The sequence below is a fragment of the Rhagoletis zephyria genome, unplaced genomic scaffold (genome assembly GCF_001687245.7).
Source record: "Rhagoletis zephyria isolate East Lansing unplaced genomic scaffold, Rhagoletis_zephyria_1.1 Rzeph_scaffold_03748, whole genome shotgun sequence".
Taxonomy (NCBI): domain Eukaryota; kingdom Metazoa; phylum Arthropoda; class Insecta; order Diptera; family Tephritidae; genus Rhagoletis; species Rhagoletis zephyria.
This window is the reverse complement of record NW_016160831.1, coordinates 1-58774: the sequence shown is the minus strand read 5'-3', so window position 1 is coordinate 58774 and position 58774 is coordinate 1. Positions and strand designations below refer to the sequence as shown.

The 58774-nt window shown below is 35.1% G+C and overlaps 2 protein-coding genes across 3 annotated transcripts; both read left to right on the top strand.

The window, feature by feature from the left end:
- Window positions 1-40953: 40953 nt before the first annotated feature.
- tx (Helix-loop-helix protein delilah taxi) lies at window positions 40954-42334 on the top strand. The gene is made up of 3 exons (XM_017624719.1): window positions 40954-41108; window positions 41167-41205; window positions 41298-42334. Exons 1-3 carry the CDS (start codon window positions 40979-40981, stop codon window positions 42332-42334), a joined length of 1206 nt encoding a protein of 401 aa, XP_017480208.1. The 5' UTR covers window positions 40954-40978.
- A 5127-nt stretch (window positions 42335-47461) lies between these two features.
- Window positions 47462-57424, top strand: Uck (Uridine-cytidine kinase). Of its 2 annotated transcripts, none has more exons than XM_017624717.1 (7): window positions 47462-47716; window positions 48095-48160; window positions 48250-48440; window positions 49180-49325; window positions 49409-49506; window positions 49585-49633; window positions 56600-57424. In XM_017624717.1, exons 1-7 carry the CDS (start codon window positions 47615-47617, stop codon window positions 56875-56877), a joined length of 930 nt encoding a protein of 309 aa, XP_017480206.1. In that variant the 5' UTR covers window positions 47462-47614; the 3' UTR covers window positions 56878-57424. The 2 variants fall into 2 exon arrangements, with proteins under 2 accessions (XP_017480206.1, XP_017480207.1); XM_017624718.1 differs by lacking the exon at window positions 56600-57424 and adding an exon at window positions 50151-51666 and having other exon boundaries at window positions 47463-47716.
- Window positions 57425-58774: the final 1350 nt, after the last annotated feature.

The following is a 58774-nucleotide window of genomic DNA, read 5'->3' as shown; positions in this document are numbered from 1 at the left end:
TTTTTTTTTGTTGTTGCTATTAAATGCTCAGCGATTTAATAGCGCTATTAAATAAGCGTGTCAGTGGTGAGAATGGTGTAGTTGGAGTGAATAAGTTTATCTAAGTGTGAATTAGGACTGGGAGTTCTATCCGGTTTTTTTTGAATATCAGCATACCCAGAGTATTCAAATATTCGATATCTGATTAAAACAACAAAATATATGTGTGAATTAGGGCAGCGAGTTCTAATCAAATATTTTAAAAATCGGTATATTTCGGGCATTCGAGTACTCGAATACCTGATTAACAATATGAACGTATATTAACCGGATATCCGGATAAACGGATTTTTGAATCCAAAAATAATAATAAAATAAATTTTGTATTAGTATTTTGTTTTAATAATCTTGGGAAAATTTTGACAAATCCGTTCAAACACATTTTAGAATATCCAGATATACGAATAACCAAATGATATCCGAATAGGAAAAAGAACGGATATCTGAATAAACGGATAATCCCAGCCCTAGTGTTAATCTTATTCGCTCTCTAGAATAATCGTTTAGCACCATATTGCTGCTGAATGGAAAAGTGTTTCATTAGATGCAGGGCAGGGAAGCCAACTCGCAGGGAATTCTTCGATTTGCGGGGAGTTTCAGTTTGCGTGGGGAATCGGGGAATTAACTGTTTTTTTGTGAAGAATTACATTGGTGTAAAAAAAAAATTTTTTTGCTTCACTAATTTCATTATGATTTAAAAAAATGAAAGTTGAAATGTCTGACCTCGTTTGTAGCTCGTTAAATTCTAGTATAATAAGTAGCTAAAAATTACCGTTAATTTTTTAGAATTTTCTTTTTGTATTTGCTCTCATGTAACGAATAAACACAATTTATTTTATATGGAAGAAAAAAAATTAGGTCCTTGAAACTTGCACTATTTTGCATTAGAATTGAGCGGCCTACAAAACTGCATACTCAAAAATTTTCTAGAAAATTTAAATAAAAAGCTCGACATTTCTACGAAAGAATTTTGATTTTTTTTTTATATATTGCACAAAGTTTTAAATTTGGCTTTAAATGGTTATTGTTAAAGAATGAACTATATTTTTATAAAAATAACTCAAACTAAATAACAAAATATAATAATTGTGAAAACTAGTGGAGGCAAATAAACATATGTGACCTGGTCTACAGAAAGGGGGCTTAGGTGTCAAAAAATCAATTTTCACTTTTTGGTTGATTCGGATGGAAGATGAGATGCTTTTTCACGTGGTGAAAAGCAGAAAATCCTAACTTGCTTAGAAGTGTACTAAAAATGTAGAGAAAGAAGAGTAAAAATACGACAAAATATAATTTATTGGTAATGAACAAAATACATTGAATTATAAGCTATAAAGACNCACATCGCATACTTTAGTAATGTCATAATCCAAAAAATACAAATTTTGAGTTGAGTATGCAGAAATTATCGCTACGTCTTCTTCTATTTCGTGTAAAAATATCATAGCTGTATCGATTAAGCCCTGTATGCAGCTCTCAAGAAAACGGTCAAGAAAAAATTGCCATTATTTCGCGTGTGTGTCCAAGGAATTTTGACATTTTTTGATACTTCACAGCCTGTTGCCTCACTCTTTCCTCAAGAAATAATGGAACGGGCATATATTTCTGTTGCAAAACTGGGTTGCCTTATGCTCTTTCTTCACAAAAAACTTTAGAAAACCGTAGTAGAAAGCGTAGTAAATTTCTTAAGAACTGCGTACTGCCTTAAGGAAATTTGACTCAAGAAAATTTCTTAGCCATTTCTTGTACGTCATTTTATATGGAGTTTTTGCTTTTCTTGAGAGCTGCATACAGGCCTTTACCAGAATTTGACTAGAATAAAATATGTATTCATTTTTAGTATCGGCGTATATGTAAATTCAAAACTTTAAAGCCGTCTTTCTCGAGTTTTGATTTTTTGAGTTATGACATTATTGTAGTAAATGAGCGGACATGTATATACCTGTAAGCTACCGGCCAAACCCGATCTTAGAATAAACTATTTTTGTAACTCTCATCATCAGTCCAACTGAAGCTACGCAGTCCACAAGATTTGGTTTCGGTTGGACATCGCATTAGGTAGAACAAGTTTAGCCTGGGCAAAACTAGTTTGACCTAAGATCGGATTTTACCGGAACATATACATACATGCATCGGCACATGTAACTTACCCAGTCTTTATTTGACCTGCCACCAAAAAAAAGGTAATGAAAACGATTTTCCAGCAAAATTGTGTAGAAAGAGGATTTTGCTTTTGTAACAAAATGTTATTGCAGATAGTGGATTTTTCAAAATGAGAATATAATACCATAAAAGCAAAATTTTAAGTTTGGCATTATTGTCATGGCTGAAGGATAAATAAGAGCTCAAGTTACCATCAAAAACTCATTTTCATCAAAATTGTAGATAGAGGGTATTGAATATAAGCCCTAGATATGTATATTTTTCATTCTCTATTTGTTAACAAACTTAGTAAAAGTTTGGTTTGGTTTATGAATACATGGATGAATTGTACATCTTTAAAAATAAAATAAACAGAAATACCAGCAATATATCAAAATACAGAATTTTTTAAATAAGCAGATATCTATGGGTCGGGAATTTTACGCAATTTCGGACAAGACCGGGGAATTTCATTGTCAAAATCGGGGAATTCGCAAAAATGAGTTGGCTACTATGATGCGGGGTAAACATACATACATAGGTATTAGGAGGGTTAATCCCGTGAAAAAATTTCGGGATTCTTGGCAAGTAATCCCGGGAATTTCGGCATTTATAATTTGCACTGATGGCAATAATAGAAATTCCTTTTCTTGACAAGTATTGGCTATATCTTTTTCTTTTTTTTTTTATTTCATAATTAATATTTTGTTTGTAAATGTCTAGCTCATTATACATATAACACCCTGCGATAGTAAATATTACACACAAAAATCAATTAGCCCTATCGCCAATTCCATGTGAATAAATCGTTCCCATAATTTAACATTTAACAAAACAAAAACAAATTAAAAACTTTAAACTTAAAACAAAAAAGTAGGTTTCAAACCCATTTATTTAATATTTATTATATGATTGTGATAAAGACATCCCGAAGATCCCGGGATCGGAAAAAGTGAAAAATTAACATCCCTAGTATGCATACATACATTTACATATGTACATAGGTATGTATATCGTCATTTAAAGTGCAAAACCGCGTATCAACAAAATGCAAAACCGCGTATGTGAATTATGTAAATTATTTTCTAGAGAGCAAAAACGCTCATATTTCAAAATGGTTCTCTTTTTTATACAGCAATCGCATTTCTGGCTAGTATATTTCAGGACGAATGGATAAGGATTGAGCCAAGAGCTTGTGTAAGCAAAGCCAATTTTTGGCAGCCAAAGTCAGTTGCGCGGTTTTGCAGAATGACGATACGCGGTTTTGTACTTTAAACGACGATATGTATGTCATCGAATTAGTCAAAATGTAGGTTTGTATGTACATATATGTATATCAGTACACTGCAAGTAAAATATTTCATACCTGCAACAGTTGATAAGCCGCGAACAATGATTCGCACCTACGCACCACACAGCAGAGAAACGAATTGAAAGCGCCCACATATGTATGTACGTATTCTAGTACACTTGCGGTCAGTGCAATAGTATGTATGTATGAATGCTTTGAGTATGAAACTTAACAAAATGACTACAGTCACAAACCCGATATTTAGTATCTTCGGATACGCACCATTTGGCCCCGGCGAGTTAAAGTCGCCAAAGGATGTGAGACAAAATCGACTTTTTGGAATCGAATTCAGTCGTCTTAAGTCGACTAGAATCGACTCTCACTCTATGACTTACTTATTACATAATTTGTAAGTTTTAACATCCTAAAAGAGTAGTGTAAACCAAATATTATTATTTTATTTCTTAGTATGTGTTATAGAGCCTTATTGCAACACCTCCACTTCCATTATGTATTACTCAAAACACATAACCGTATATAAAAGAATTCGCTTACAAATCTTGATTCAAATATGCATATTTGTAAAAAAAAGTAATTTGATAGCTTTTTGGTTGCCAATCTACTTCGGCCTTCCAAAGATATTGCCACGACTTTAGAAAAAATACATTCGGCGGGTACCGATGTACCAATCAAGTGCGAATTTATGTGGTAAATCTTACGTTTTTGTAAAACTTTGAAGCGAGGTGTAGTACGAATTTTGATATGAAGAGAATGTTGTGAGTGGCAGCAATGTTGAGATATTACAATTCAACTAATTTGACAATTAGTCGATTAATCAGAACAGCAAATTCTAATCGATTAAATCGCTCTCTGATAAAAATTACTTGATTAATGCTATTCGATTGATTAATCTTGCCATCCCTATCCATGGGTAGCTGTCGATAAAGCTTTTTTCTTTGATACTGAGGCTGTCCGGCTAATGTTTAAAGATCTCGGCGCGTATTTCATCAATACTTTCGAGGAACACTCTAGGCTGAACACAGTCGGCCTGCAGAACACCATTTTGAGCACCCAGCGCTTCTCCTAACGACTTCATATGACCAGCCTACAGTTATCGCTCCAGGAAAATCTGTTAAGTGGTAACAAAATGGACAATAAAATAAATGTCTTAGTGAGTCTCTCGCAGGGCTGCCATATTACCTAGCATGGGAGGATGAGTTCGGACCAATCAAGGTCCGAAGGTACCCTATTAAGCCGACTTAATTCAGGTCTATATTTGGCCACATCTGAGCCAGCATGTAGGCAATAGAACCTCTCATTGGTCATGCTCACGTGCACAGTTTTTTTAAGCTTGTGTGGACCTCTGCAGGGTAAAACTTCTCTCTGGCCATTACTTCTTCAGACTCTTATACTTATATATTTTTTATTTTTAGTTGGGGCTAATCAAGGTCCGAAGAGACCCTATGGAGACTACTTAATTCAAGTCTATTTTTTTAGAATACCTTAGCCACATCCAATGCACGCATGCCAAGCTTTTTTAAGCTCTAAATACTTTTCGTACATAGATGGCAGACAAAAAAACTTGCTCGCATGCACAGCTTTTTTAATCTTTCTATATGTTTGGGCATTACCTCTTCTGGCCCTTATATAATTTTTTTTTAATGTGAATATCATTAGCGGGCAGAAAAAGCTTTTACTCTGTGCGCATCCACATAAAATCTCCCCCAGGCTTTAAAAAGCTACTGTCACGGGATATGCTTTAGCCTGGGAAATTTTGAGCTTTATCTGATTATCTGAATTACAAGCACCTGAATGCCGGTAGGATCCTTTGAGATTTTCAGTGACCTAAACTAGCTTTGCAGCTGGTACCCCAGTTAATTGAGAATAGGAAAGTAATTTCTAGACTTGAAAAACTCAAAGAAAAAATTATGGGCATCAAAAAGATAATAACTAACAGTGCCTTCCAATTTACATAACTAATCAACTGTTTGCAACCGGTCCTCCGAATATCTCTAAGTTAAACGCATAAATTTCATAAGAATACAGGAAATCACTCTCCAGCTGAATTGGTGAACTTTGTTTGTCAAAGTTATTATTACACTCAAGCTAAAACTATTAGAATAACTACTGCTTTATAGCGATAATTTCTCATGCATAAGGGCATATCTATTTGCATGCCCATGTATGTACTTACTAATGAATATTATGTCTGTATATTTGTAGGCGCATAAATTAATATGAACACTCGAATTGGCCACAAATGGAAAAAGTTTCGTAATAGGAAACTTTAACAAAAAGCGCTCACGTCACTCGCTCTTCAAATTGCGGTACGATTCAGCGCACAGCCTGCGGCGTGCGGCGCGCAGCACTCAACTCACTCAATTGAACCCAACACTCCGTATGGATTGAGTTGGCACGCGCGGTTAGCCGCCATCGCCGCCGCCGCCGCCGCCAGTGATGACTCCGCTGCTGGACGGCGCTTCCGCTCGCTGTTGCCATGATTTTTGCGGTCGACTCGGCAGCGTTTGTGGGTGTTTTAATTGCATACATTTACAACACCAAAAATCATATGTGGCTACACGATTGTACATATGTATGTATGTATGTATAAAACCAGATCTGCTTCACGTATATATTAGCTGAGAGCGCGCGCGCGCGGTGTGATGCGACTGCTAGCTTTTGAAATCAGCTTAAATTTAAAATGTTGTTGCTGCTGCGCGCATATATGTACTACATAAGTCAATAAAATAGTGAGCCCACACAACCGCTTTGTGGTCGACACTGTGATGGCTCTGTGTGGCCGTCGTTCTGCACTGGCGCAGTCACCGCTGGACGGATTAATTGGCCAGAAGCGGTCGCTTTAACATGGAGCGGTCGCAAAAGCACGTTGCGCCAACGGCTATCAGAACTAAAAACAAATTTTCATATATATGAATATGTGCATACCTAGTAGGTACAACGTATGTACATTACGGTGGTCCAAAACAAGTAAAGTTGGGATTTTAATGCTCGCTTCTTAGATTTTATAGTCCTTTTATTGACAATATTCAATATTACTAAATTTAAAATGAAAAATTTAAAACAATTGATACCTATCGAGCACCCCACGTTTTGTTTCCGGTAAAATTAATTTGATTGTCTATCACTTTAATCATATTTTAGATTTGTTTTAAAAATTTAATTAAACAAGTTAGGGAACTTCCTATTCCTCTTCAACGAAATCTGCATTTCTATAAATTATTGTTTACTTTTTAGTTCACATTGTAATAGAAGTGAGTTTTCCGTTTTTTTCACTTATTTTTTATTTTTTTTATCTCAAAATAAAAAATAGGGTTATATTTTTTCGGTATAGAACAATCAGAGCATGAAAATTCCAACTTTACTTTTTCGCATGCATTTTTGGACCACCCTAAGGTGCATACATAGATATGGATTTTTCGTATTTGTTCATTTTCTTTAGCTTTTATAGCTTGCGTTTTGTTTAAAAGCTGATATTTTCTATTTTTAAGTAATTGTAAACATTCACACTAGTTTACTTGCTTTTCGTTTTTTTTTTCTTACTAAATTTTTTGCAACACCAAGCAACTCGATACCAACAGGTGTGAATGAAATAATCTTTTTATTTTTGTTTGAATTGAATTGAATAAATGAATGAACGAATGAATGAGTGAGTGCGTGCGTGAGTGAGTGGGAGCCGTTGTAAATATCTTTGTTTGTGTAGGTGTATTGTGCCCTGCAGGGAAAGCTTGCTGTGGGCTGTGAATTAGAATGCTACCAGTTTGCAGTTTGCTACCAGAATTTTATTTTTAACTTGGCGACGTTCTACGATATGACAGAGCAAAGCTCTGGCGCGCCATTCGAGAGATGCAAGTTCAAATTTCGGACAGGGGGTTTTTTTATTTATTTTTTATTTAAGTTTTTTCATGTAATTTCAAGTTAAAAAGTTGGGCTGTAGATGTGAAATAAAGTTTGACTTTCTCTAAAAGAGTTGCCACCTTAAAAAAAATTAAATTAAAAATTATTTAAAAAGTTAAACTGAAAAGCTTTGTTTCTTAAACTAACTGAAGGAGGGTTGCCATCTGTTTTAAAAATCAAATTCAATTTGAATTAAGGAAATAAGGTTATAGAAATATGTATCACCATATGGGCGCCAGGTGAAAGAAGTTTGAGAAGGTAGTAATTTGTAAATATTTTGAAGGGGGTTGCCACCTGTTTGGGAAGTTGAATCTGGTTGACTTATACACAAGTTATTTGAAATATAAAAATACGCTTGTCAAGTGAAAGAGCGTTAAGAAATATTTTGTTTGAACATTTAAAATATTTGAAGAGGGTTGCCACGTATTTAAAAAGTGAATTTATTTAACAAGTTGGATGAATTATTAAAAGTGGTGTATTGTCATTATTTCTAAAAATATTTATGAGGGTGGCCAGGTTTTTAAAAAATCAAATTCAACTAAATTAGGTAATTGGAAATGTAACACAATTTTGGTGTCTGGTGAAAAGAGGTTTTAGTTTGAAAGTATTTTAAGAAAATTCGAATTTAATTAACTTATACACAAAGTATATGAAATATTAAAATATGGGTGTCAGAGGAAGGAGTGTTAAGAAATCTTTCATTTGAACACTAGGAATATTTTTTAGGTGTTTGAAGAGGGTCGCATCTATTTGAAAAATTAAATTAATTATTAAAAAAACACGGGTATCAATCGATATGGTTTTTATACGGATTTATATCTGAACTATATTTATAGGGGTTGCCACATGTTTAAAACCTCAAATTCAACTTAATTCACCAGTTAATTAAAACATGTATCAGTCGAAAGAAACTTATGAAAGCTTAAGTTTGAAAATGACCTTTATTAGGTATACGGGTAGGATGTTATTGTAAACGTCATTAAATTTGAACCATTCTTTCGGATTTCAAAAATAAGTCGGAAAATTAAAGACATTCTCAAGGCCAATGTGCGATAAGCATTTATTTTTTGAAGTTAGAGACCCAGAAAATCGTAGTATTAAGGGTTCTCAGACTCAATTTTTGGCGTTTTGAAGCCATCCGGGTTCACTAGTATTAACTTATTCACATTGATTTAATTTGAAATATATTAACCACCGTCAAGCGGTCTCGAACCTGCTATCTCATAACCAGAACCCGTAGTCTTCACGGGACGCTACAGCCGACATTTGTAAGAAAAGCAATTAATTGCGTTCTATTCAAAAAGCAGATGTCGCTACTCATATAAAAAGTTCAAAATTATCGAACTGGTATGCCATCGCCTTAGCTCATACTAGTTATTGAACTGGTATTTTTACTGACTGGTTTGGTTTTTCTACGCAGGGTATGTATGCATGGGTGTGTCCACATGTGTGTGTATGTTTCCACGTGCAGTACTTTGAATGAGTGAATCGCCAGCTTGTTGGTTATTTAACTGAACTGATTTGTTGCTTACTGATTTCGTTACCATCCAATGCCAAGTACATCTGGGAGGCAACACTCGTGCTGCTCGAATCAAGCCCTCAAGTGTGCTTCAGTGGCGTGTTACACTACTTCAACTTCAAATGCTGCAAATACACCACTCGAAGCGATGTTGCATACCGCAACAATTCACACATGAACTTTTATTTTTTTACACTTACATATTTACATTTGCATGTATTTGAAAAATACATAGTACCACCTGCTCATGCAGTTTGGCCAACTCACCTATTGATTGGTTCATTGGTAAAATGTTTTAATACTCAAATATGTTCATCTATATTTATGTATGTACATATGTATGTATATCAAAGGGCGTGTTAATAAGTTGGTAAATTGGGGGCATCGAACACAAATATTTTTGGCAATGAACTGAACTGAAATGTCTTTCGGTCTAGAAAATTGCACACTGATACTGGAATATATACGATTGGAGTGCAATGGCATATAGTCGTTCTTCTGGGTTACGGTTACTCCATTCCGACTCTTGCACTAAAGTCTGCAGGGTCTGTTCGCCATAGTGTATATCCGGACATAAAACCATTCATCCCAGCAATGGTTTTGCGCTGGGCATGTCCAGTGAGGATAGCAGAAAAGCCTCGGAAGCTAAATCAGTATTACTTTGCATTGTTACCGGCGATGAAAACGGTTTCATAATGACAATCCAAAGCGCCAGAAGGCTTATGTTATGCACGGCGAACCCGCAGCATAGACGGCAAAGCCAAATACCCATGGCAAAAATTGGTAGGACCCGAAGGGAATCCTGCATTAAGATCTTCTGAAAAGTGGTCAGTCGATCGACGGAGCTCTTTGCTGATAACAACTGATGAGATTGAAGCGAGCTATTACAGAAATGGTCAACTAGACATGAGTCAGGGATCTTACGCCATGACAATGCCGGGCCGCATGACGCGCAAATCGTTAAAACTTAACTCGATGATACCGGATGGGAATATCTAGCCCATCCTTCGTATGGCCTATACTTTGCACCATCAGACTGCCAATTGTTCCGCGGATGCAGAGCGCCCTTGCGAGAGTACGCTTCATTTCAGTTGTAGGGTATCAAAAATTGGCTTGATATTGTCTTGGTCTCCAAAGATGAGCAGTTTTGTTTGCGCAGAATACATGCATTGCCAAAAAAAAAAGCAGAAAAAGGCATAGCCAGCGATGGGCAATGCTATCAGTAAAATATATGTACATATAAAATTATCTACATAAACATAGTATATGTATTAATCGCTAATCATACATTTTGTCACCGTTCGTTTGGCGAACCATTGATTTACTGAAATTTGTCGATTTATCGAGTCGAAGTTTTCGCAATTTTTTAAAACCATATATCAAGTTATCGAAATTTCAATATGGTATAAGTTTATCGAGTTATCACTGCTTATCGAATTTTATCGTGTTACCAGAGTGTAACGAGTTATCGAAATTTGTCGAAAGCTTTCAAAAAATATAAAGCTATCAAAATTAACCGAGTTATCGAAATTTATAGAGGTATCTAAAGTTCATCGGGTTATCGATTTATATCGAAAACAATTTGAGTTATCGAAATTTAGCGAGCACTGGACAAGGCACAGGCTATAAGAAATTTATCGAAATTAGTCGAATTAACGAGTTTTGTTGAGTTATCGGATTTTTTTTTTGAAATTCATCAAATTATCGAAAATTATTGACCAACTTGAATGTATCAGACCAAGTCCAGTCATGCCAAAGTCCCCCAAAGACCTTGAAATATATAACAAAGCAGGAGATTTTCCGGTAAGTAATTTTAGTAAGTTACAAAACCTTCCAAGGATCATAAAAAAAAACTAGAAAAACAGTCGAATTTCGATAGTAACTGAAACTTTTAGTATGATACTAAATTTGACAAAATAAAGTAACAAAATCTTGAAAAAAAAATCCTTTAAAACTTACTTGCATACCAAACAAAAGGACCCTGGCTATATCACTGCTATAATCATTTATCCAAATGCTTTTTTCAAGCATTTTTTCCTTAAATCTTTACCACTTACATAGATGAATCGCTTTCGAATTTTCACCAACATTCAATAATCCCCCCTAAGCCTTCACACCACTGGCCATTTAAATTCAAATATGTGCACACATTTTACACTTAAATACACCAAATACTCGAAGCATATGCAAACGCCGAGTTAAATATTCAATTGGACGAAAGTGCAAACAAACCAATCACTTCCTGTTGCCTACCACCTGCCGCCTGCCTACCCACCGCCAAACGCCAGCCGTCGACCGTCGACCGCCAGCTGTGGGCTACCAAGCCTGCTGGCGTTCAATGTGTGTGTAATCGCATGTAGCTGTGGTTCATATTGCGGCTTTGGCCCACACGAGACTATTGAGTTTGAAATTTTCAAATTTTCCCACAGCTATTTTTTATTTTTTTTCTTTAATATACCACATTTTGCTGTAGCGAGATTGAAGCAGTCCATTCAAAGTGTGGAAAATAAGAGGTGAAGCAAAAAAAAAACAATAGCCACTGCAAGCAACGAAGGATAAAAGGCTAATACGCTTGTATGTGGGTGTGTGTGTGTGTGTGGGAGTGCTGCTGGCGGTTTGTTTGTTTTTTGCCAAGGAGCTATGAGTAGAGCTACTGGGCGATTGTCTTGAACAGCGCGCAAACGAGTAAATAGTTCAGAAAGCTGATGTGTGTTTGTTGCTCGTGGCAGACGGAGTAGCTTCATTATAACTTTTGCGCTTTTCGCTTTTTCGCATTTACNGCTAAGCGGTGGGTGTGTTTTAGCGAATTTCCTGTTTCACTTATGGTCTACATAGAGTTTTCGCAAAAGGGGGTGTGCATAGTTCGTATGTATGTATGTACATACATATATGTATATGTATGGGTGTGTTATACTTAAGTATATTTAGATATGCACCAAAACGCAACTTAATTTCGTGCATTGCGCAAATTTTGCATAAATTGCGCTTCAAATTTGCAAACAAACGCAAGGAATATCAACTTTAAAGAGGAAATACATACGACTTGTACATTACACATAAAATCATTAGGCAGCCTCCCTAAAAAAAAATCCAATTACACCAAACAATTCATAATACAGTTTGATCATCTTGGCTAACCAAAATATTTTGCCTCACTTCAGCATCACTCACGGCCTACATAGTATCACCGCCGGGCAGGCAGGGAGCGGGTGGAAGTGTCACTACTGTCCAGCTATGATGGTACACTCTTGGACAGATGGGTCCCAAGGCTCCTCAGCAAACGCTGGAAGAAAATTAGTGCATACGCAATTGCAAAGGCCTTCTGACCCAGAGTAGTTCGTAGGGTGTTCACGGGAGCGGAACTGATTATGCACTGGTAGGCCACTGGTCGCTCGTAGGTCACCAGGTCACATAGGTGTTCAGCGTAACGAGGAAGCAGATCGTTTAGCCAGAACAGCGGCCGCCTTGACTCCTATAGGACCGGAGCCGTTTATTGCGATCCGACCTAGCAAAATCAAGGGAGAGATGAGGAAGGAGAGGAAGAGACTCAGAGAATAACCCTGGCATAATACCTTAGGCATACGTCAGGCTAAATGTCTACTCGGAGGCTACAACATAACAAGGTACAGGGCAATCATAAATCTCCCCAAATATACTGACTAAATGGTCACCAATGGTACAAGCTATGGATCCGGTCGAATGACCTATTTCGTTTCTGTGAGTGGATCAAGGCTCCTTTACACTTGATTCGCGAATGCGAGGCGGTTGCAAGCAGAGGGGAAGAGAGCAGATGTCAAGGGGCACCATGTTATCTGAGCATCTTCACATTTGAGATTATTTTAGGCTGAAAAATTCAGATCATTATTCTAACTTATTTGCTTACAAAAATATTTTGCAGGCGCCTGGTTATTGCAGTTGTGACTTTATGGGTGGGATTGCCATCCACCAATATTAAAAGCACATTGGATATGAAAGGCTGAGCTGAAACTCAGATTGTTGTTTCTTCGCTCTGGCTTTACTTAAGTATTGGGCGGTCAATATCTTCGTCAGTGACGCCACCTTGGGTACATATGTGAAATTCCTCACAGTCTCAAGACCTTAGTTGGAGACTAACACGTCACCACTAGACTTCGCTTGCATACTTAAAACCTTGGCCTTTTCAAATTTGATTCTCAGGCCTGCCAGTCTAGCTGCTCTGTGTAGCCTGTTGCCCATTTAGAGAGATTAGAAAGACGATATGTTGTGAGCCGAGTCAATATACTAAAGTGAATTGGATATGGACCATCAAAGTCCGCAGGCGAGGAGTGGCCTCTTGGCAGCATCAAACACATATCCAATTACCATAAAAATCGAGTGAACCCAGCTGTGTACTTCGAAGATGTCAACCGCTTTTTCCATTTTCGGACATTTCTCTACGGCGCAGGGCTGCACAAAGGCACCTTCTATGAACACTATCGAAAGCTTTTTCGAAATCGATAAACATCAAATGCAGATCAGCTCTGAATCCGGTGCACTGCTCGTTGATGATTCTCTCCGTGTTCATATGGTCTCTTCAGGAGAATCCCCTTAACAAAATCGCAGAAGAGTTGTCAATTGTCGAATTTGGATATTTCTGTAAGCGCTCCGAGAATGCCTTTGCAATTATGTTTGCCATGCCAGTCAAAATGCTTATTCCTTTTTCATGAATTTTGATAATAAATAATTCCATCCGGCCACTCATCTGGGAAGCACTCACAATCCCACGCAGTGCTAATGAGTGGATGCAACAATTCAGCGGCGAAGTTTGCACAAACTTTGAAAAACTTGGCTGATATTCCACACCAGCCGGCTGATTTGTTGTTAGAGAGCGATATCACAAGTCAGTTCGGAGACAGTGGGTGCATCCGGTTTTATACGCATTTGTAGTAAGCTAGGGCCTTATCTCTTAGCTGCTTGGCCACTTCGCCAATCAGGCAAATCAGGTTTCAAAAGAAGGCTTTATTAAGGTATGTACATGAGAATATTCAAAGTGTGAGGTCCTGGATTTCAGTGCAGGTCGCTTCATGGTGACGTCTGATGCAGCCTCAGTAACGACTATCGTAGAAGAGGCTTTCCTTTTCCACTGCTACCACGTTGAACACTTTTAGTGCTGAAGCCTCTATTATTAAATTCAAGCATTATATATCTATATCGTTCCATCTTCTGCGATATTCGCCATCCTCAACGAGCAATGGGCTTGAAAATTTTCGCATCTTTCTTCCATAAAGAATTAATGAAATCACACGAGAGAGAGTCGTACCGTTTGCAACCTACTTGCTACATAACAGCTCTAACAGCTCCTTCTCATTCTGCTCCTCCGCCCGATCTAACTTTTTCGCCTGATAATTCTCCAATCGGGCATAATATTACTTGGTGAAAAAGAAATTAACTTCTCTTTTTTTTGGAGAGTGAGGCAATCTAGTAAACATACATACTATGTATGTACATATGTACCCATATATATTGATATCTATGTATGTATGCATATAGCAGTATGCAAACAATTGCAAGGATACGCCACCACCACAAATACACACTTCAGACAGGCAACAATAACAATTCAAGCATTTAGGTTGATCCAAAGCAAAGCAACGCCGTCTCAGGCAGCGCCGAAGTCGAAGCGGCCGCCTGCTTCTCATCGTTATTCACTAGCAAAGTCAGCCAAGGCTTCTTCTTCCACTCTTTTTTGTCTTCACAAGTGTGTAGCGATTGCATCGCTGCCTGCCACCCATATCCTTCCTGACTTCCTTCCGCTCTTCCTGTCGCTTGACAGCCTGCCTGGTGGTAGCCTTGATTCAAATTCAATTTGCTTAGCGCTTACGAGACGGCAGCAGCAACAATAACAGCAAAAGCAACAACAACTCGACAAAAGCGAGCCTGAAAAATGTGGCGAGAGCATTGTGTGCTGGGTATATTTGACAAGTGGTCGCGTTGAAGGATACGTATGATATATGTATGTGTGTGTGTGATCGTGCGTGCGTGCTGCCATTCAATGCGCCCAATTGAATATCAAAATCTATGTGTTAGTTTGTTGTTTCTACATACATACGTATGTACATATTCATGTACATATACACAAATGATATAAATGAATGGTTGTTGCTACTGCGGCATTGGTATCTGGCAGCTGGCTTAGGGGAAGCACAAACTGGGTATTAGAATGCATTAAATCACCTGCAATTCAAATGCTATACATATACAAGTAAACACACATACATACATACATAACAATGATTGTGCTGCTGCTGCTCTTGCTCCTGCAAAGACCTTGACTACCCCCCCGCCCCCCCGCCGTGCGTGCCGATTAAAGGCGAGAGCGCAAATTTGCACAAAAGCACTCCTGAAAATAATAGGCAATCTAAGTATAATGGGTCATAGCGCATTCAATCCCCAATTCGGAAAGCTTTAATGCAGCAGCCATGGTGTAGCACTACTTTGTCGTTACTCGAATGCTGAATGCTGAATGCTATATATATGTATATATGTATGTGTGATGAATCACAATGTTGAATGCCTCACTGGCTAGCTATTAAATAAATCACATTAAACACACTGCTACTAACACAAACAAAAGCAACGTGATGCTTCATATCATTCATTCATTCATTCAATCAACTAAATACATATGTATGTATTGTTGTGCGCAATGTTTAGCAACTGCACCCACTCAATTGAGCACGTTTCCACTCAACTCAATGCATTACAACTCAGTGGATGGCAATTCAGTAGAATAGTACCTACTGCTGCTGCAGTTGAAAATGGAGGTGGGAATTTGGAGAAATAGATTAGATTTCGCTTGAACTTTTGAGATGATACATATTTGAATGGGGATGTATGTAAACGCGTATTAATGTATGTATGTATGAGCATTTGTTGCTCAATAGTCTGTCATAGTATTTATATGAGAGCTAGGAACTGTAGAGCTCTATAGCACATCAGCAATTCTATTTCAGAGTAACTGAGATGCATTAAAGAAAATTTCGAATTATCGTATATTGAAGATTTTGAAAGGACATAGATCTAACGTGCACTTAAAACAATTTATTATAGAAAAAATAATCTTCGCTCGTTCTCCTTTTTGAAGTTATGACAGTCATCCATCACAGTGCAGTCTTTCTAAGCTCAGATGTTGACATTCGTCCTTACCTTCGTTGTCTTTAATAGGGTATAGTATCGGAGAGGTTTTTTCAAGGGAGCATCATTATTCTTACAAGTGAGCTTTGACATATGTACTAATCAGTCCATGAATTTTTACTTTTTTGGCTACGAGTATGTTGATGCTTCTAATTCTATTCTACTAATATTTTAAACGCGAAAGTTTCTGAGTCAGTGAGTATAATACAGCTGAACGGATTTTAATGAAATTTATGTATTCCGAAGGTANCTACCGTATTTTGAAGATTTTGAAAGGCCATAGATCTAACGTGCACTTAAAACAATTAATTATACACAAAATAATCTTCGTTCCCTCTCTTTTTTTGAAGTTATGACAGTCATCCATCCCAGTGCAGTCTTTCTAAGCTCAGATGTTGACATTCGTCCTTACCTTCGTTGTCTTTCAAATAGTATCTATAGTATCGGAGAGGTTTTTCAAGGGAGCATCATTATTCTTACAAGTGAGCTTTGACATGTACTAATCAGTCCATGAATCTTTACTTTTTTGGCTACGAGTATGTTGATGCTTCTAATTCTATTCCACTAATATTTTAAACGCGAAAGTTTCTGAGTCAGTGGGTATAATACAGCTGAACGGATTTTAATGAAATTTATGTATTCCGAAGGTATTTCTAAAAAGAGTTGCCAGCTATAAAAAATTAAAAATCGATTAGTTAATAAAGTAAAGAAAATATCACAACAAGAAGGTTCATACGAGAGAAATTGGCATCTATGTACATATTTCGAATTTGGCGCCGGTTGCCACTAGCTTAGGAAAATACCTTAAATTGAAAAGTTTAGTGAAATCCTATTAATATTATAAACACAAATTTTTATGAGATAGCTAATGGAGATAGCTTATGACCTGGATTAATACATAGCATAATTTTTTGTTGAGAGAGTTGCCACCTGCTTAAAAAGTAAAAGTAAAAATTCTATTTCCAATTATATGTTCAACAAAAGTTCACAATATGGATGTCAAACAACAAAGATTTAAAAAACCTTTATTAAAAAAAAAAATATTTTGAAGTGGATTGCCACCTACTTAAAAATCAAGTAACACTTATTTACTGCAATTAGGGTTGATAGAAGTATATATGTAGTCATATGTGGGTGGTGCCATACCCATTTTCCAAAAAAAAAAAAACCTATAATCTTTTTGTTAAGAGATTGTTGTAAGTTTTGAGTAAAATTCGCGTATTTAATTATTTGAGAACAAGGGTTTTCGTATTTCTGAAATTGGGGCTTATTTCGGTCCGATGTATAAGTGAAGTATTTAAATTTACCTTGATCGTAATTTTTGCCTGTTTTATTTTTAATTTTGCCTTTATCCTTTTTTTTTTACATTTTCTTTCATTCTTGTATTAGTCTTAATCTATGTCTTNTTTGAGAGAGTTGCCACCTGCTTAAAAATAAAAGTAAAAATTCTATTTCCAATTATATGTTCAACAAAAGTTCACAATATGGATGTCAAACGACAAAGATTTAAAAAACCTTTATTAAAAAAAAAATATTTTGAAGTGGATTGCCACCTACTTAAAAATCAAGTAACACTTATTTACTGCAATTAGGGTTGATAGAAGTATATATGTAGTCATACGTGGGTGGTGCCATGCCTATTTTCCAAAAAAAAAACCTATAATCTTTTTGCTAAGAGATTGTTGTAAGTTTTGAGTAAAATTCGCGTATTTAATTATTTAAGAACAAGGGTTTTCGTATTTCTGAAATTGGGGCTTATTTCGGTCCGATGTATAAGTGAAGTATTTAAATTTACCTTGATCGTAATTTTTGTCTGTTTTATTTTTAATTTTGCTTTTATCCTTTTCTTTTTACTTTTTCTTTCATTCTTGTATTAGTCTTAATCTATGTCTTATTCTTAAACCGCTTATTAGCATGTTTTTTTTTTTTAATTAAGAAGCACTTGTTTCCATCCAAACCATTTCCATTGCATTTGCCAATTCACTTCCAACAGCCGGTAAAAAATTTTAACTTCAAAAAATGGTGACCACAGATCTATTGTGCGTATCAAATTCTAAGCTCATTTCCTAATTATTAATAGGAATAAATTATGTACGCAACAGTAACACATCTATCTAACCACATCAAAATTACAAAAATAATTATATTCGCAATCATCAAGTTTTTAAGACGGCATTGACAAATCGGCGTAATGCAGTCATTACGAAGTCATTACATTTTATGTATATATTGCAAAATAATTTCGAATTTCTCTTCAAATCTTATAACTTTGCATTAATAACTGATTTGCATTTTATGCAACTGTAATAATCCTATTGAGTGGAGTACTTAGTTACGAACATTAATCGCTTGAAATGTATTTATTAATAGTATCTATACATACTTATGTAGTTACATACATACATATGTATGCATTATCATTTAAGAATACATTTATGTATGACAGCATTCGTATTCATACTTTGTTGGACGGACATTGTTTTTGACAAATTTCAAATTAAAATTGATATGGCTTGGATGNCTGTGCGCTCCACTTATCACAACACCTCGTTCAGTCTTACGATACCCAGGATATTTATAAAGAACTTTTGAAGGGCGTGTATGTGCTTATCCTCTGACCAAATTGAGCCGCAACTTTTTTCTCATCCTCTCGCCACTGCCTCACACTCAAGTGTGTGGTGCAGTGGTGTCTCCTTAGCCGAGTCGCAAAAGCGACAGAGGCCATTTGATCAGACTCCTAGCTTGTGTTGAGGTGGCCCCCTCCTAATCTTCGGTATCCAGTGAGGATGCCCTTTAGGATGACCTTTACGATCCTCAGTTAGTCCTCAGGCAGGTTAATGAAGAGTTGATATCCCTTTCCGTTGCGTACTTTCGAATCTTTCTAATAGTTACATACTAATAACTACAAATGTTAGCGCAGGAGTGCCCTACAAATCTCATTTTTAATTTTCTCTTAATAAAATTATGAGCAGAAATATGGTAGCCTCAACAAATTCTAAGCTCATTTCATAATTATTAATAGGAAATTTAATTTAATTTATGTACGCAACAGTAACATATCTATCTAACCACATCAAAATTACAAAAATAATTATATTCGCAATCATCAAGTTTTTAGGACGGCATTGACAAATCGGCGTAATGCAGTCATTACGAAGTCATTACATTGTATGTATTAATTGCAAAATAATTTCGAATTTCTCTTCAAATCTTATAACTTTATATTAATAACTGATTTGCATTTTATGTAACTGTAATAATCCTATTGAGTGGAGTACTTAGTTACGAACATTAATCGCTTGAAATGTATTTATTAATAGTATACATACTTATGTAGCTACATACATACATATGTATGCATTATCATTTAAGAATACATTTATGTATGACAGCATTCGTATTCATACTTTGTTGGACGGACATTGTTTTTGACAAATTTCAAATTAAAATTGATATGGCTTGGATGTAAACCAATTGCATATTACAAAATAGGTCAACTATGTATGTATGTTTCAATTTTTATGCTCTAATTTCGGTTGACTGAGCGGCTTTGGATGGCAGTAAGTAAACAATCAGTCAGCTTTAATATATACATACATATGTACATATCGATGGCTGAGTGGAAGATCGACCTATCTCGGCAGCCAGTTCGAAAACGCCCTATCTTAGAATACTTTTCAAGAACGGTCTACTTCAGAATTTGATTGAAAAGCACTCTATCTCATGATTTGGTTGAAGAACGCCCTATCTCAGAATTCGGTTCAAAACGGCCCATTCTCAAACGAAAATGCATTGAAAATGTACTGTGCGTTCTTCAAATATTCGTAATGGTTTTCGGGCTAATTTTTTTTTTTGTTATTTTTATGTAATTACCTTTGACAAAACTAACTTTAAATGAGTTGTAAAGTCGTCCAGGAGTCATGCAGACGTTATCGAGTGTTTGTTTTCCTTAACAAGTTTCTATTTAAATATCCCCCTACAAAATATACTTTCAATACACGTTTTACTGCACCTCGCAGATTCTTTTTCGTCTTTAGGACAAATAAAATAAAGATCAAAACTTTACATTATTATTTTGATGTTATGCCGGATGGAACTCAAATGTGGAGTTCAGTGGCGGATTTGAATACTTGTCACCCCTAGGCAATTCAGAATTTGCCGCCCTTTTTTCGATAAAAAAATATTTTGAGGTAAAAGTACCAGTTTTGGAACGATTAGCAATAAATAGTGATATTCAAATTTGTATTTTTTACTATACTTTTATTAAAATTTTTAAGATGAAAAAGTGGTATTTTCCTTGAGTAAAGGTTTTCAACTTTGAATGAAAGCCATCATCAACAAAGTTTTTTCACTTGATAAGTTATAATCCCAAAAATATTAAATTTATATTTTTAAATATTATAATTTAAATGTAATGTGTGTTGTCCTATTTTCTGATTGCGTAATTGAATCTCAAATTTGTGTCTTAAAATGTACAAACATAAAATCTACTTTGAGTACAGCTAACTTGAAAAAATAATCTTTTTCAACTCAAATTTTGCCGACCTTAAATTTTGCCGCCCTAGGCACCTGTCTATGGTGCATTTATGGTAAATCCGCCACTGGTGAGACCACCTACAAAAGAACATGTAAGCAAATGGGCAAATATGTAATGTTAAATAAAATATATAAAAATTAAAAAAATCGTTTTTATTGATAGTTTATGTCAAAAAGTAGTTAGCTACAAGTTAGTTGACATCTAATGCAGAGGAAACCAGCGATTACTAGTTTACGGGCATCGGCCTTCAAAAGTAGTTAGTTACTGCCAAAGGAAATATTTNTGATTTGGTTGAAGAACGCCCTATCTCAGAATTCGGTTCATTCTCAAACGAAAATGCATTGAAAATGTACTGTGCGTTCTTCAAATATTCGTAATGGTTTTCGAGCTAATTGTTTTTTTTTGTTATTTTTATGTAATTAGCTATGACAAAACTAACTTTAAATGAGTTGTAAAGTCGTCCAGGAGTCATGCAGACGTTATCGAGTGTTTGTTTTCCTTAACAAGTTTCTATTTAAATATCCCCCTACAAAATATAATTTCAATACACGTTTTACTGCACTTCGCAGATTCTCTTTCGTCTTTAGGACAAATAAAATAAAGATCAAAACTTTACATTATTATTTCGATGTTATGCCGGATGGAACTCAAATGTGGAATTCAGTGGCGGATTTGAATACTTCTCACCCCTAGGAAATTCAGAATTTGCCGCCCTTTTTTCGATAAAAAAAATATTTTGAGGTAAAAGTACCAGTTTTGGAACGATTAGCGGTAAATAGTGATATTCAAATTTGTATTTTTTACTATACTTTTCTTACAATTTTTAAGATGAAAAAGTGGTATTTTCCATGAGTAAAGATTTTGAACTTTGAAAGAAAGCCATCATCAACAAAGTTTTTTTTACTTGATAAGTTATAATCTCAAAAATACTAAATTTGTATTTTTTAATATTATTATTTAAATAATATCAAAAATACCTTACAGTGTTGTCCTATTTTCTGATTGCGTAATTGAATCTCAAATTTGTGTCTTAAAATGTACTTTCAGTACAGCTAACTTGAAAATATAATCTTTTTCAACTCAAATTTTGCCGGCCTTAAATTTTGCCGCCCTAGGCACCTGTCTATGTTGCCTTTATGGTAAATCCGCCACTGGTGAGACCACCTACAAAAGAACATGTAAGCAAATGGGCAAATATGTAATGTTAAATAAAATATATAAAAATTAAAAAAATCGTTTTTATTGATAGTTTATGTCAAAAAGTAGTTAGCTACAAGTTAGTTGACATCTAATGCAGAGGAAACCAGCGATTACTAGTTTACGGTCATCGGCCTTCAAAAGTAGTTAGTTACTTCCAAAGGAAATAGTTAACAAATAGTTACCACTAGTTGAATTCTAGTTAGTTAATAGTTAGCCTGCAGGCTGTGGAGGTTTATTAGACTGTCCCAACAAAATATGGACAAAAATTTGTTTGCAGATTTTGATACGCATACTCTCTATATTTGTGCTTTTTAGCCGAAATAGCATATGTATATTTACATCAAGTTTTATGGCCGTAGGATAACGATAACCCGTGCCGACTTTTAATTGAAGTTTTAGCTAATAACTTGAATTAAGGCTACCAAATCGTCCATGAAAACTTTGGAAATGCAAAAAATTCGATATGTTTTCCATACTTGAATGCATTTCTAGTAAATCTGCATCTTTAAGTTTTTAATAGGACGGCAGGATTTCTCCCAACGACATCGGAAAAATTAATTAATTTATGGAAAAGGCACAGTGGATTTGAAAGGATGTTTTACAAAGCTGCAAAACCATATGTTGTTTAGTCGAATTATTTGTGCGTGTCCTAAAAAATTTGCAGTTGTAGAGCATTGGTTTGACAGGGCGTATGATGAACATTCAATTTTTATATTAAACTTTTTTTTAATTCTTTTCTCTCTTTAAAAAAATATTAATATTAAATAAATAAAATAAAGTGTTTTGACATGACCGCTCGGGTTGATTAAAGAATAAATGTGGCAGTATAAATTAAAAAATTTTTAAAATATCCTTTGAAATTGTTATCCTTTAGAACTCTTATATATATTAATAAGATTTAAATTAAACTAAGATTCTTCAAAACTCATTCACAATTAAAAATATTAAAGGAAAATATTTTTGGCATAATTGAAAATCAAAATTATAATTAAACTTATTTCGAATTCTGCTTTCAATTGATGGGCATACATATATCCATATTTAGCGTAAAACTTAGGAAATATAGTCTGCCTTATCCTGAGTCTCGCCTGAAAAAAAAATTCACATGGAAATTTGTCATCCCCCCATAGTAAAACCATGGAAACCAAAAGCGAAAAGTGAAGCGGTTCGGGGAAAATGAAACTCATGATAAGGCTGATTATAATTTATGGTCCTTTGAAAAAAAATCCTGATTACCGGGTAAAAAACCAAAAACGCAGATTTACGCAATATTATACAGAAGAAAAATGATGAAAATAACACAACACTTGGACTGCACTAAGTTTATTCTGATGACTTTGACTGACGACTTTGGTTTTTTTGGGACAGTTTAATGTGAATTTCAATTACCTAATTCGCTTAATTCAAATTGAATTTGATCTTTCGAACAAAAGATGAATGACATCGTAATCACACTCCTGAAGTTTGATTGAGTAAGAGTCTTTTNTATTTAGCGTAGCGACCAGAAATCGAGGAAAATGATTATTAAAACTCTTTTTTTTATTACTTTTGAAAGTTGAGCGCATCCAGTGTTTATAGAACTTTTTATTAAACAAGTAATTTTTAAGCAAAAAACACAATTAACTTCAATTCTCATATATAAATTTAGGAATACCGTTAATTTTTTCATGATCCAATGATCGGATCTAAACGAAATTACGGGACGACCCATGAGGTACCATTTTTCCGAAAAAAAGGAATTGAAATCGGTTCACGTGGTCCAAAGTTATGCGGTAGCATACATAAAAAAAGAAAAAATATTTTGACGAATTAATAACCTCCCTCTTTTTTGGAGTCGGTTTAAAATGTTTCAGTTCCTTGTTAATTTCATGTAATAAATTAACAATTTATTAAACTTTAAAAGGTTTATTTTTTATTACATACTGTACATAAAGCTTGCACAAATGTATTTTAAAGAGCATATTATCTGAAGCAAATTTCAGAAGTATAAACCCCTCCCAAAATATATTCCTGGGTGCGCCCCTGACTACGACTTATACAAATGACTTTTATAAGTATGATTTGAAAAATAAAAGTCAGTGACTGATTTATGTTGATGACTTTTAAAAGTAAAAGTAAAGTTTTAAAGACTTTTATTTATGACTTTTATAAAAAAAAGCCTACGCTAACTGTTATATAAGACATAACTTAAAAATCAAAAATAACTATTATTTGCAGATTATTTAGATAAAAATTGAAAAATAACTGTTTTTTTAGATTTATAAAAAAATCAGAAATAACTGTTTTTTAAAGAGTAATTGAATAAAAATCAAAACATAACTGTTAAACTGCGGTTTTTTTAATAAAAGTTTTAACTTTTACGGTCCCTGCTTTTACAACGTCCTGCATTATATAACATACTCTGAAATTCCGGCTAGACTGCATTAATTCATTAACAATCCTCGGTTGCATAAGTACATCCAATAGGAAGCAGAGTATATTAAGCGTTAATGACGCTAACGACTGCGTCAAAATGTGAAAANCTTTTATTTATGACTTTTATAAAAAAAAGCCTACGCTAACTGTTATATAAAACATAACTTAAAAATCAAAAATAGCTATTATTTGCAGATTATTTAGATAAAAATTGAAAAATAACTGTTTTTTTAGATTTATAAAAAAATCAGAAATAACTGTTTTTTAAAGAGTAATTAAATAAAGGTCAAAACATAACTGCTAAACTGCGGTTTTTTTAATAAAAGTTTTAACTGTTACGGTCCCTGCTTTTACAACGTCCTGCATTATATAACATACTCTGAAATTCCGGCTAGACTGCATTAATTCATTAACAATCCTCGTATGCATAAGTACATCCAATAGGAAGTAGAGTATATTAAGCGTTAATGACGCTAACGACTGCGTCAAAATGTGAAAAATTTTACAACCGAATTTATAGTGGTTCACACTTTTTTCCTCGTTCAATGCTGAATTAATTAATTTAACAAGAAATAAACCAATTAATGTGCGCAATAATCACCAATCTACTGTGACATCGTTTATGTGGTTTGAATGAAACATTTTTTTTTTTTTTGTGGTTTTGCTCAATCAGACATCATTGTGGCACACAAAAATCACACGAAAAAGTATGTACGAGTACCAAAAACATATCTCAGATATCATTACTAATCCATTACAAGTGAATACAAGTACTCGTACTTTTTACTGAAGTCGTACGTACATAAANAATCTACTATGACATCGTTTATGTGGTTTTAATGAAACATTTTTTTTTTTGTGGTTTTGCTCAATCAGACATCATTGTAGCACACAAAAATCACACGAAAAAGTATGTACGAGTACCAAAAATATATCTCAGATATCATTACTAATCCATTACAAGTGAATACAAGTACTCGTACTTTTTACTGAAGTCGTACGTACATAAAGTAGGCACGTTCATACGAATAAATATACGTACTCGTACGTACGTACATGCGTACGTATGTATGTGCGTATGCCCATAAGTACATTTGTGGTGTTGCGCCTTTTATGGCCAATATAAGTGATGTCCGAATTTGGAAAGTTCTTCGAACTGTTCAATGCTGACAATTTCTCATACTTAGCGGAGATGTGAAGCGTTCACACTCGGCACTAGCTGTGGTCGCACATACATACATATGTACATATAAACGAACACAGTGGACTCTATTAGATATATATTTTTTTAAATGTGAACTCATACTCGTACTACTATTTGTACTCATTAAACGGTGACACAGTTTTGAAGACTGACCGTCACGTCAATATGTCAGCATAACGCGACAATTTGTAAGACATATTTTTTTTTGTTACGTTTTCATTTTCCTTTTTTCTCCTTTTATATACATATTTATATACCCACTACTCTTTTTAGCGTTGTGTCATTGATAGTCATAGGAATCATAAAAATATGTCATTTTTTTCACTCGAAAATGTCAAGTGCCATAAAAATGAATGTGCAATTTTGAATGATAGGAAACTTGCTGGAATAGACGAAGTTCAAGTAACCTTGAAGTGTGTAAATGATACTTTCGAGTAGCTGAAAATTTGCGCTGTAAACCAGTGCTGCTTTGACGTTTACAACAACACTTAAGTGATGCTTGAGATTCTTCTATTTCACTGCATTCAGTTTTATCATAGGCGAGTTCTTTTTTTTATCCACTAGTAAATATAATACGTCGACGAATAATAACAGCAAAAAAAAAAAAAATAGACATGTGTTTAGCTGCAGCTTAAAGCTCTGTATTTCAGTTGATGACACTACGGCGCGGCGCTGGGGGTTGAAAAAGTGTTTTCGTGAAGATAGTGAGTCTCTTTTTTGATATGCATTGCATATATAGAGTTTTCCATGCGCATTTTATATTTGTTGCATATTAAATTACTAAAAGCGCATTCAGCAGCAGTGGAGCTTATCGGATAAGCGGAGCGAAAAGATGGGTGAAAACGTGTAGCATGCAATGCATTTCTTGCGATTTTTTGTGGGAAGCTGTGATTATTGAAAAAAAAATAATATGATAAGATAAGACAGCATGGGTTAGGAAAGGATAGGATACGATAGAATAGGATAGGATAGGATAAAATAAGGTATGAGAGGATAAGACAGGCTAGGATAGGATAGTAAGAGGTTCGGTAGATATAGTATATGACAGAATGGCAACGAAAAAAATATAATACGATTTGATGATAGGATTGAGTAGAATAGGAGAAGATAGAATATGATGTGATAGGATGGTGTATAGGATCCTCAACCATTCCCAGCAGATTACTGGGCACAGATGAAAGAGATAAGAGATAAAAAAAAAATGGGGCGAATGTTGCTTCGAAGAGGATATATAGCGTTTGCAGAAAGAAAGCCAAGTTGAAATTGAAACAGGAGCTTATTTAATGCGATCTTATGGAGCTTATTTTATAGATAATAGAAATTTTCGGAGCATTTATCTCAGGAAAAAATTGTCAGTAAGAACTACCTTTGATTTGGATGCGTTGCACTTTCTTTATTGGCGAAGAAGGATACGAAAGCGATTACGGAGAGGAAGGTGAACATGAATACGGAGACGAGGACGAAAATGAAGACGAAAACGAATACAAGCGACAACCACGGATGCGAGCACGAAGCAAATTCTCGAAAACCAAGAGAAAGACCGAGACGAGTGCAAATCAATTAGGTACAAGCTAAAGACGAATACGAAAAAGAGGAGGAAAAAAAATTGAAAAAAAAACGAAAGCGAAGACCGAAGGCGAACACGAGTACGAGTAAAACAACGAGGACGTATTAGAAAACGAATACAAATGCGAATACGAATACGAAGGCTCACACAATTACAATTACCATTATAATCAGTATTACATGCAGCGTTTCCATTAAAATCAGCATTACTATTACCATTGCCATTACCTTTACCTTTGTCTTTGCGATTACCTTTACCATTACCATTAGAATTGTCTTTACTATTACCATTGCCTTTCTCTTTTGCTATGTTTCCTCTAAGTTACGAATTGCTTTTCGGATGTTTTGGGTACAGCTCTACATGTTGTGTCCAACGGACTTGACAATGAGACAAGGTAATTACGAACTGGTTCGACACAATCCAGCTTTTAACAAACTCCAAAAGTTGGTCATGTTGGTTTTAAATCTGCTTGATCGGTGAATTAATCGGAACAGATTTTTAGGTGTTAAGAAACTCAGCTGTTAGTCCCACAACGCAACGCTGACAAAAGCTTCATACCTAAGCTTAGCAAAGGCCGGGCAGAAGCACAAGAGTATGTGCTGTCTCATCCTTTTCAAGGCAGGAAGTGAAAATGGGGTTGGCAGGTATGTATGCCTATCACAGGAATCAATAGTTCCACAAGGAGTTTGCTGTCCTATCTGCTCAATGAGAGCCAGTGGCGGATTTATCGTACAGGCAACATAGGCTGAAGCCTAGGGCGGCAGAATTAAGGGGCGGCAAAATTTAAGAGAATTAAAAGAAAAAAATTTATTTGGATTCAGCTGCACTTGAAATTGTGTTTGTGTCTGTAAAATATTATTAATGATTCATCTCATTCAATACAATTCAAAATTAGAATTACGCTGCGAATTTTTCCTTAGTATAGCAGTCGTTGAAATTTCCATTTAACTTTCATTCACGCGGCTTAGAAACCTGACGGCGCGCCTGCGCGCAACGCAAAGAAACAGCCGACACGCTGCCCCGAGAACGAGAATCATCTAAAAGGTTACCACACTATTATTATCCGCGAATTCGCAGCTGAAAAATCAAGACGTAAAGAACTGTGAAAAAGAAGTGTTTGAAAGAGGGTTTTTGTTGAATACCTTATCCATGCTGATGTCGAATTTGTTAATTCCGTTATGTATTTCATTATTAACGAACTATATTGTAATAAAGCACTGACAATAACAATCATATTTGATATATATATATATTTTTTTTTTTTCGTGAAAAAAGGGCGGCAAGTTATGAATTGCCTAGGGGCGGCAAATATTTAAATCCGCCACTGATGAGAGCAAGTAACTAATTAGACCTTCTGAGATTGAGGACAACATGAGTTTTTCAGCCCGTCTATGCCTCGTATAGTCTCAGAATAAGTTGAGAATTTTTGCTGATATAGTGTTTCAACATAGGCGCTTAGAAGCTTAAACAGACGGCAGCGTTGATCCGGATTAACTCAGATTTAATCCGGTTCTCTTATGGAAAAAAATGTAAGACGTTAAATTAAAAAAAATTAACGCCAGTTTTTATAAATTGCACTTTTATATGGAATTTCAGGTTTTTGCCGTTAGAAAAAAAAATATTAAAAATCAGCGCGATCGGATTAAAAGCTCAGAATTTGAATAAAAATTTCTTAAATTTTTCTAAGTTCTGTATAAAGTTTGAAAGTTGATTTATATCGTTTTCGTTAAAGCATGAACCATATTTTAATGAAAAAATTACAAAAAAGTTTAACTTTAAAAACCTTGCAAATATTTAACAAAAATCACTGTACTCATCACTGCTCCCCACTTTAAGTAATTCATAAAATTATCCACTGCATATTTTTTGCGGTTTGAAATTCTTTTAATGAAAATTAGCAATAAAAATTGATTTAAAAATTATTACAGACTAATTTAACACCCACAAATTAAGTATGTATTTATGTACATATATGGCTCCGATGAGCAACTGGCCTACATAAATCCCAGCTTTTACAGTGAATTCATTGGCATATTTTTTTAAATATCAAACAATTTGATTTTATTATAAATTATAACGACTTGCTGAATACGTGCCTTTAAATATATACATATGTACGTATGTATGGATACGAGAATGTACATTCATATGCACATTTCTTTGTACATACATACTCGTATGTCTACGCTTAAGGACAGCGCAAACAGAGCACAGATAACCCGCGCCATTTATTCAGTTATCGAACATTTATTTATTGCATTTAATAAAAATTTATATTGACATCATTTAAAAGCATATTTTACCCAATTGATTAATTTGATTGCCCGGCATTTTATAGCCACACACCGGCAAGCGAACAGCCAGGCTGGGGCACAAGCAGGCGAGCGAGTAATCGAGCATTAAACAGTCAGTGGGCGCTGGCGTTGAGTGAAATTTAGTTGAAGAGCTTCTATTGTTCGGCCGAGGGAAAATTAAAATGATAGAGAGGGGAGAAGAAAGTGGATGTGCATAAAAGCCACAACCATTGCCAACTACTTACGTAGTTACCTACATACATACAAACATACATAAAAGCAGAAGACATCAGAAGACAAGGCAATAATTTGCCAAAAACAAGATTTTGATTTGCCCAAATTGGAGTGGGATGGTTGAGGTTACGGAAGTGATCGTTTATTTTTTTATTTTCTTTTTAGTAAGCAAAATTTCATAAGTATGTATGTATGTGTACCTCTATGTGTATGCATATCTGCTGGTGGTTAAGAACGCCAATGTGTTTATGCTTCGCTTTTTTATTGTGATTTTCATTGCATTTGTGTATATACAGCGCCAGTTGTCATGCGAATGTCCAATTAATGGCAACGATTAAATTCAATTTATTTTAATTGATGTTGAAACAAAAAATCAAAAATTAAAAAATAAAAAATTATATAAGTACATACATATATAGCTCTTCAAGTGATGGCGTAACATATGTATATACATATGTACATACAGTGATCCAAAGAGCGTTCACGTGGTATTTTTTTAATATTTACAAGTGGGTTGTTTACACTTGCCTGGTTATCAGGTTATCTGGTTAAAAATTATTATTCTTTAGTGTATGTTATTGTTGTAAACTGAATAAAAAATATAACCACATAACCAGATAACCTGATAACCAGCCAAGTGTGAACAACCCAAATGTTTTTGAAGTTAAATTTTTTTTATTTTTTTTTATAAATTTTTATGTTTTAAACTTTAAATCCTAATTTAAAAAAATTTTATTTTTAGATATGTAGTCTTATAGCCCACACAGTTTAATACAATGAAGTCCGTGTTTGAAGAAGCTAAGAATTCGCGCTGATTTTAATATTTTTTTTTGTATGTGGTAAATTGTTGGAATAATTTACCGACTTTGAAGAATGCGATGTACCTGTAAACCTGTAATATCCATGAGAGATGAGATATCCAAGATTTCAACAAAACCTTTTTCAATTGTTCTTGGTGTACTTATTGCGAATTGATGTCAAAGCCCTATTTACTTAAGCAAACTATTTTTTTTTAATAGATATGTATATGTATAAGTTATCGTACAACAAAACTTATAAAAACCAGATGAGGGGAGGTGGGTTAAGGTATGGTGAGTTCAGGTGAGGTGATTTGGTGTGAAGTGAGTTGGTGTGCGGTGAGATAAGGTGAGTTCTATTAAGATGTGGTGGGTTAAGGTGTGGTGAATTCAGGTGCTGTAAGTTTAGGTGAGGTGAGTCGGAGTGAATTGATGTGAGGTGTGTTATGTTGATTTAATACCTCTCCCAGCGTGTACATTTTTTAGGCATATCTTAACCACAGCGTCACCTATCGTGTAATTTGTTAGTCCAAATATTTCTTTACAGTTGGCTAACAAATACATATGTATGTAAATGCACTTTTTAGGAATATCCCGACCCCAGCGATACCTACCGAGCAAATTCTCGGTCGGAATTTTTCTTTTCCAGGTTGAGACATATTTTCCAAGTTAGAACCAAATCGGGCCAGCAGTTTGGTAGCTCAGTGGCATCCAATGTATAGAAATTTCTATAAAATCTCGACGTCTCAGTTTACTTCATTTCTTCTTCATTTCTACACAGAAATTCCAACAAGGACTTTTTTATAGAATCGAAATCGGTTCAGCCGTTTGGTCAGGTATCGCAAATGGCTTGCAGGCATTCCCAAACACTTCCAAGACTGTGAAAATGTTACGAACGTTCCCTCACCTATACCAAGTCAAGAGTAGATTGCTCATCCATCTCGTTTAGAGATATTTGGCAGTCTGCAACGGTTTTTGAGTCGCTTGTAACCGAGTCAAGCGCTTTGAGTGCCGCTCGATTATCATGAGCTGGAGTAACGGGTCTCAATTTTTGGGGTTAGTGTGAGCAGTTCCTCCAGCCTCTGGGATGAAAACAACCCTTGACCTTTGGCAGATCTCTGTAATGTAATTAACTCCAAATATTGTTGCGGCTGAATCGGTGAAACACCATAAGAACCTGTGGTACAGGTAATCTATGGCCTAAATTAGTTTTTCTTTCGGTCGCGATTTTCTACCCTTTACCTATAAATGGCCTATTCAGTTATCTAGAAAGTTTGTTTTCAGAATATGGTACAGATCCTCTAGGTCTCTATTCGGCTTGAGGTGATAAGGCGAGTACCATCATCGGCCTCGAACCGTCTTATGCACATTCCATACTAGTACCTAAATGGGGATATCTTACTTTTTCTTAATAATTTCCTGCAAATTCTTAATTTTAACTTATAAATTTCCCTTCGTATATCGCTTCCTAAAGATTTAGCACTTTTACTGACGGTTCGACTCATAAATTTCTGAACTGCACCAGGGTGGTTTCTTTTTCCTCTCGTGGCCTGATCCAGAGCCTAGCTTTCATCTACGCACCCCCACCTTTATCGTTGAGTTCGCCTCGTCGCCTGACATCAGCGCCTCTTCGGTGTATAGCCTCAAGGTGAAGTCGACCCGATGATGTCGATGAGGCGTGCCCATGGTTGGATTCCTCATTCCTTTTGTTGCGGTTATATTCTTCTGTATATATAAAATTTATAAAATCAGCTGTTAATTTAAAACTTTTTTTTTTTAATTTCACTTATTTTTGTATGTTGCTGTTTTTCATTTCATTCATTTTTGTATGGAAAAAGTGTAAGAAATCGTCAGCAAAAGGAATTACACATTAACAATCAACTCAAATGTGTTGCCGCTTGTAACGTACACATTATTAAAATAGAATTGTATGTGCTATGCAACTGCATACCCAAATATTTGTTTAATCTTCAGATGAAGAAATTCGAAAATTTTATGAAATTGAAATTTTCAAATTTTTGTATTAAAGGGCTGTTTTGAAGTCAAGAGAAACGAAAAATTCATAACGCGCAAGAAATGGAATAGTAATTCCTATCAATATATCTTAAATAAATTTGCAGCTCTCAAGAAAAAAATGTTCGCATAGTTATTTCTTGAAGAAAATTTACAGCAAAAACAAAGTACTTTTTCAAGCAACAGAAATAATAAAAAATATTTCTTATGATTTTCCTTGAAAAATCAATAAATAAATAAAACAAAACTTAAGTTTCAAAATTTTCAGAAAAAAGTTTCAAGTGAACGATTCTTTGAGTCACTGTATATATGTAAATACATATGTACATAAAGTCTGCGCCAAAAAATTATTTGATTTCATTGCGAGCGGATGTTAAACCAAACCTTAAATGCAGAGAAAAAACAAAAAAAAACCTCAAATGAAATAAAATAGAAAAATTCGAAAATAAAATTCGATGTCCCAACCAGCAGTAATCAATAACGTCAATGAAGCGTGAAATGTTAAGGCTTTCCCTATACCATTAATAAAAAAAAGTAATATAATAAAAATAAAACCGGAAAACTGTGGGCGGTCGCAGTAGCAGCGAGAAGAGAAAAAAATTTAAAAAATACGGAAAATAATTCACCACAAAACATCCGTTGGACGAAATCGGAAACCAACAGCGTGATACGTAAATTGAATCGCAATACGAGTAACGGAATCAGCAGTCAGCGACAAGCCAACCATCAAGCACCATCCCAAGCAGTAACCAAAAATGTGGGCGTGGGTGCTGGCTAATCGTTTAACTCGCTGCTTGCGCTCGTACTGGAAAATAAAAAACAAAAAATTTACAAAAAAAAGCTCCGAAAATCCCATCTAAAACAATTGGAGCATTGGATATGAAGGCACACTTCCGCTTAGGGCACAGTTGCGCTCCCAGTGTCTAGGCAGCTGTCTAGCAATTTAGCCATTTATTTGGTTCACTGGCTCAGTGGCGCATCAAGTCAAATTGGCTGCCTGTCGTTGCCACACAAGTACACATGTATGTATGTATGTATGTATGTATTTACACATGTATGGCAATCGTCTCGATCATTTATTGATATATACTATGATGGGGATGACGCGCACACTCGCTTGAGCGAAGCAATGTGATCCTATGATGAATTACCAGCGAGTCACATCGAGCAATCAAGCTAACCTATACAAAAGCAAATACTTATGTATATACATATGTACGTGTCTAGCCAACCGACCATTAAGGCAGACAATCAGCCAAGCAGGGCTAAGCTGTGGAAATCATAGAAATCGTAGAGTCCCAAATAGGTAAAACTTCTTGAATTCCATCAAAGCACAGCGACTTATAAATGTAGAGGGCCACACACACATACATAATAAAGTTGTTGCTTATGTGTGCATATGAGTTTTATTGCTGGCTTGTATGTAGGCCTTTACATTCGTGGACACAATAATTGGGAAAACATTTTTGCACACGAAATTTTTTATATATAAATATGAACTCTAAAAACGGGATTATAAAATAGAGAAAGAATAATATTGGGACACAAAAATCGAAGCAGAAGAATTCAAATACTCAAATTGGGACAAGACATCGGGACACAGAAAACAAAGACACACCCATTGGGGACACAAAAATTGTAACGTACAAGTTTATACACAAAAATTTAGACAATAAAATTGGGACACAAAAATTGGGACATTTGAAATCTGGAAAAGGATTTGAAATATTTTAATTGGGCCCAGAAAATAAGGCGCTAAAATTTGGGACATATTAATTAAGGACACAAAAATTGGGACACAGCACTTTCAATTCAAAAATTTGGGAACCAAAAAGTTTGACACAAAATTTGGGAAACGAATACATATTTATATAGCTACATATAAAGAATTAAGATGCACGAATTGGGTGACAAGAATTTAGACAGAAAGTGTCAAGACACTTAAATTTGGACAAGAAATCGCGCAGAAGAAAGCCCTTCAATCGGGCACAGAAAAATTGGGATACACTATAATTGAGACAAAAAGAGTCTACACATTCAAATTGGGATACGAAAAATTTAGATACATCAATGGAGCGTTAAAAACTTTGGCTTTCTAAAATTGGGACACAAAAATGTGTACTTAAAAATTTTGTACACATATGGGCAAACACAAAGATGTAACTTGGTAGAAAATTTAACACAAAATTTTGGGGCAAACATTGGGACATGACTCAATTAGGTCAAAAACTCAATTAGGATACACAAAATATATAAATATTTCTTTTTTAAAACAATAAAACCTAAAAACTAAATTAAAAAAGAAAAAAACATTAATTTAAAATAAATTATAAATAAATTTTCTAAAAATTAAATGAGAATAAAAAATACTTTTATTTTCGAAACAATAAATTCTAGAAATTAAATAAATATTAAATGAGAAAAAAATGTAAATTAAATGAAATTAAAAAAAAACTTAGTTTATTTTTCTTAGGTTATTTTTTTTATAACGTGTTCTAAAAATTTGTTTCAAAAATGTATTAAAAAAAACTTATGAAATATGTTCCTAAAAGTCAAATGAAATTTAAAAAAATATATGAAATCTAAAATCTAAATTAAAAAAGGAAAAAATTAAAAAATTTTTTAAAATTTTTCCTTTTTGGTTGTTGGTTTTTCCGACAGGGTTTTTATAGAATGTACTTTGGAACGAGTTTCCGTCATCCCTCGTTCCAAAGTACATCGCAATTTTTTAAAACTTGAATTAAAAAAAAAAAAACATTTCTATCCATATACAATATACAAAATTATTCCGACGAATTGATAACATTTCCCGTTTTTGTGAAGTTGGGTAAAAAGAAAAGTTAATACAAAAATTTTAAAAAAGAAGAAAATCAACTACCCCAGGATTCGAACTTCGGATCTCTCGTCGAATGGCATGCCAGTGCTTTGCCTACGCAAAATGATATGCAAGTGCTTTCTGTCAAAAGAGCTTTTTTTCATGGTAGTTTTCAACAAAGGTTTTTTTGTAAGACTTTTGTGTCAGAATAAACAAAATCTTTCACACTCTCTTTCATACTGTTTGTCTTAAAATTTTCTTACAAAAGACCAGCAACCATCTTAGCCAGAATTTCCCGATTACTCTTTCCTTAACTTTTTACCTTCTCTTTGAGAACTTTTAGAGCAGCCTTCTGATCATACCGAGAAATTTACACAGTGCACAATTAATCTTAATTTGTAGAAGGGTGGGTAAAATAGCGAACGATTTGGAAATACATCAACCATGTCTATATGCGTATGTATGTTTGTACATAGAAAATGTCGCTAAGGTAGAATTTGATATCGCTACTCTTGAAAAAATATTACAGTGTTAAGTTTTGGAAGCTGGCAGATGGCCTGCGGTAAATTTTGAGCTTAGCAGAGTGTGCGCAAACGATTTTTTTTATCTATTCAGAAAGCTTGCTTCAAAGGCTTTGCATCGTGAACATGCGGAAAATTTCCAGCTTCTTCTTGAAGCGGTGACTTGACTTACCTAAGTTTACATTCTAGGCTACTTCCTCTGTTTTCTATTAATGGTTACTTATTTTGAATATTCAGAGATAGGAAGCATCTCTACTTATTCGTTGATCATGCAAACTGTCTATCCTAATTTTTTTAACCACCACTGTATACAAATCCGATTGCCATTTACAGCCTAGTGTTGCGATTATTATTATAAGAAATCTTTAACCAGGGCGTAGTGTGGCTTAGACCGCACAAGTCAACGAGTGAATGAATGAGTGAGTGGTGGCGTCACTTTACCTCTTGGATTAGGCAACACCGGCAATGGGCAACAAATATATGTATGTAGTTATATACGGGTATATTCAATGTAGATTTGGCCGTCGTGGTCGTCGTCGGGTCTTTGTTGTTGCAGTCGCTGTCTCTCTGTCGCCACCGATTTGCCGATTTTGTCTATTTCAATTCCTTAATAGGAAGTTTCATGGCATTCATGTTTGGCTTACACGAGCAATGGATTCTCACGACAACTACATAATGTCCCAATTGCAATGGCAACAACAACAACAACAACAATGCCGAAAATCGCGTATATATTAAAAACAATTAATTCGATAAAATAAATAAACATTTTAAATTCACTAATGCCGTTGTAAGCACCAAAGCTAACAACAAAAAAAAATTTTTAAGTTGCAATCGCATTTACATTGGATTTTTCCTTATTTAAAGTTGGTTGTAGGTGAACGAACACCAACCACATGGACAGACATTCACTTCAAATTGCTTGCTAATGCAGCGAGTGAAGTGTATGTTTACTAAGCCTTTTGAGGAACGTTGAAAAATTATTATTTTTTATTCGCGGTGCAGCTTCCTTGCGTTTTTTGGATTAGACGACTTTTTTTTTAATAAAAGACTCTATTCAACACAACGCAACTTTCAAGTCTTCGAACAACAGAAGCCATAACAAAATTCCGGATTTTTCATTTAGAATACTTATTTTAAGTTTTACCTCATTAAGGTTGTCCTCCAAAGCATCACCAATTATGTTCTTTTTCCTCCTTGCTGATCTCTTCCTTAATAGTATATGTGCCTAATACAAGCAATGGCTTAAACCTAGCCCATAGCTAAGGGGAGTTAAAGTGGAGAATAAAGACTACAAAGAACACCAAATCTACATTCAGCTATCTTTAAAAAAAATATAAATTCACATGCTTTTGAGAAATTCGTGAAACAACTAGGCGTATACGAACTCCTTGAAACACAGCGGAGAAATTTTTTGTCATCAATATTTTGGATTGAGAAGACATATAAGTATAAACAATAAACCACTTTTTTTTTGTATAAAAGTTCTCCTCTATAATATGTACCTTTTTTCCTTGTAATACAGTACTCAAAACTATAAAGTCTTAACTCCAGAGTCTAAACAATGATTTAATTAGAAGCGGTAGTCTTAACAGAGTTCGTGTCAAAAATATGCAAGGATATCTTGGAGATGAAAAAGAAACAAAGCAACGGTTTAAATGGAATAAATATTTAGCGTTTACATATTTGCTAGTACTTGGCCGAGCTTCTTCTCCGATTTTTGTTGTCCGCCTTGATGTTGTCACACAAAGTAGAGGGACCTGACTGCTATGTTGCCATATCCGAGAGCTCACCAAATAGTGACTATGTGATGGCCTAGTGATATCCTTTTGCTGCTACGGCCTTAGGGGACCGCAACAGATTAGGTCGGCTTGCATGGGTTCCCATTGGACAATGGCCGGTAAGGACTGCTTTCAATACCAAAATTTTATTCTCAGACAGCTTAAGACGCTCTACTGACCAGCGCTCAAAAGCACTTTGCAAGTCGCGTGTTTTCGCACTGCACTAGGAGAGCCAACTAACAGCCACCTGTACAGAAAGAGTTCGCACGTTATGAAGGGAATTCGAATGTACCATGTTTGGGCTATTCATCAAACATGCAGTTTCCTGCAATATCTCTGTACCCTGGAACCGAAATTAGCCTTATTCTTAAGTAATTGNCGTTTACATATTTGCTAGTACTTGGCCGAGCTTCTTCTCCGATTTTTGTTGTCCGCCTTGATGTTGTCACACAAAGTAGAGGGACCTGACTGCTATGTTGCCATATCCGAGAGCTCACCAAATAGTGACTATGTGATGGCCTAGTGATATCCTTTTGCTGCTACGGCCTTAGGGGACCGCAACAGATTAGGTCGGCTTGCATGGGCTCCTATTGGACAGTGGTCGGTAAGGACTGCTTTCAAGACCAAAATTTTACTCTGAGACAGCTTAAGACGCTCTACTGACCAACGCTCAAAAGTACTTTGCAATTCGGGTGTTTTCGCACTGCACTAGGAGAGCCAACTAACAGCCACCTGTACAGAAAGAGTTCGCACGTTATGAAGGGAATTCGAATGTACCATGTTTGGGCTATTCATCAAACATGCAGTTTCCTGCAATATCTCTGTACCCTGGAACCGAAATTAGCCTTATTCTTAAGTAATTGTGGGCGACCTAGACCCCTGATTGTCACTTGGCTGACCACTTTCCACAAACACTGATGCCATTTTAAATGAATATATGGCCTCATACCAAGTCCTGCTGTCCTGCTACCAAGTCAATCTCAAAGACGCGCTTCGACAAGTTAACCACGTTTAAGTTAATCAATATGAGAGGCTCCCTTGCAGATGGTCATTTTGCTATGGCCTCATTAGGATCTAAGGGTTGCTATATTTACAAGACCACACACCATCGTTATTATTAGTACGTCGGGTATACTCGCGCTGCGACCTAAAAGATCTATTGTGCTGAACCCTAATTGTAGTCACTCAAACCTNAGCTATTCATCAAACATGCAGTTTCCTGCAATATCTCTGTACCCTGGAACCGAAATTAGCCTTATTCTTAAGTAATTGTGGGCGATCTAGACCCCTGATTGTCACTTGGCTGACCACTTTCCACAAACACTGATGCCATTTTAAATGAGTATGTGGCCTCCTACCAAGTCCTGCTGTCCTGCTACCAAGTCATTCTCAAAGACACGCTTCGATTGCGAAGAGTATCCTGATATGATATGAAGGTTTATAGGGTACGAAAAAATGGATTTGTAATCCGTTTAGACTGGTGGATCAAATTTTTTTTAATATTTTTGTATTTCCAAAACATTTCAGAAAGGACAACCTACGGTATGTGTACCCAAGAGCGATTAGTTCCTCTTATTCATACTTTTAGCTCCATGGTATTTTGAGGAAAAATTTCATATATTTACATTCAAACTATTCGCTAGATTGTAGCTGGCTATGCCACAGATTACACCACGTCTAAGTTAATCAATACGAGAGGCTCCCTTGCAGATGGTCATTTTGCTATGGCCTCATCAGGATCTAAGGGTTGCTATATTTACAAGACCATACACCATAGTTATTATTAGTACGTCGGGTATACTCGCGCTGCGACCTAAAAGATCTATTGTGCTAAACCCTAATTGTAGTCACTCCAACCTTAGGCTATTCAAGAAATTAAGCACATTGGAGGGTGCCGTGTTCCAAATCTTGGATGGCTGCNGAACCCTAATTGTAGTCACTCAAACCTTAGGCTATTCAAGAAATTAAGCACATTGGAGGGTGCCGTTTTCCAAATCTTGGATGGAGAAGACAATCGTTCCCCAAGGTGCATCAGTCTGCTATTCATGATACGCGGGCAGTCACACAGAATGTACACTGGGGTTTCCTCCGCCAGCCCACAGAACCTGCAGTCCATCTCTACCTCTACAGAAAGCCCCATTACGCCAGTGGGCAGCAATCTGAGATTCCTCCCAACTCCTAAGCAGTTCTGCAGTGTATCCTCTANCTGCTTTCCTAAGTTTCCCGAGAGCATCGTTCCACCAAGGGACATCCCTTTACGACGGATGAAATTGGTGCCGTAGACCTATTCATTTCCCGCTCTATGTGGAGGCGAAAGAGTTTCCAGTTTGTTTTTCTGGGATTTCTGTAAACATGGTTTGTTACCCTTTGGGCTTCTATATCGAATCGAATATGCCGGTGGTCCGGTATAGATTTCTCATTTGAGACATGCCAGTTTGAGATAAAGGTCGAATACACCGTAACTACTTTCTTTATGGTCCCAAATGACGTGCAAAATGTGAATCAACCAATTATGGTCTGAAATTTCTTTCATAGTTCAAATGGAAATCTATATTTGATTTCTCATTTATCATATCAGGAATAATAGCCATTATAATTTAGCTCATGCTTACTTTTGTCTAAAAAATTAATCAAAAATGCACCTTTCATTCTGACTCATTTCAGTTCTCCTCAATAAATCCTANACACTGGGGTTTCCTCCGCCAGCCCACAGAACCTGCAGTCCATCTCTACCTCTACAGAAAGCCCCATTACGCCAGTGGGCAGCAATCTGAGATTCCTCCCAACTCCTAAGCAGTTCTGCAGTGTATCCTCTAGATGTACCACAGAAAGGCTCGGGACCATGCATTCGCGTTTGGGCTCCACGTTTTGCGAGAAAGTCAGCCACACCACGTAGCCCTTTTAGACCTTCTGAGCTCACAGTTGCAAGCGGTTAGGGCTGATTTCCTGATTCCTAATTCCTGGCTGCTTTCCTAAGTTTCCCCGAGAGCATCGTTCCACCAAGCGACATCCCTGTGAGACTTCTTAGTTCTCAGTGGGCAGCTCTCTTCAAAAGCTTGTTTGTGGACATCTTGGAACATTGTCGCCTCGTCCTTAAGTTCATATACGGATGAAATTGGTGCCGTAGACCTATTCACTTCCCGCTCTATGTGGAGGCGAAAGAGTTTCAAATTAGTTTTTCTGGGATTTCTGTAAACATGGTTTGTTATCCTTTGGGCTTCTATATCGAATCGGATATGCCGGTAGTCCCACATAGATTTCTCATTTGAGACATGCCACTTTGAGATAAAGGTCGAATACATCGTTGCTACTTTCATTGTGGTCCCAAATGACGTGCATAAGGTGAATCAACCAATTATGGTCTGAAATTTCTTTCATAGTTCAAATGGAAATCTATATTTGATTTCTCATTTATCATATCAGAAATAATAGCCATTTAAAATTTAGCTCATGCTTACTTTTGTCTAAAAAATTAATCCAAAATGCACCTTTCATTCTGACTCATTTCAGTTCTCCTCAATAAATCCTAATTGTGCCGCAGAATGCAAGATTACGGCACACTATTAGCCAGCAGCCAGCGGGGTGCAGAAGAGTGTAAAAGCAGTAAAGTCAGTAGCCGCAAGGAGAAATATTCGCTGCGTGAACGCCAAAAGCGTCGACTTGGATTAGCCAGTGCGGTCGANAGAGAAATATTCGCTGCGTGAACGCCAAAAGCGTCGACTTGGATTAGCCAGTGTGGTCGAGTTGCCGAAACGTTCAAACCACAAGGGTAAGCTCGCACATAAGCGTGCATACAATCTTCAACTAATGCAGCTATTTGGTAGTGTCGGTACTAAAGTATCAACTAATTATTTCTTACAGATGACAGCGAAGCGACCACAGGACCGCAGCGCACACAAAACACTACAACGTCCAAGTCGAAAGCGCCGCCACTTAGTAAATATCGTCGAAAAACCGCCAATGCGCGCGAACGTACGCGCATGCGTGAAATCAATTCAGCGTTTGAGAATTTGCGGCATTGTGTGCCGCAAAGCATCGCAGTCGATGAGGCGGGACCCACAAATGAGAAGCTGACGAAAATAACGACGTTGCGTTTGGCCATGAAATATATCAGTTTGCTAACGGAGGTGCTGAATAATCCCAACTTTAAAGGTGAATTGCCTCTAGACTTCCTATATGGGAATGAAGAGCCAGTGATAAAGCAGAAAGTCGCCTCCAAACCTTTGAAAACACAGTCGAAATCTACAACCGCAGCGTCGAAAAATAACAAGCCTTCAAATAAGGCGACAACAGGACGTACAACGGCTAGCGCTGTGTTGCAAAAACCGCCCAAACGTTTGGGTAAACGTAAAAAGAAGGAATTAAAGTCACCGACGATAACGCAGCGTAATAGCTGTAACACCACGCCAGAATCAAGCCGTGCCACGTCAAGTACAGCCACTTCTGCTTCCTCTTTTGTTACCTGCAGTGGAGATTCACTCTCATCACACTCTTCTAGTTTCCTCGATAGTATAACCAGTCCAAGTTACTCCAATGGCTTTGTGCCATCCATGTCCGAGCTGAATAGCCTAATACTAGAATCTGATGGCGAATCGCTGCATCTTTCCGACCCTTGCCACAGTCCATTGCAAGACAAATTCGATAGGCTCTTCGGCAGCGCTAATGCTTTGGAGGGCAAGTCGGCTGTGGACCATAATATTTTAGGTGATATTGATGCGCCTTTGGAGCTGAGCTTACAGTTTCTTGGCACAGCGCCAGAGTCGTTGGACTTTTCAATGGAACAACCCCCAACGACATGCATTAGTCCCTTAGTGGCATTGGATACATTCAATCCGTTTAGTGATTTTCTGCAACCAGATTATCCAGAACAAGCATCACTGGATTTATTTCTGACATAATCCGAGGTGTCATATTTAGCAGCCTCAGCCATCGTAATACCTATACATTATCTAACTTAGTTTGAATTATTTCACTTGATCGACGAAGCTTTAAATCAATGAAGCTTGTCCCTCAACCATTTCCCGTGGCCATCACTAGTATTTCATGTTATTTCTTATAGATTATAATTTAATATTTGTTTTTTACTGAACTTAATGAAATATTGATGCATTTAATTCAACTGAACTGAAGATGTATGGGAAAGTAAAAATTTACTTACACAAATACTCTAACAACAATATGATCTGTATTGAATTGTCCTTTCACGTCCCTCCTAAGTGGAGTTGACTGTGTTTTGTTTAACTATTTTTCATTTTTTATGTAATTTATTAAGAGACTTAGCTAACACATTGAGATTGTTTGTTTTTAATATAATGATAATGAGGAAAATATTTGTATGCTAAAATTTATCTACTGAAATATTTATTTCTTATTAACAGATTATTCTTTATAATTGTTGAATTTTTTTTTTATAATAATTATACGCAAATTATTTAAGATGGCATAAATAGTAACAAATGTTTTAACACAACTACTAAAGTTTGAATAAAAAGGCAATAAAAACGATAAAAAAAGACAGCAGTAAGTTTATAATGTTCGGTTTTTAAATTATTTTAAACATAATTTGTTCGTAACACTAGTCGCAAAGGTAAGATATTTGGACAAAAAGGAGATGAGTAAGTACAGGGCATTTTTGGCAACTGTCTTTCAATTCAATACAGTCTTTAGAAGGACAAAACTCTTAAAAAAAAATATATACATATTTATATTTCCTTTTTTAAAACAGTCAAAAGTAATCAATAAAAGAACTTTAAATTAAAAATTAAAAAAATAAAAGTTAAACAAAAATTAATAGAAAACATTTTTAAAAATTTAATTACCAAAAGAAAAAATGTAATCAAAAAAGAATAATATTAAAAAAAATTAAAAAAAAACAAAAATTATTTAAAAAAAAGTCTTATATTAAAAGAAAATTAAAATAAAAAAGACAAATAAATAAAATAAGATCCTAAAAATTAATTGATATAAAAAATGTTTTTTTTTTGTTTAACATAAAACTCAAAATCTACCATTTAAAAATTTTTGGTGTTTTTCCACAATAATTTTCAATTAAAAACGGCCTCAAGCTCAATAAAAATTGTTTAATATAAAATCAAAAAATTAAAATAAAATGAAATTAACGACGGAACACCAAATTAAATTAAGAAAAGAAAACAAATAAAATAAGTTTCTAAAAATCAAATTAAATAAAGTAATATTTTTGTATCAATAAAATCTAAAAATGCAGAGAACATTAAACTAAAAACGAAGAAAATAAATATTTTATTAAAGAAAACCAAAAATAATTTCCCAAAATATAAATGCAATTAAAAAAAATCTTCTTTTTAAAACAACAACATCTAAACATTAGAAGAAAATTAAATTGAAAAAAAAATTGCAAAAAGGAAGTGTGGAAATTCCATTGCCCTCTTCTAGTCACGTCGAAGTTAGGCTCCGAAATCGATATGTAGGCGTTCGAAGCTCGAAAGAGGACCTTTATTAATTTTTAATTATTATATGTAAATAACTAAAAATGTAAAATAATAGACGTAGTGCGCCTTTTGCTCTTATTTAAACGGTATATAGTCGGTGATACTGCAAAACGGTCTAAGTCATTAGTGCCCTTGACACTTAGATGGTCTCTTACTTGCACCGGAATGCATCTGCAAGTCGTTACACCCTAATAAACGAAAGACAAAACAGTCTAGCTTTGGCTGATGAAGATGAACGACTGCCAGAAGCGATCAGGTACAGATAACAGATCAACTAAGCACCAGAGGTAATAAGTGACATAGAACGTTTTGCAGTATCACCGACGCTATATATGTATGTATAACTTTTTTTGTGCAAACTTATAATACAGGTGCTATAACCTTATACTTCAAACAATTTTGAACTGATTTAAAAAAAATTGGCATCGTAGTATAGGTTATTAGAAAAATTTGAGAAAAATTACTTAAGGGGAAAAAACACCCATTTAAAGAATTTTGTTTTTCTATTTTTGTCGTTCTAAAATTATTCACTTTATCCTTAAGCATTATTATGATCCTGATAAATATTACAAAACTAAGACAAATCCATAATATAAAATTTAAAGGCTTTGTTATTGGGATCAAATTTAAATATCCACATGAATAGTGGTGTAAAAGATAGGGACACGACACCATCAAGTATTGGCTATTTTTCTTTTCTTTATTTAATGTTTATTTTTTTTTACCATATAAACCCAATTTTCAAATTTTATGCAAAAATTATGAATATTCTTCACAGTTTCATCTAAATTATAGTTTTACTATACGGGTTGCATTTTTAGACTTAAAACTTGAAAAATGCTTTAGTGGATTTTCATTTTGAACCGATCCGAACCATTTTTTGGAGTGATTTTCGGTTCGGTTTTGGTATTTCAAAATAAAAACCGTTCAGTTCATGGGTCGGTTCGAAGCCCGAAAAAGGCGGCGGTTCGGTTCAAAAACCGGTTCAGTTCAAAACCGGTTTGCAGCCCTGCTATTATTATCATATTTATGATTGGTTTGAACACTCCAAGAGAATGGCTCGTTTTTAATAGTTTGATAAATATTTTAGTAAGCGAACTAATGTTAGTACATAACGATAAACGCAACAAATATGACTGCAGAGGAATAAAGAAGATTTAAAAATTTTCCAAAAACTAACAATTAGCGACCGCTGCGTGCTACCATTCCGCAGGGCCAACATCAAAAAATGAAATAAACAAAAAAAAAATGGTTTTTTCTAATAGCGGTCGCCCCTCGGCAGGCAATATTGTGTGTACCTTTGGCGTGTGTGTCTAGCTTTAGTTCAATTTCTAGCTTCTGTTTTAGTTATAATAATATTTATATAATAATATAATAATTATATAATAATTTAATAATAATAAATAATTTTTTAACTAAGTGAACTGCACGGAAAAAGTATGACTTCTAAGAGAAATGTAAAGACCAAGGTACATTGAACAGGTAGTATCAGTAGAGCAGCTGATTTGATTTATTTTCAAATTATTTGGTCTCGAAAATGTCAAATATTTTTAATTTTTTCTTACAAAAATTCTGAATTGTTAAAATCCATTTGCATGTGAAACCTTTTTCCATACAAAACAAGCGATTGAATAGCAGCTTTTGGAACGTTCGCCCAACTCGGCAGCACGACCGCTGATTACTGGGCCTTGCAAAGGATGGATCAATGCTTCGAGAAGCAAACAAATTTACTAGGAAAGAAAGTTGCATCAATTTTTATTTTTTCCAATTTCAATTTTTTATTTTTTATAATTTTTTGTATTTCACATGGCACGCTTTGATTTAGAAGAAAAAATTCAGAACAGTTTTTGACACTTTCGATACCAGAAGCAACAACAAAATACCTACACGCAAATGTTGTTTTTGCTCTACTGATACTACCTGTTTAATGTGCCTTGGTAAAGACCATCGTATTGGACGAAGGTAGAGGCGATTCCTTATGGTTGTCATATCAATTTTTTATTCAGTAAAACCATACTCTACAACATACATATATAGCTAGTCTTTGCTCTGTGGGGAACGGCATTGATGTTGCAAATAATTTTCTTCTTGAAGTAAATAAAATACGCGGTCACACTGGAGAATTGTTTAGTTCCATTTTTTAACAAAGAAATTAAACATCGTTGTGAACAGAATACTAACCTTTATACATATGTGCGACGCGGAAAGATTTGCAAAATGAATAAACAGCCAATCAATTCGGGGATTGCGAGATGCTCTTACAAAAACAACATCTAAATGGTGGCCTGTTTACAATCATACACACACACACACACGGCATCACTCTTTTGCAATTTATTAATCGATACGGCACTATTGTTTTTATTGTTTATGTGGAAATAACACCTTTTTATCACTTTTGGTACATTTTCTCTCGTATTTTTAGCAGAATTAATACTCGCGAAAACGGAAATTAACAAATAACTGTTCTATGGCGCCAAAAAGTAAGCAAAGCACAGGCTTGCATTTGAGCTAAAAAAGTTTTAAAACGGAAGTATGTTAATGTTTGAATTTGTATATTATATATTCAAAAAAGTTAATTAATTTGCGTTACAAATACTTTCAAAACGTTAACAAGTGGACAACCATTAAGTTTTCATCTATTTAAATAGTGAAAATTCCAAATAAAACCCTAATTCTTGCACTTGCTCTTTGATTCCTCCGAATTCAGCGGCATTTCTGAAAGAATCTGTAAATTTAATGTTATGTGGCAACATGGCGTAATCATATGTTTTTACCTACGGGTGCTGCCAGTGTGCAAAATTCCTTAACTATCAATAGGTTCGTTCGCGTAGCTGTTAATTGTTCATGTTTAACCAAAACTTACAAGTTTTTGCGTTCGCGTACGCAAAAAACTTGCAAAGTAGGGGAAATTGAGAGAGCAAAGTGACATTTCATTTTGAGGGGAAGCTGCTGGTTTCTGTTGGAAAAATTTTTGCCAACAGCAATTTGCCAACAGGAAAACAGCTGATCAAAAACAGCTGGTTGGCATTTACGCAAATCACAAAATTGAATTTGATGGTTTGGAAGTTAAAAATTACAAAATGCGACTAATTAAACTTGTAAGAAGTAAGTAGTTATTTGTTTAATCAATAAACTGTGCCAGGATACCACTTTTTAATGAGTTTTCGAACGTTTTAAATTTTACACTTTTGAATGTAAACAAAAATTATATCAGCTGTTCGTCTAACTTGCAAGTTTCTGCAAATTTTCTGTTCGCGTACTATTTTGGATATTTCTCTCTTGTGAGCGAACAGATGACATATCGCCGGAATTTGGCAGTTGGTTGGTTTCTGTTGGAGATTTTAAACGAACGCACCTAATTAAAAACAATTTCATTATTTTTCCATTTTTGCATAAAACTTGGTTTATTGTAATTGCAGATTCATTTAAAAGAAAGATACTTATCATGTCTAAATTATTATACTCCCACTGAACACTAATGTAAATAATGCCCCAAAATATTTGATTGCTCCATCTTATCTGCTTTTCTGGTTCAATGGGCAACACTACGCTTATCAGCTGATTGAAGCTGATTTATACAATGCGGTTGGTTCTGGTTCAATAAAGTTTTTCTCTCCAGTAAAAATATTATAGTAGTGCATATTATTAGTGGAAATATAAAATTTTAAAGTGCGCCGCTGCCAACACCAATTGCATATAACAATAATGGACGTCGACAAAACATTGCTGAACCCAAACAATGATCATAAATCAGATATAAAAACGCCTTTTCTGATTGGAGTGGCGGGTGGAACAGCCAGTGGAAAGGTAAGTACACATAGTAATGTGGGTGGTGCGAATGGTGGCACAAAATGTTTAGTTTGCAAGTGGTAATAAAGGAATAGTTGTGAAATATGCACTTGTTTGCTAACACATCAATAAGCGTAAATTGCGCATTGAATGAATGCTGCCGATAATCAGGTCCAGGCTTAGGTTTGGTTCAAAGCTTTGGATGCAAGGGTTTATTAGTGCAACCGAGTTTAGTTTTGGGGAAGTCTGCAGTAGCGAAACAGTTAATCGTTTATAGTCTCAGTCATTAGGATAATGTAAGAACCTGCATACAATCTCGAAAGTCCTTTTACTATTCAGGCATTTGTATTTGAATTTTTCTAGCCACTAATTATAGATGAATTCCTCTATTTTTAGTCGACAGTATGTAAAAAGATAATGGAACAGCTGGGTCAAGCTGATATGGAGCAAGCGCAACGGCAGGTAATCACATATGTCAATACTCTTTAAGGAATATGGAGATCTTTATGGGATCAAAATTCTTCATTTCGTGTTTTTTTTACCGTCTTTAGGTGGTTACAATCAGCCAAGATAGCTTTTACCGCGAATTAACAGCAGCGGAAAAAATAAAAGCGCAAAAGGGCCTCTTCAATTTCGATCACCCGGATGCGTTCAATGAAAATTTGATGTATGACTCATTGCAGGATATATTAAAGGGCAAAATTGTTAAAGTGCCATGCTATGATTATCGCTCAAATTCGCTGTAAGTAAGACTTTAGTCTTTAAGCAATTAATTCACATAAAGCATTTTTAAAAAGTTAATTGAAAAAGTTGCGAGTTCGGTGTACTTACACAGTACATATCACATGAAAATACGCTGCAACAAAATCCCAAATACATTTTCTATTTAAAGTATTATAACTTTAATAATGTAAAAAGTGTTATTGCATAGTGTAAGTTATCTCTTCATCCATCTCAATTAGCAAATTCTCAACAGTAATATTACATTCCCTTTATACTCGAAATTATTTGCTTTCACTTGTCATGGTTGCCGGAACAATGGTTGCTTAAAACAATTGAACAGCTTGGAAAGTATCACACAAAAGCTAAGATAGACTACATTGTACTCAATGCTTTATCATTTTATTTAGTTTCCATGCGATTATAATATAATCAGCGCTTAGTTCATTGCCCGTCGTCTTACATTAACTCGTAAATCTATATATTTAATCTTTTTACTTCGCTTATTTCATATATGTATAAAGTTCCATACTGATTTACTCGATTGCAATAATACTGTTTCTAATTCGTTTCGGCGACTTCGTAATAAATTTCCTAATGCTTATCGCTAAAGAAAAAGTTATGAATAATTGCTCCAATTCAATGCAACACCCCTCTCATCATTATTAAATCAAATAAATAAGGCAATAATTGCTTATCTTCATTTCATAATCCTCGCCTTTAATTTGTTTGTAAGTAAATTTTATCTATTTAATTTACAGTGATCATGAAAATATGCTAACTATCTATCCGGCTGATGTGGTGCTTTTTGAAGGCATACTCGTTTTCTATTTTCCCAAAATACGTGATCTCTTTCATATGAAACTATTTGTGGATACAGACTCTGATACACGTTTGGCGCGAAGAGGTAAGTCATACATATGTATAAGCAAATATTTTTCCCATTTGTCGTATAATTAATGTATACAATTTTTATTTATGTTATTACAGTACCGCGTGATATCAATGAACGCGGACGGGATTTAGACGCTGTACTGACACAGTATATGACTTTCGTTAAGCCGGCTTTTGAAGAATTTTGCTCCCCGGTAGGTGATAAAAAATACATTGAAATGTTCCTATGCCATCTGCAGTTATTTGCATTCTATTTTTTGTCCTATTTATAGACGAAAAAATTCGCAGATGTTATAATACCACGCGGCGCTGATAACACAGGTTCGTAGAGATTCATTCGCATATTCGTTTTATTGTTGTATTTATTGTTTCCTTATATATGTCAAACAGTTAACAGTTGATAACAGCTAAAATACTATTTGTATACTCTCTACTCTTTAAGTAGCATTTAGTTGCGCTTCTTTGGTTGTTACTATGTTGATTTGCAGAGTTTTAGAGCAATAGCTTAGTTACTTAGCTATTTTTTGCAAATTTCTAAGAGCTTAAATTAATCTATTTTCGAACTTACGTACATATGTATATATTTCTCAAGTACACAAAATGCAAAACAAAAACTCCTACACAACATTTTTCTAGATTTGTATTTTACAACAAAGAAACAACATAAAAATCGCGCGCAAATATTTTCAAACTCAATTTTTGTATTGTTGCTGTTGCCTTATTATTTTTTTCTTAAATTATTTATCTAGTTAAAATTTTTTCTTGGTGGTTGTTGTTGTATCTGTTCGTGCTTGATTTCCAGTTCCGTTTTTTTTGTTACTTGTTATATTTCTTACAGTTGCCATTGATCTCATTGTACATCATATCGGAGAAATTCTTAGACCCGGCGGCAGCACTAACAACCTATATGCCCCCACGTCAGTACATACAACAATAAATAATAAAGCTGACGGCGGCATGATGCGCGAACACTAAAATTAAATATCTATCCATCTATCTAAAAAAAAATTAAGCAAGAAAACAATTAAGTAGCCAAAAAATATATAAAATAAGTTAGAGACCAACCAATTCGATTGGCAATACACGAGTAATCACACGAGCAAACATTTACACTTAAAAACACTGACATACATACATACATACATAAACTTTTAGGGTGTGTGCAGCGCACGCTATCAGCACCGCTAACCAAAATAATGTAGTAATAATAACATTAAGGCCGCACAAAATGAGGAAACTAGTTAAGTGCAAATTCTTTAACATCTGCGCTCGTGTTTTTATTTTTGTAACTTTTAATAGCCTTAAGCTTTGAAGTACCATGCATTACTTTGCTGGTCAATAACACAATTAAGAATACACAAATATACAGCTTGGAATAGATAAATAGGCCAACTAGTATAATAAATAACATAAAGTTATAGTTAAATTTAACTTTATTCTACAAATTTCTTACTATAATTTAACTAATTTAAATGTATTTTCTATTGATCTTCTATTTTAAAGCATTTATACATGTAAACTTTCAATTGTTCTACTTTTCGACTAAGAATACATATTTTTCAAAATATCTGTAGATGGAAATATCTAACTACATACATATAGAACTTCACTACTTGCATACATATCTAAATTATATAGTAAGTTATGCCTACCTACCGCATTCAATTATTAAACGTAAATTTTTTTAGGCAATTCTAATACATACATACATTCATAGATTAAAGTTATTTTTGTTAAAAACAAAAATTAAGCGTAAAGATACCCATCTGAAAATTTATTGTCGCTTTAATAAAAATATTTGTAGCAAAACGCAAATGAAATTATTTTTAAAAAAGTTCGCTTAAACTCAAAATATTTTTAGCAAGAAAACAAACGGTCAAAATCAGCAACGAATTATGATAACTCAAGAAGTTTGCGTGATTTTCGTTCAGCGAAAATAGGTGTTGATATACTTATAGCAACATATGTATGTACATATATATCTATGGCATCTTATTAAAATACAAGCGTATGTGACTTTAGAAGGTTTGACTTTTGATTTAAAAACAAATAAGTTTCCTTTGACAAATATTATATTTTTATTAAGTTTATATTAAACGGTTACCTTAAACTAAACCTATGGCTAGTCAATCGTTAAAATATTGTTTTCAAAACCAAAAAAAAATTCCTTTAAAGACAAAATGGCCTATGTTGATATAAGTTGCTTAATAAAATGTCACAGATATGTATGTATATTTTTTAAATTAGAACAATCTAAGCGACAAAATCTCTATTAATCACTATTATATTGAACAATTTTATTGAGCTATCACTGTCAGTATGGTCATATTACAGAAATCAATTGCATCACTTTATTTTTACTGCTTATGTTTTGAACAAAATTCGGGATTAAACAAGTAGCATATGTTCTATATTAATGGCAAAGCATGTACTGCATACTATCAATATAAGTAAGCAGACTGATAAGATAAATAAGGTGCATTTGTAACCAAATGCATCTGTAAATCGTTCTGCCGTCATAAACTAATGGATACAACCTTCTACCTTTGGTTGATAAAATTGAACGAATAAATAAGCGACGCTTTTAGGTACAAATAACCGCTCATTTAAGCACAGAAGGTTTGAGGTGTATAGTGTATGTATGTATATATACATAAGGGACGGAAATACTTGAGAATAATTGTAGAGAAAAGATTTAGCACTTCATGTAAAAATGCCATGTAATTGTCGATACGACTCGACTCGCGAAAGCCGAGCGCCCCAAAACTGTGATGACATTTTATGTTGTTAAAACAACAAGAACAATCTCAGGACACCCATATTCGCATTTCACCTCTCAATCATCAACTGAAGCCAATTAAGTGTATGCCAACGATTTCTACGTAACTAATAGACGTAAAATCGGCTAGGCGGTTACAGCTTCAATAAAGAAGAAGAAGAATGGACGCAAAATAAAATATTCGCAGCCAATATGAAAGGAATCTGATCTTGAAAATTTCTTCAATTAAAAACTCAATCAGGTGCGGACTCTACATTCACGATTCCTGCACTAACGTTTGATAGCCTTCTCTCAGTTCAAGCAATAAAGTTCTCAATTTCCTAGCCAGTAGCAATCGTCTTCGTCAAGCACAACTAATGGTAGGACAAAGAAACGTTCTGAACGAACTTAGTTGGGCTCACTTGAAATCAGGGACCGACAACACAAGGTGTGATCGAAACTGAATATCGTTATCCTATTTTTTTCCCAAGAATGCTTAAAATCCCAAACCGAAATAAAAACAAAACCTCAGGAGTGTTTTTATATGAACGAAAGTGAAAACGAAACGGTCGAGAATTTTCTCAACGGGAATTATATAAGAATAAAACCCTTTGGAACGTTCCCAAAGAGCACAAAATGCGAGCGATACTTTCGGCAACATTTCTAAGATAGCAAAATGGGAACAAAAGTCTCCGGAACGTTTGGGAACCAAAGTATCAGAATTTTTTGACAGAGAACGAAGTGGAAAAAAATAATCTCGGAACTTTTCTCATAGCCTTGCATTAGTTTGAAATGTTTGAATATTAAAATAATTTAAAAATGAACTGAATGGCAACTACGCGCATTAAGTCAATAAAAGACTTAAAATGCGAACTTTTCTTGCACAGAAAGTTAAATTTTTTTCTATAAATGGATAATGAGAAACGATCCGGAAGTTGAAATGATCGAACTTTCCTCTGACTTCGAATTCTATCGGAACCTTTCTCAGATCTTCCTTGAAAAACGTTCTCGATACTTTTGTTCTCATTGGAGACGTTTTTGAGAGTTCTATGCTTATTTTGTTCTATTTGAAAATGTTCTCGAACCTTTTGTTCCCGTTCAAACTGCTGTTTGTTCCCGTTACGTTTGTTCCCGTTTGGTTCTTTTGCGGGGGCATTCTTGACTTGCAATGGTGGTGATTATTTATCGACAGATACCGTTGATGGCCTGTCGATGCAATGTCTGGTTCTTGTCCGTGAATTAGTAGTGGTGCCTACTGACGTGCCCAGAGATTGGTTCTGCTGCCAGCAAGTGTCTGCTCAGACGCTCCCTCTGATAGCAGCATAGTTAAGAGTTCGAACTATTCTAGATGTTAGAAGTGTGAAGCTTCGAAAGCGATTGGGGGAAAACACCAAAAGCATTCGTGCAGGTGAACACATCCTTCGAAGTCGAGCAATTTATACTTGTTCTGTGTACTCACCAGCTGGCCTCATAAAGTATGCGCCAAAGTAGGTATGAAATATAATGCTAATTACTAAACTATGTAAAATTATAATTTTATTCATTGTATAGTAAGTACAAGCACTTTAAGATCTTAAGTAATAAATATCAATATAATTATAAGTATGTACATTAGACCGTACTAAATATTTTACAAGCAAACAAACCGAAGTTCGTCATACACCCCTAAGCCAAAAGTAGTAAGTTTTCAAGGCAATTTCGAAGAACAAACAATTTTTTGTTTTGGCCGAACCCCGCCCAACATGTTTATATTTTCTCATTTTGGCCAATGTTTTTTTTGAAGTTTAGAATTATTATATATTTTTTTTTATTAAAATACTAGCTTTTTCCCGAGGGGTTCACCTCACGTTTTTATACAAATATGAAAAATAATTTGAAGATGTGATATTTTATTTCTCTGCCCTTTTGGTTATAGCAGTTAAGGTATTTAGGCCGTTAAAACGTGTAATCTTTTTTTATATATCCCAGTACTAAGTCCCAGTACTATAACATAAACACCTCTAGAGATATGCAGTATAAAATAGAAAATTTGTACAGGAGATACCACGCCCCTTATCGAATAGCCCCAATTTATTTCCATGGGCATGGAATTAGTTTTGTATACACATCTCGGTGCCAAGTTCCAGTCCTCTGCAATAAACAGCTTCAGAGATATGCAGCAGAAAAAAAATTAATTTGCATGGGAGTTGCCTTGCCCCCTTGTCTATTAACTCCCACCTTTCTCCATGAGTATGGGATTGATTTCACATACATACATATCACCATACCAAGCTTGAGTACTTTACTCCAAATTTTGGAAGAGATATGCAATATGAAAGTTTCAGTTAGTATGGGAGGAGGTTCCACGCCCATTTTTCTCCGTGAGTATGAATTTGATTTGACATACATACATATCCCCAAACCCAGTTCCAGTACTCTCTCACAAATACTTCCAGAGATATGTATGCAATATGAAAATTCCAACCCTTAATTTATCGGAATTATTTTAAGTCTAAGACCATCCTTGGAAAATCCGTAGTAAGTGTGCCGAGAAAGCGGTTAAGGAGGTAGTATATTTTTCACTCCAGGTCACAAATCATCTGCCTGCAAAATTTTATTTTTAAAAAGGTGGCAACCCTCTTCAAAAATATCTCCGAAATTTAGCTCTCTTAAACTTTTTTTCATTGACAACCGTATTGTAATATTTGATTGAACTTATTAATTCAATTGCAATTTTTTAACGGTTGTGTAATGAAATCCCGATATACAAAATACCGAAATACAGAATCCCGAAAGACATTATCCAGACACGACCAAATCCCGCGATTTTTTAATTATTTTTATATTTTGTCGGGATTTTTGTCATGATTGTCTTCTGTTTTCACTCAAAAATAATGCATAAATGACACAGTTGTTGTTATTGTTGTAAGGACTTACTTCGCCCGTAATTGTCCGCAGGCTCAACTAACGGTAGGCCCAGGAGATTTGATATTTCGATGAGGTATAACGAGAGGGAGAGGGGGGATGTTAGTTGAGTTGGATTGAGTGAGAATGTGAAGAGGTGGTTGGTGTCAAGGAGGGAATCTCCACATGCTGGACACTCATTTTCGATGTTGGGAGGCGAGTTGGGCCATCTCGTTGGGGTATCTCGTGGCAGTTGAAGCTCACTCTCGTTCACAGGTGGTGATTGACGCTGATGACGGCATTCACTTGACTGGAGTTTGTAAATACCGTTAATAGCCTGTCTGTACAGTCCCAGTCCCAGGGGTCCTGTGCGTAGTACCGGACCTGGTCCTTCAGCTGAAGCAAGTTCGAGTGCTGACAACTGTAGCACCTTACTGGGAGAATTTCGGCTTCACTGTGGATGTGATGTTCAGGCGACATCAGAAGACATCCTCTGGTTGTCCAGGGTGTTGTATTGTGGCATGTCTTTAGTTTCGTCCACTGCGAACCAATTGTCCCCGGCGAGCACACAGGCGCTGCATAATTTAGAACCGGACCACTTTGTATGTTTGCAATACCGTTTCTTTGTATTTGGCCAAGTACTGCCGAATTGAGGACTACGGCTCGCTACGGGAACGAGAGCTAGATCTGACAATTTTCCGGTTATTCACCGTTGGAATTAGTTTGCCTTCGACGAGAATACGCAGCTTTCGTCCTTGTTGTAAAATAGTTGCCGAGAAGGTTAGGCTCCTTGTAGTGAAGAAGCGAAAAAATGTGGAGTGGTAACCGTTTATATATAAGCATAAGTCATCAATTTCATTTCCGGACGACTAAAATGCCTTAATATTACCTATTTCAGTAGTACCCTCTTTGTAAATGACTGCATTTCGTTATCTAATCTGATGAAAAATGTTACAAAAAAAAAAACAAAACAAAAAGAAGCTGTAATTTTCGTGTATGGAAACGTTTACTTCACTCATAATTACTTTACAATTGTCACAAGGGCCTGTTCACCAGTCACGACTTTAAATATTTTTTAAAATGTCTACTATTTACGCCTAATTTTTTTGTGAAAACGAAAGCATATAGGATATGTTTTACAACACAAAACACCAGTCACCAGTGTTTTGGGCCATATCACACTCTAAGATCCGACTGTAAATGCCGAAGTTATGACGAAACATGTAAAATCACGACCACACCGTTTTGCCAAAAAAAAAAAAATGTATGTTGCAATTGCTTGTTTTAGACTCTAGGATGTACGGCTAACCTTTTTTTCTGGTACGGTCTAATGTACATACATACCACTCGCATAGTAAATAAAAAAGTCCAACTTGTATTTAATCACGAAATCACTGGACACAGTTCATAGTTTTCACCAGTAACAAATCTACTCGTATCGCCTTCGAAGTCCGCCCCCAAAAGAAAAGCTAACAGGTAAGCTTTAATTTTTCCAACTTCATTAAGTCGATTTCGTTTGCTTCTTTAGCTAACTAATTATTATTATTTTTTTTTAATTAATGATATATTTTTAAACTGCATTTAAAACTACTCTACTAGTAGAACTACATTTTACTATAAAATAAACAAAAATTCTCTTTTTCCAGTTGCCATCGATTTGATTGTCCAGCATATACGCGATTTCCTCAACAATCGTTCGCGTTACGGCTCCTCGACGAATATCGCTTACTGCACAAATGCCGATCACGAGCATGGTCCTACAAATGGTATTGGCTTTAGAGGTACTACTGCTGCCAGCGGCGGCGGAGGTAGGCCGGCTCCTCGTTGCCGCGTGCGCTTAATTGTTTCTGAAAGCACTACTACTACTAACAACACCAAATTTACGAAAGGCAATAATGCTGTGGCATATATAAGACCGCATTGATGCAATTCGAAAAGAAGTGCAAAAAAAAAATATTATGCATCAAACAGCAAATTTTAACCAAAGTACTTACTAAAAATGCTGCTTAGCGCAATATTTTGTATGCGTAAATGTTGGAAAAAAAAAACACCAAATGTGATAACAATTTTGCTTCGATTATACCTACTACATATTTATATATGCATGAATTAACCAAATTTACACTTGAAATTATGTAAACCACTGCACTTTTATGATTAGTTGAATTAGTTTGCTAAAAAATTTAACCAAATCTGGTAATTGTTCGTTTAGCTATGATGATTGTTCAAACAAAACTAATAATTATGCTAGTTTAACTGTTTTTCTATAGTTGCAAATACCAAAAATGTGTTACAATATTTACATAATGTATAATTATGCAGCCTGTTTGTTACTCTTTCCAATGCTTTTCTGTAATATGCAACGCTTTGAAACTAAACACTGAATATACTATATGGGTTAATCCTAGTCAAACCGACCATTTTTGATTTTGGTCAGAATATTTCTTTTATCATGTAACAAAGTTCTGCCAAAGGAAAAATATATTATAGTTACAAAAATTGTCCTCATCTCGTTTTAAACGTGATTCGCAAAATAAAAACTTTACAATTTTTTGAAATTAAAAAATTGTAAAAGCAAAACTTTATAAAAAATGTTGACTAAATTTCGTTTATACCATACCTTCAACTGGTCTTAAAAGATCCTGAAAGGAAGGTTTTTTTTTTTGAAGACATACAGTGACGAGCAAAACTGTAACATGGTGTGACATATTTCCAAGTTCTAAAGACTTTCATCCTTTTGTTGTATATTCTTGTTGGTACATCCCTGCTCCCTCTCTCATAACGATTTGAAGTCAATACAACAACAAAAAAAAACCAGCAGACAAAAATGTAAATTGAAGCAGATGTTACAGTTTTGCACTCACTCTCAGTTTTGCATTTGACAGTTATCTTTTACTTAGTTGGAAGTCAGATGACTTTTTTCTATATTGTAATTTATTGAAGAAGTGATCACCAGTAAATAACATAGTTAATCAGGAACCATAAATGTAAATAATAGATTTACTGCGGAAAGGCGGAAACGCACGAAAAGTGGCAAAAAAATTTGGAATTTTCTACTTGAAAATGTTAAGACTGAGAAAAAATATAACTCNTTTGGTACTTGAAAATGTTAAGACTGAGAAAAAATATAGCCTAAAGTGTTCCCATGGACAAAGGAAGTCTGTTAAAAAATATTACGGTACGATATCGTGTGAACTTAGCAGCAAGTAGCGATGCAGCCACTATTACAGAAGCGCTTAAGGTATTAAACTTTAACGCAAATCAATGGACAGCGAGGCGAAGAATTCCCAAATTGAGCGCAAAGGTATCATAAAGAAGAAAAAAGCAAATTTGATAAAAATACATGTGCGATTGCGGCAGCATTTTGCTGTATCGCACGAAAACCGGACCGTTANGTTCAGAATGCAATAAAAAACATATTTTTAAGTTTCATTTGAAGATTATTTGGTCCGAAAAGACTAAACTAATCGCGTTCAATCAGATGGCCGGGCATGGTTTTGGGTAAAAGACCCTAATTAAGCCCATGCGCAGCATGTAAGGCAAACTGTGAATAACAGTGGTCGGTCAATAGTTTGGCGTTGTATTTCAAACATTTTCTTGGTCTGTTAGTACACATTATGCGTGAGGAACAGTATCTGTTCATATTTCAACAAAATTTGCAAGATGTAGTCGAAAAAATGAGAGTTTCTGCTGAAAAATCACCCAAAAGACACTGCACCTATTCGCAAAGACTGGATACAAAAGGAAAAATTTGCTAATTTCAAATGGCCTACACAATCCGCAGACATGAATCTCATTGAGAATTTGCGAAAACAACTAAA

Bases quoted from the DNA above. Each gene is read 5' to 3' on its own strand.
- tx (XM_017624719.1), top strand. From the start codon at position 40,979: ATGCAAGATTACGGCACACTATTAGCCAGCAGCCAGCGGGGTGCAGAA. The intron at 41,206-41,297 runs GTAAGCTCGCAC...TATTTCTTACAG, and splicing joins GAAACGTTCAAACCACAAGG to ATGACAGCGAAGCGACCACA.
- Uck (XM_017624717.1), top strand. From the start codon at position 47,615: ATGGACGTCGACAAAACATTGCTGAACCCAAACAATGATCATAAATCA. The intron at 47,717-48,094 runs GTAAGTACACAT...CTCTATTTTTAG, and splicing joins GTGGAACAGCCAGTGGAAAG to TCGACAGTATGTAAAAAGAT. The intron at 48,441-49,179 runs GTAAGTAAGACT...TTTAATTTACAG, and splicing joins GATTATCGCTCAAATTCGCT to TGATCATGAAAATATGCTAA.